This window comes from Salmo trutta, chromosome 15 (assembly GCF_901001165.1).
Source record: "Salmo trutta chromosome 15, fSalTru1.1, whole genome shotgun sequence".
NCBI lineage: Eukaryota > Metazoa > Chordata > Actinopteri > Salmoniformes > Salmonidae > Salmo > Salmo trutta.
The window spans coordinates 5,367,014-5,439,102 of NC_042971.1; the positions used below are offsets into that span (position 1 = coordinate 5,367,014).

Below are 72,089 nucleotides of genomic sequence, written 5' to 3' on the forward strand. Positions count from 1 at the left end.
TATCGATTTGTTTGGGATGTTGGATCCAACGTGTAGCACGGCATAACTGTCTTTACCGGTGTAATGAATGAAGAACTACATTTGACTGGCATGCAGAAAATGATTTCCTGGATCAACTGATGATAGTTGAACATGTGACTGTAACTAAACAGCTACAGTATTAAGTATTATGCGTAATTATTTAAGAACCGCATTAATGACAGTATCCATTTGGGTGTCGTCAATAAAGTTAAGGTGACTCTCGGTTAGAACCATTGGATTTAGTAAACTGAAATGATTTAGGATTTCTGTTCCCATGAAAACTGTTTTCCCAGCGTAACATAAGGAGACAACAAATGTTACGTAGTTAGAGAGCATTTCAGAGATCTGAATACAAAAAAACTGTCCGACAGCAAGATCCGGTATTTAAGTTAAAGTTCATCATATGACAAGCTTAACGTTATGACTATAACTACTGTTCCCTGAAGGAGGGAAACTAGGTACAACATACTATTAAATCCACACGTTATGACTATAACTACTGTTCCCTGAAGGAGGGAAACTAGGTACAACATACTATTAAATCCACACGTGATGACTATAACTACTGTTCCCTGAAGGAGGGAAACTAGGTACAACATACTATTAAATCCACACCTCGCTGGAAGCCCCGCATTCCACAGGTGATGAGCGTGAGACTCGGATATATTCCTTAAATGATTTAATCCTTAAATTTAATACCTCACTTCACCGACCCAGGAAGTGGAGGAGCCAAACAGGTGTTGTAACTCGTTCATAACTGGCACGCAGATCGGTAGAAATGGTAAGATAAATTGGCACTTCAAACGGAAATGGAAAAAGTTTGCCTATTTTACCGGAAACTTCAGGAGCATAACGTCAGAATTAACGAAGGCCAGCAGCAGGTGGGGAATTGGTTATCTTCTTCTGGTTATATTGACCTCTGGCTTCCTCAAGTCATTTGTGTGTATTAATTATTTAAACAAAAACTTGAAGTATCAGTTCAGTTCAAGTTCCGCACATACAGTTGATTTTATTAAACACATGGGGGGGTGTGTCTATATGAACAAATACACATCATAACATTTCAACCAATCAATTGGTAGAAATAAAATACTATTTTTTATTTTTATTTGGGACAGCCCCAGAACATAGTGCATTCAGACCCCTTCCCTTTTTACACATTTTGTTACGTTACAGCCTTATTCTGAAATGGATTACTTTTTTTTTAATGATCAATCTTCAGACAATACCTCATACTGACATCACAATACTCCATAAAAGTGAGAAAAAAGTTTAGAAATGCTTGCATACCAGTGGTTGTAACTCTCTAGGTCATGCCAGTAGGTTACAGTAGGTTGTATCTCTCTAGGTCATGCCAGTAGGCTACAGTAGGTTGTATCTCTCTAGGTCATGCCAGTAGGTTACAGTAGGTTGTATCTCTCTCTGTCATGCCAGTAGGTTTTAACTCTCTAGGTCATGCCAGTAGGTTGTAACTCTCTAGGTCATGCCAGTAGACCACAGTAGGTTGTATCTCTCTAGGTCATGCCAGTAGGTTACAGTAGGTTGTATCTCTCTAGGTCATGCCAGTAGGCTACAGTAGGTTGTACCTCTCTAGGTCATGCCAGTAGGCTACAGTAGGTTGTACCTCTCTAGGTCATGCCAGTAGGTTACAGTAGGTTGTATCTCTCTAGGTCATGCCAGTAGGTTACAGTAGGTTGTATCTCTCTAGGTCATGCCAGTAGGCTACAGTAGGTTGTATCTCTCTAGGTCATGCCAGTAGGTTACAGTAGGTTGTATCTCTCTAGGTCATGCCAGTAGGTTACAGTAGGTTGTAATTCTCTAGGTCATGCCAGTAGACTACAGTAGGTTGTAACTCTCTAGATCATGCCAGTAGGTTACAGTAGGTTGTATCTCTCTAGGTCATGCCAGTAGGTTACAGTAGGTTGTAACTCTCTAGGTCATGCCAGTAGACTACAGTAGGTTGTAACTCTCTAGATCATGCCAGGAGGCTACAGTAGGTTGTAACTCTCTAGGTCATGCCAGTAGGTTACAGTAGGTTGTAACTCTCTCGGTCATGCCAGTAGGTTACAGTAGGTTTTAACTCTCTAGGTCATGCCAGTAGGTTGTAACTCTCTAGGTCATGCCAGTAGACCACAGTAGGTTGTATCTCTCTAGGTCATGCCAGTAGGTTACAGTAGTTTGTATCTCTCTAGGTCATGCCAGTAGGCTACAGTAGGTTGTACCTCTCTAGGTCATGCCAGTAGGCTACAGTAGGTTGTACCTCTCTAGGTCATGCCAGTAGGTTACAGTAGGTTGTAACTCTAGGTCATGCCAGTAGGTTACAGTAGGTTGTAACTCTCTAGGTCATGCCAATAGGTTACAGTAGGTTGTAACTCTCTAGGTCATGCCAGTAGGTTACAGTAGGTTGTAACTCTCTAGGTCATGCCAGTAGGTTACAGTAGGTTGTAACTCTCTAGGTCATGCCAGTAGGCTACAGTAGGTTGTATCACTCTAGGTCATGCCAGTAAACTACAGTAGGTTGTATCTCTCTAGGTCATGTCAGTAGGTTAAAGTAGGTTGTAACTCTAGGTCATGCCAGTAGCCTACAGTAGGTTGTATCCAAGTGGTTTTATCTCTCTTGGTCATGCCAGTAGGTTACAGTAGGTTGTAACTCTCTAGATCATGCCAGTAGACTACAGTAGGTTGCATCTCCCTAGGTCATGCCAGTAGGTTACAGTAGGTTGTAACTCTCTAGGTCATGCCAGTAGGTTACAGTAGGTTGTAACTCTCTAGGTCATGCCAGTAGGTTACAGTAGGTTGTATCTCTCTCTAGGTTATGCCAGTAGGCTACAGTAGGTTGTATCACTCTAGGTCATGCCAGTAAACTACAGTAGGTTGTATCTCTCTAGGTCATGTCAGTAGGTTAAAGTAGGTTGTAACTCTAGGTCATGCCAGTAGCCTACAGTAGGTTGTATCCAAGTGGTTTTATCTCTCTTGGTCATGCCAGTAGGTTACAGTAGGTTGTAACTCTCTAGATCATGCCAGTAGACTACAGTAGGTTGCATCTCCCTAGGTCATGCCAGTAGGTTACAGTAGGTTGTAACTCTCTAGGTCATGCCAGTAGGTTACAGTAGGTTGTAACTCTCTAGGTCATGCCAGTAGGTTACAGTAGGTTGTATCTCTCTCTAGGTTATGCCAGTAGGCTACAGTTGGTTGTATCCAAGTGGAAACAATTATCAACCCAATGTGGAAAGTGTTGAATTTGGTCAACAACAAAATGAATGGCTTATTTGCTACGTGAGGTTTACTTGATCTAACAGAAGTTTCATAATTCTTAAGTTGTTTTGTGGACACTTGACATACTGACAACTTTGATAAAAACACTATAGGATTTGTCTCCAGATCGCTATGCATATTCATGCTAGTAGCTTAGCATCTCTCTCCATTGAATACAGGCGGTTGACGTCAACAACCCTCATAGAATATAAACAATAGATTACAATAATAAGATAAATGCTCTCTTAGGTTTTGAAGATGAAGTTTGCCAAGTTCACCCTCCCAGGGAGTAACCGTGAGAGCCCCGTGTCTGTACGGGCCTTGCAGGAGTCCCATTGCCTGTGGCCTCAGCGGGTGTTGGATTGGCCTGGCCCCCAGGGGGATGGGGACATGCCTGGCTCTACAGTCTGCATGCCCAAACTACGGCCTGCTTTCCCCGACCAGAGTCCCCTTTCAATGAAGTAAGATACCTGTCTGTCTGTTCCGCTGGGATAATTGGACCCGTGTGGCTCAGTTGGTAGAGCATGGTGTTTGCAATGCCAGGGTTGTGGGTTCGATTCCCACGGGGGACCAGTACAAAAAATGAAATGTATGCATTCACTACTGTAAGTCGCTCTGGATAAGAGCGTCTGCTAAATGACTAAAATGTTATGTAAATGTAAGATGTATCCACCAATCCAAAGACAGGATAGGTGGGAGATAGACAACCCACAGTGCAGCTTTGTGGACAACGACTCCCCTTGTTAGGACAGAGAGACATCTTGTCAGTATATCCATAATCTTTGGTGTAGCCAACCCAACTCTCACATGGCTCTATTGGGGGTCACGGTGTGTAGTAAAACATCACTACATTAAAATCACTACATGCCGTGGCCCCCCAGTCTGCGGTCAGCAGATAGACCCTTCTCAAATATATATGTTAAGTCACTTTTTGGAAACGGAACGGAGAAAACAAGGGGTAGCTTGTCTCTACGCCGTCTGATTCTAGACATATCAGTCATCATCCCAGGGCCCTCCGTTGAAGAGGTATTGCCAACTCCGAATATCCAAAGTTAAAAACTAATTGAAGGCGGTACTTACTGGTGTTACTCAGATCTCCTTTCTCCTCCTCTTCATCTTTCAATGTGACAGTAATCTCTCCTTCCTTCTTCACTCCAAACACTACATCCTCCTCTTCTTCCTCTTGTTTAACTGAAACGTCTTTCTCTTCTTCTTTCACTGTAACAGCCTCACTCTCTACTTCTTGTTTTACTGTAACATCCTCCTCTTCTTTTACTGTAACATCCTCCTCCTCTTTCACTCTGAACGCATCTTCCTCTTCTTTCACTGAAACGTCTTTCTCTTCTTCTTTCACTGTAACAGCCTCACCCTCTACTTCTTGTTTTACTGTAACATCCTCCTCTTCCTTCTCCTCTTTCACGACAATGTTCAGCCCCAGAGCTTCTTTCTCTGTCCAGCAGACCTCCTCTTCTTTAACAGGAGGGGAGTAGTTTAGGGAGCTCATGTTCGGGGATGTTAGCTAGCTAGCTATCATTAGCGACTAGGCTAATGCTAACTTAACCAGCCAGCTACTATAGCTGACTAATAAAAAAATAACGTAATATTAAATTAAATAGGTTAACAAGTAGATACGACAGAAGTGTGTCTAAAACACAGTAGCTAATATAGACCGAAAGCGTATAAATAGGTTGAATGTTTCGGCTATGTTGGCTAGCAAGCTACCGAGGTGGTTGACGAGCTGTTTATGAAGAACCGTCCACTAGATTATACATCACGCTGCAGCATCGCCTGAAAGACGCACATCGCCGTCTGCTGACTGGAGGGAAACGCAGTTGAGGATCACATTTTAATTACAGACAAAGATTATTTTACATGGTTTTAATTAAATAATACTATTATATTGAGACATACAAAGACAGGAATGTGGTGATTGATTAGTGCGAATAAAACATGTTTACTACAGCACATTTAAGGTAGTTTCATTAAGTCAAACAACATCTAAATAATTAGCCAGCTACTGTCGGTCTATTATGCTCCTACATGGTGTAACAATACATCATGTAGATGTATATAATGAACAGACTAGGTCTATACTGCTCCTACATGGTGTAACAATACATCATGTAGATGTATATAATGAACAGCCTAGGTCTATACTGCTCCTACATGGTGTAACAATACATCATGTAGATGTATATAATGAACAGACTAGGTCTATACTGCTCCTACAAGGTGTAACAATACATCATATAGAAGTATATAATGAACAGACTAGGTCTATACTGCTCCTACATGGTGTAACAATACATCATGTAGATGTATATAATGAACAGACTAGGTCTATACTGCTCCTACAAGGTGTAACAATACATCATGTAGATGTATATAATGAACAGACTAGGTCTATACTGCTCCTACATGGTGTAACAATCCATTATGTAGATGTATATAATGACCAGACTAGGTCTATACTGCTCCTACATGGTGTAACAATACATCATGTAGATGTATATAATGAACAGACTAGGTCTATACTGCTGCTACATGGTGTAACAATACATCATGTAGATGTATATAATGAACAGACTAGGTCTATACTGCTCCTACATGGTGTAACAATACATCATGTAGATGTATATAATGAACAGACTAGGTCTATACTGCTCCTACATGGTGTAACAATACATCATGTAGATGTATATAATGAACAGACTAGGTCTATACTGCTCCTACATGGTGTAACAATACATCATGTAGATGTATATAATGAACAGACTAGGTCTATACTGCTCCTACATGGTGTAACAATACATCATGTAGAAGTATATAATGAACAGACTAGGTCTATACTGCTCCTACATGGTGTAACAATACATCATGTAGATGTATATAATGAACAGACTAGGTCTATACTGCTCCTACATGGTGTAACAATACATCATGTAGATGTATATAATGAACAGACTAGGTCTATACTGCTCCTACAAGGTGTAACAATACATCATGTAGATGTATATAATGAACAGACTAGGTCTATACTGCTCCTACATGGTGTAACAATACATCATGTAGATGTATATAATGAACAGACTAGGTCTATACTGCTCCTACATGGTGTAACAATACATCATGTAGATGTATATAATGAACAGACTAGGTCTATACTGCTCCTACATGGTGTAACAATACATCATGTAGATGTATATAATGAACAGACTAGGTCTATACTGCTCCTACATGGTGTAACAATACATCATGTAGATGTATATAATGAACAGACTAGGTCTATACTGCTCCTACATGGTGTAACAATACATCATGTAGATGTATATAATGAACAGACTAGGTCTATACTGCTCCTACATGGTGTAACAATACATAATGTGGGGCTTTAAGGCGATGCTGTTGGTGTGACGTATAATGTAGTGGACGGAACGCTTCTTTCAACAGTAGCAACAGTTATTTAGCCACCTCGGTAGCTTGCTAGACAAAATAGCCGAACCAATACAGCTCTTTAGACGCTTTCGTGTATATTAACCTCTGTGTTTAAAACCCACTACTGTTGTCTAGTTAGTTATCAGATTTAATTTCATATTTATGGTGTTGTTGTTATTGGTCAGCTAGCGGGCTGGTTAAGTTAGCATTAGCATAGCTAGCTAACATCCCCGACCATGAGTTCACTAAGCTACTCTCCTCCTGTTAAAGAAGAGGAGGTCTGCTGGACGGAGAAAGAGGGTCTGTGGCTGAACGTTGTCGTAAAACAGGAGGAAGAGGAGGATGTCACAATGCAAAAACAAGTAGAGGGTGAGGCTGTTACAGTGAAAGAAGAAGAGAAAGACGTTACAGTTAAAGAAGAGGAACAGAAAGAGGAGGAGGGTGAGATGACTGTCACATTGGAAGAAGACGAGGATGAAACTGGATTTCTGGGCTCGGTTTCCCAAAGGCATGTTAAGGCATCCAATGGTTCTAACGATGAACGGGCCCTGATTAACACTAGTAAGTACTGTCTTAAAGACAGAAGCACAAACTCTGCAGTTGTTGAACTGATGTTTGGTGTTAAAGGGGAAATATGCAATAGCTACATCCATATTTAGACTTTTAAAATTATTTATTCATAGCCATTGATTCTTGAAGAATATAACACATGCCTCATGAGCTTAGTTCAACTGTTGTTCCCCATCAGAACCACAAATAAGCTTTTTTTACTCCAATGTTTAGAAATGTAAACCAACACTGTATAGCCTCAACATGGTTAAAACTATGTTGATATCATGAATGGTCAGTCCTTGCATCCGTAGGTCTGTCTATGAATTTGAGAGTAGTTACATTTTTCCAACCCCATAATCATCTTATTACCAAAACAGTGGTGGAATGACAGCTTTGTTATTGTATGAACTACAGATTGGTTGATAGATGTGCGGCTATTTTAAAGGGACAACCTAGGATTTAAATAGCAAAAAATTGTCAGCCCTGAGACTTGGTTTGGTAAACAGCTGAGGGATGGGGGCTGGAGAAATGTAACCACTCTCAAATTCATAGAGAAAGCTATTGTATCAACCGTAACCCAACACCTACCAACCTCGTCAAGAAGTTCAGACATCTTGGCGTAACAGTTATAAGGTGTTGGCTTGACAGTCGCTGGACCCAGGATTGAGTTCAGCTCAGGACTACCCCCTGAATGGACTACACTATAAATACAAAGACTGGCTATCCATAAGGTCAAAATTATAGTTTTTAACCAGATTTCAAGGCTATATAGTGCTTGTTTACAAACAGTGGCGTTTTTCAAGCTTATGTTTTGGTTTCTGGTGGGGTAATACAGTTGAAACATTTGAGGCATTTATAAGTTATATTCTTCAAGAATCAATGGTTATATAGTAAATGGGTCTTTCTATAACTGCCAGTGTAGATTTCCCGTGGGCGTCAAATTGTTACAGCTATTGATAAGCCATTGTATAATATTCAGCCAATTTATATATGCAGCCGAAGTCCAACGAGAGCCGATACAAATTCATTGTTTTAACTAATTATGCCAAATGTTAATAAAATGTTGAGCAATGTAATAAAGTTGTGACTTTTCAAATAAGTTACCTTACACGTTATTTTGGCTGACAATTTGCTAGCATGTTATTACAGCAGTATGTACCGCTATGTTATCTAGCTACCTAACGTTAGTTGGCTACTTATACATCAAACTTGCCAGTATATGAACTATATTCTAACTAACTACCCAACGTTTATTGACTTGATTATTCCCGTCATTCTTAGCTTAGCTAAACAGTATAGTCGTAGTGCTTTCTCAATGGACATTCAGTTGCTTTCATAAATTCACTCTGACTATCTACTCTGATTTCAGAGCACTCTCGTCTGAGTACCAGAGAGCAGAATAATGAATTTACTAGCGCTCAACACCCGTTCAATATGTCCAGGTGTCAGTAAACGTAGGCACCAACAAGCGTAATTAAATGTTTTCCAGCAGCACAGTTACAGTCACTCTGGATAACATGAAAACTACCTAACCAGCTCTGCTAGGGCAAGTAAAATGGTCAGAGTCTCATTTGTGTTTGGAAGTAGCTAGCAAGCTAAGGTCAGAACGATCAAATCAACCCAACTCCTCGGCCGGAGCGTCCAGTGGCTCCGAGAGTGAAACGGGCTGAATTTATAAACGGACAATCTGACAACGGTCTGAATTTATGAAGCACTCTGGTATTCAAGTTGAATTTAAAAAACACCCAAAGTCGTAAAATGTCTAAATAGTAATGTGTTATGCTAACTAGCTAGCAAGAGGTTGCATAGCAACAGCATAAACTTCCGGTAGACAGGAGAAGAGCGCTCAACTGAAAGGATACGGTTCGGTTACAGTTAACTACAATTAACTAATAGTATGTAGTATATACTCATTAAGTATGTAGTTACAGTATATTTTTCTAAAAACTCCACTTTGCGTCTTTCGCTCACCTCTTCCTTTTTAAACTACGTTGGAGATGTGGTATCCACTCGGCTCACTGCCTCTCAGATCAAAGGTGGGTCCATTTGCTCCGTTCCCGCAGTGTAGTTTCCCTGAGATCCCAAGTTTGAGGGATCCCTGGTGCACCATTTACCCAGGTCGGCAGGAGCGGTCACCAAGTGAAGATTCACATCCCCGTCGCCAAATGTGGTGGTTAATTTCTTTAATATCAAATGAGACAAACTTATCACACAAGTCAGAGTTATTCTTAAACTAAATCTTTATTCACTTATAAGGGAGCAGGTCAATACAACACACAAATAAAGTCAATCAATTGAGTGCCCTACGATAATGATGGCTGGTCGACGAATCACCCCCAGATGATTCATAGAGAGATGAATCACCCCCAGATGATTCGTTGAGATGAATCACCCCCAGATGATTCATTGAGAGATGAATCACCCCCAGATGATTCATTGAGAGATGAATCACCCCCAGATTCGTTGAGAGCCCCGAGACAAAAGTACAAAGGTCTTTTACAGCCAAGATACACCCCTTTTAACCTACATGACCAACAACAGATGTATAGAACGGGTCACAAGGTTAAGATTTGTATGAAAGACACTTATAATTCTCAGCAGAGTGTATCTGCTGTAAAAACAGTACTCTGTGTAGAGACCAGGGTCAGGCCCTGGGGTCATCTCTCCCTGGTACCATATAGAACAGAAACATTAACTCATGCTCTGGAATGCAGTCTTTTTAGGTTTTATCACCCAAAAGACATTGTAAATCTCCTGTCAGTGTTTTCTCCCAGAGGCCCATCCTCAGTAGAACACACAGACACAATAGTTCTAAGAACCCTCTATTCTGTTGCATAAAACAACCATTTGATGCAATAAAAGTATTATAACATAATCTTGCAGTTTTGCTCTCAGTGTCCACTGAAAGTTGACTAGTAACAACAACTGGGACCTAAAAGACACCCACCATGAGACCCACTAAATCTGCCCAAGAAGAGGCAAACAAAAGAAAAACCCACACCAAACTTAAAGACAGGAAGCAAACCAAAAAGGTGGAGCAACTAAAGGTGTTGACTCTCCACATGTATCAAGACAACTGGAGCACTGGGCCAGACACTCTTAAATAGAACCTGGACCAGCTCAGGTGAAACACCTTCCCACTAAAGAGATGGACAAGCCAGCACAGGTGTAACACATACTGACTAACGAGGTGACACCAATCAGTGCATCCTACGTGCTAACGAGCTAGACGTGCTAACGAGCTAGACGTGCTAACGAGCTAGACGTGCTAACGAGCTAGACGTGCTAACGAGTTAGACTTGCTAAAGTCCAACTTCAAAACATAAAATGGAAAAACCAAAGCCTGTAACACCTTCTTCCCCTTAAAACAACAAATATATGCTATATTTTTTTGGACAAGTTTGCGCACTACCAACAGAAAACAACTTCCATTTCTCATTATAATCAACTACAATGCTTCACCTTCACCAATATAAACATGGTGTCTACTGGCTGTCAACAATTAAAAAACAGGAAAAAACACATATTTCTAAATAATAATATTCAATCGTATTTTTTCTCCTTTTTCCATCTATAGAATCCTAAAACTCACTAGCTTCTAGAACTCTCGTCTTCCTAAAACTCACTAGCTTCTAGAACTCTCGTCTTCCTAAAACTCACTAGCTTCTAGAACTCTCGTCTTCCTAAAACTCAGTAGATTCTAGAAATCTCCTCTTTCTAAATCCCACTAGCTTCTAGAACTCTCGTCCCCTTGGAACGAGCCCAAACAAAACTCATCTCCAATATGGAAAAACGTGCAGTTAAAATCAATTGTGATCCATGGTAACGCACTGGCTAAACGCAAAACAAAAAACTTTTTGACTGCCCACCCTTGAGACAATCAGCCACCAAGTTGTCCTTATCATGGACATGTCTGATTTCAAGAGGAAACTCCTGCAATATCCGTAGTAACTTTCCACCTCACTGCAGAGCTTCTCTCTCTTTTCAGGGTTCACTAGATAGGCATGTTGTTGGATCGGGGCCCAGTCCCCAATGTCATGCTCTAGTACATTTGGGTTGGCACATCTGAGAATGAAACATGATATTCTAAAAGCAGGGCAACAATGTCAATATAATTGTACCCAAAAATTGTCAGTTGGTTGCATAAATAATTATTATTACTAAATGTTACATGAAATGTAAATATAAAATATTTGGTTGCATAGTCCTTTTTTCAAAGTATTTTCAATTACATGTTGCTAGGTCTGATAGCCAAATGTTAAAACAGTTTTAAGGTGTCTAAATCAATAACCAATATGCAGAAACAGTTTGTGAAATATTGAAAACCTAAACATAACATGTGCTATGTACACAAACATCTGCCACAATAATCATACTACTTGTAATCTTTTAAAATGCATAAGCACCAAAAATGCTGTTGTTTTGACAACATTGTGACATTAATTCATTGATATCATGAAACAACTCCTTCATGTATTTTCTGATATTTGATCAGAGATCTTTTATCAGATTGTCTCTGGTCACAGCTATACGGTTTCACTCCCGTGTGTGTTCTCTGGTGCACTGTCAGATGGCCAGATTGACCAAAACTCTTCCCACACTGACCACAGATATACGATTTCTCTCCTGTGTGTGTTCTCTGGTGTCTATTCAGGCTGCTTGACCAAGTAAAACTCTTTCCACATTGATTACAGCTATACGATTTCTCTCCTGTGTGTGTGTTCTCTGGTGCACTGTCAGATGGCCAGATTGACCAAAACTCTTCCCACATTGATCACAGATATAAGGCTTCTCTCCTGTGTGTGTTCTCTGGTGTTTGGTCAGACCCCCAGACTCAGTAATACTCTTCCCACACTGATCACAGCTATAGGGTTTCTCTCCTGTGTGTATTCTCTGGTGTGGTATGAGGCTGGTTGACCGAGTAAAACTCATCCCACATTGAGTACAGCTAAAAGATTTCTCTCCTGTGTGTATTCTCTGATGTTGAGTCAGATGGCAAGATTGACCAAAACTCTTCCCACATTGATCACAACTATAAGATTTCTCTCCTGTGTGTGTTCTCTGATGAATTTTAATGCCTGATGAGGTGAATCTCTTCCCACAGTCAGAGCAGCAGTGAGTTCTCTTCCCTGTGGATCTCTGCTGGTGTTTCTTGAGGTGTTCTGATCTGGAGAGACTCTTCTCTGCCTCGTCAGCATCATGATGTTGTTGAGGCTCCCCAGAGGATCCACGATAGTCACGTCTCTCTCCTGTGTGAACAACAAAGTCAGACAGACAGTTAAAGTCCCACAACAGCAGAAAGCCACTGTTTATTGGAGGTAAAAGGTGATGCCCAGATCAGACCCATGAAGTTGTACAACAATTGACGTCTGTTCAATTATTTGACAATTAAGACAGTCAACTTAGCAACAGTCATATTTTGTCTTGTTTTCACATTAGTAGTAACTAGAAATAAGGTATTAAAGTTGTTGAAACTCTAAGCAGTGTGCCAGATGACTTTTGGTCTCCAATAAAGGCCCCTTTCTGCGTTTTCTAAAATTGCAGCACGAGGGCAATGCACACAATTTGATTGCAGAAACACCTCCCTGCTAATGAAGAAACCACTAGTTATGGATGTAGTATATCTGGTAATGAGGAAACCACTAGTTATGGATGTAGTATATCTGGTAATGAGGAAACCACTAGTTATGGATGTAGTACATCTGGTAATGAGGAAACCGCTAGTTATGGATATAGTATATCTGGTAATGAGGAAACCGCTAGTTATGGATGTAGTATATCTGGTAATGAGGAAACCGCTAGTTATGGATGTAGTATATCTGCTAATGAGGAAACCGCTAGTTATGGATGTAGTATATCTGGTAATGAGGAAACCACTAGTTATGGATGTAGTATATCTGGTAATGAGGAAACCACCAGTTATGGATGTAGTATATCTGGTAATGAGGAAACCACCAGTTATGGATGTAGTATATCTGGTAATGAGGAAACCACTAGTTATGGATGTAGTATATTTGGTAATGAGAAACCCACTAGTTATGGATGTAGTATATCTGGTAATGAGGAACCCACTAGTTATGGATGTAGTATATCTGGTAATGAGGAAACCACTAGTTATGGATGTAGTATATCTGGTAATGAGGAAACCACTAGTTATGGATGTAGTATATCTGCATGGAGCAAAAATGGTGAGCAAAGATTTTAGTTTTTCACAGTGTATTCTGAATATTACAGCGCAAGATCAGGAGTGCTACTCAAGGAAACTCACATTAAGCTCTGTGTCTATTCACTAATTCACCACTGTTTGGGGAAAACTCAGGGGAGTTCTCATAGGCTGACAGCAAATATAGCCTCCATTTCCAGGTTGCTTATAAGTGCATTTCACATTACTTTGGATTATAATTGTAAGGCTCGCTTGAATCACCTGCTTAATATGTTTGTGTTATTGTCGCAAATCAACTGCTTTATACTTAAAAAACACTTCAACCAATAAAATACTCTTTGGCAAGTTTTTCCATCAGCCTGACAATGAGGGTTTGTACACAAAGTGTTTAACCAATTGGCCCATAACTTCACCTAACAACAACACAGTCCTACTGTAGGACCCATAACTTCACCGAACAACAACATAGACCTACTGTAGGACCCATAACTTCCCCTAACAACATAGACTTACTGTAGGACCCATAACTTCACCTAACAACATAGATCTACTGTAGGACCCATAACTTCACCTAACAATAACATAGACCTACTGTAGGACCAACAACTTCACCTAACAACAACACAGACCTACTGTAGGACCCATAACTTCACCTAACAACAACATAGACCTAGGATTATATATTTAATACTTCAGGTGAAACATGGAAACTAAAATGTATTTGTCATGACATTTCATAACCTGATCACCAGATAATTTTGTTAATAATCCCACTAGGCTACTCTGTAATGTGTTGTCATTCTAAATATCCTGAATAAAGGAAAATAGCTCTGTGTGTTGTACATTAGCCTATCCACCAAGGAACAGTTCTCTACACATTATGAGCTAAGTATGTCCGTTTCCAAACGGACTAACGAGACCCTACTGTAAATCAAGCAGACAATAACACACTATAAACATCCATTTGTTAGGGATGTTGGATCCAACGTGGAGCACAGCATAACTGTCTTTACCAGAGTAATGAATGAAGAAGCACTTTGGTTGTTGTTGCATATCGTGATGTTTGTCATTCAGAAAATGATTTCCTGGATCAGCTGATGATAGTTAAACGTGACTGTAACTAAACATCTACAGTATTAAGTATTATGTGTAATTACTGAAGAATCGCGTTAATTACAGTATCCATTTGGGTGTCAATAAAGTTAAAGTGACTCTTGGTTAGAACCACTAGATTTAGCAAACTGAAATGATTTAGGATTTATTTATTTTCCTACAGGGAACAGTAATTATAGTCATAAAGTTACACTCCCTTTCAGTTGGTCAACTTCGGTACAACATACTATGGGGAAATACAATCATTCCCCATGCCAACCCCTACGGATACTAAATGAAACGGCCCCTGACAGACCACCCAGACCTGACCTCTTCAAGACAGTTTTGTAAATTTATTCATTGTCTTTTGTTTGAAACACTCCTGTCAATGTTGAGTAAAGACACACACCTTATTACCCATATAGAAGTAGGACTAGTCTACCTGGTTACACATATAGGAGTAGGACTAGTCTACCTGGTTACACATATAGAAGTAGGACTAGTCTACCTGGTTACACATATAGAAGTAGGACTAGTCTACCTGGCCTGTGTGCAAATGTAGGTCTATAAATGTGCCCATTTGGGGATGTCTGATAGTATTTCTGATTGTCTTAAAGCACCACCACTAATGAGTTGGAGCTTCTCAAAGTAATTTTGTCTTCATTTTCAAACAACACGTAAACTAAGTCCAATCAAAATCATTTGCCGATGACAATAGTTCCTCAAAGTATTTTCGTAAAATATTTCCAGCTCTCGCCCTTTCGACAACCACTCAGCATAAAAAGGGAAACATGTAATTCTCTGATCCTGTGGAAATGTCATAAAATACCTGATTACTTCTTATCCTTTGCACAAATAGCCTACAGCTGTGTCTGTCCAGAACTTACTGGAGCAGGAAACTGAGGGTGTAGAATATTTTATACAATGTTGCAAGCTTGCTATCCGAGTTTCACTGACCCAGTTGATAGTTGATATAATGTTTCAGGTTTGTTGTAGACAGGCCATGTGCAGCCAAAGTGATTTCTAGGATATTTATTTTTATCACAATATTTTCTGCCTGCAGAACGCAGGTCAGGTCATGTTGACGACTGACGACTGGCTCCCTCTAGGTCAGGTCATGTTGACGACTGGCTCCCTCTAGGTCAGGTCATGTTGACGACTGGCTCCCTCTAGGTCAGGTCATGTTGACGACTGGCTCCCTCTAGGTCAGGTCATGTTGACGACTGGCTCCCTCTAGGTCAGGTCATGTTGACGACTGGCTCCCTCTAGGTCAGGTCATGTTGACGACTGGCTCCCTCTAGGTCAGGTCATGTTGACGACTGGCTCCCTCTGGTCAGGTCATGTTGACGACTGGCTCCCTCTAGGTCAGGTCATGTTGACGACTGGCTCCCTCTAGGTCAGGTCATGTTGACGACTGGCTCCCTCTAGGTCAGGTCATGTTGACGACTGGCTCCCTCTAGGTCAGGTCATGTTGACGACTGGCTCCCTCTGGTCAGGTCATGTTGACGACTGGCTCCCTCTAGGTCAGGTCATGTTGACGACTGGCTCCCTCTAGGTCAGGTTACGTTGACGACTGGCTCCCTCCCTCTGGTCAGGTTATAGTGACGACTGGCTCCCTCGTCATTTGTGTGTCTTATTTATTTAATCAAACAGCGTGCTTAAAGCATCAGACAAGTTCAGTACATATAGATGATTTTATTAAAACACATGGGGCGAATGGTAGAAAGAACAGATGACTCTTGGTTGACCAAGATGTATTTTAGTTGGGGACAGCACTAGAACATGATGTTGGGGCTCCCGAGTGGCGCAGCGGTCTGCATCTCAGTGCTTGAGGCGTCACTACAGACACCCTGGTTCAAATTCAGGCTGTATTAAAACCGGCCGTGATTGAGAGTCCCACAGGGCGGCGCACAACTGGCCCAGCGTCGTCCAGGGTAGTCAGTCATTGTAAATAAGAATTTGTTCTTAACTGACTTGCCTAGTTCAATAAAGGTTACGTTTAAATAAATTAAAAAAAATAGTGTTTCATGACAAACCATTTTTTACAAATCCGTCAAGGCACCAACTTTGAGAAGGGTTTAAAACAATGGTTTCAAACCAATTCATGAATGTAATTACATTTATGTCTTGCCTTTAATGTAATGGCATGAAAAAAAATTGGCTGAATATTATACAATGACTTATCAACAGCTCTAACAATTTGCCTCCACAGGAAATCTACACTGGCAGTTATAGAATATACTATATAGCCTAGAAACCTGGTTAAACTATCATTATGACATCATGGATGAATTCTAGAATATACTATATAGCCTAGAAACCTGGTTAAACTATCATTATGACATCATGGATGAATTCTAGAATATACTATATAGCCTAGAAACCTGGTTAAACTATCATTATGACATCATGGATGAATTCTAGAATATACTATATAGCCTAGAAACCTGGTTAAACTATCATTATGACATCATGGATGAATTCTAGAATATACTAGAAACCTGGTTAAACTATCATTATGACATCATGGATGAATTCTAGAATACACTATATAGCCTAGAAACCTGGTTAAACTATCATTATGACATCATGGATGAATTCTAGAATACACTATATAGCCTAGAAACCTGGTTAAACTATCATTATGACATCATGGATGAATTCTAGAATATACTATATAGCCTAGAAACCTGGTTAAACTATCATTATGACATCATGGATGAATTCTAGAATATACTATATATCCTAGAAACCTGGTTAAACTATCATTATGACATCCTGGATGAATTCTAGAATATACTATATATCCTAGAAACCTGGTTAAACTATCATTATGACATCATGGATGAATTCTAGAATATACTATATAGCCTAGAAACCTGGTTAAACTATCATTATGACATCATGGATGGCCAGTCCTTGTATTCATAGTGCAATGAATTCAGGGGGAGGCCCTGAGCTGAACTCAAACCTGGGTCCAGTGACTGTCAAGCCAACACCTTATAACTGTTACACCAAGATGTCTGAACTTCTTGAAGAGGTCGCTAGGTGTTGAGTTACGGTTTCTACAATAGCTTTCTCTATGAATTTCAGAGTGGTTACACTTCTCCTTCCCCCATCCCTCAGCTGTTTACCAAACCAAGCCTTTGGGCAAACATTTTGTTGCTGTTTAAAAAACCCACACAAACCAGCAATCTGCAGTTCAAACAATAACAAATCTGTCATTCCACCACTGTTTTAGTTATAAGATGATTATGGGGTTGGAGAAATGTAACTACAGACAGACCTATGGATGCAAGGACTAACCATCCATGATATCAACATTATAGTTTTAACCATGTTGAGGCTATACAGTGTTGATTTACATGTCTTTACTCTAATGTTTAGAACCAAGCTTATTTGGGGATCTGATGGGGTACAACAGTTGAACTAAGCTCATGAAGCATGTGTTATATTCTTCAAGAATCAATGGCTATAAATAAATAATTTAAAAGTCCAAATATGAATGTAGCAATTGCATATTTCCCCTTTAACACCAAACATCAGTTCAACAACTGCAGAGTTTGTGCCTCTGTATTTAAGACAGTACTTACTAGTGTTAATCAGGGAACGGTTTCTCAAAACCATCTTATTGCTAAGTTCATCGTTAGAACCATTGGACGCCTTAAGATGCGTTAGCGAAACCGGGCCCAGATATCCAGTTTCCTCCTCTTCTTCCACCTCCTTTATCGATGTGACAGTGATCTCCTCCTCCTCTTTCACTCCATAAACTGCATCCTCCTCTTGCTCTTCCGCCTCTCCTTTTACTGTGATATCCTCATCTTCTTTCACTCTGAACGCGTCTTTTTCTTCTTTCACAGTAACGGCCTCACCCTCTCCTTCTTGTTTTACTGTGATGTTCTCTTCTTTAGCAGGAGAGTAGCTCAGTGACCGCATGGTCGGGATGTTAGCTAGCTAGGCTAATGCTAACTTAACCAGCCCGCTCGCTGAATAATAACAACAACACCGTAAATATGAAATTAAATCTGATAACTAACTAGACGACAGAAGTGGGTTTAAAACACAGTGGCTAATATACTGTAATGAAACAGCAAGCAGGGAGCAGGTCTCGAACCCTCGACCTTCAAGCCAGAAGTCCGGCGAGCTATCGACTGTGCCGCAAAAGCATGCTCGCACGGCAGAGTCGATTTCCGCGCTTATAAACCCAGGGTCGTTACACTACTCCCTCCTTTCAAAGAGCGCGTCCTCGCGCTAGCTTGCGACTCAACGTCTTACAGGAACGCGCTCACCGGCCAAGCACACGCACTGTCGTGGATGCAAGGTCCGATCACTTCTGACACCAATGTAATGAAACAGCAAGCAGGGAGCAGGTCTCGAACCCTCGACCTTCAAGCCCGAAGTCCGGCGCGCTATCGACTGTGCCGCAAAAGCATGCTCGCACGGCAGAGTCGATTTCCGCGCTTATAAACCCAGGGTCGTTACAATACACTAACGCGTCTAAAGAGCTTTATTGTTCGGCTATTTTGTCTAGCGAGCTACCGAGGTGGGTGAATAACTGTTGCTGCTGTTGAAAGAAGAGTTCCGTCCACTAGATTATACGTCACACTAACAGCATCGCCTTAAATTCCCACACCGCCATCTGCTGACTGGAGTGGGTAACGCAGTTGAGTAAAATGTTTATTTTATTGTCAGACAACAAGTTAAAGTGTAGGAAGCATGAGTTTTTACTCAGCAGTGTAACAACACAGTGTGGTTAAAGACTTAGTAAGCTAGTTGTAGTCACGATCTGGTTACCGATGAGTACAAACAGTTATGTTTTTGCATTATTACAAATTGATTAACTTATTTCGGGAAATCTTCTAAACTACCCACAATGCACTATTTCCCAACGTCATATGTATTATCAACTCTATGCTACCGAGTTTGTATGCCAGTGTAACGGTGTAATGAAGTTACATTTTAAAAAATGTATTTAACCTTTATTTAAACAGGCAAGCCAGCGAAGGACAAATTCTTATTTACAATGACGGCCAAACCCCTGCCAAACCCTAACCCAGACGATGCTGGGCCACTGTGCGTTGCCCTGTGGGACGCCCAATCCCGGCCTGTTATGATACAGCCTAGTTTTCAACCCGGGTCTGTAGTGACGCCTCTAGCACTGAGATGCAGGACCTTAGATTGCTGCTCGTGTGTTTACATTACAGTCAGTGATAAAGGTATGGGATTCTGGGTGATCCACAGCAGATTTATGGAGAAATTGGAATTTGAGTGGTCCTGGGATAGAAATGTATAAAGTAGACATTACATCATAAAATCCACCTTTTACATCATAAATTAGCAATTTATGTTTTAGTAACTTCTGTTGTTGGTTTGGCCTCTCTTTATATGTTATTTGCCGAATCTCAGTTTTCCATGTGGGTTTTATGCTAAAGTTCCCTCTTTCAAGTTGGTAGCAAACTGGAAAATGCATCTTCTTTAGGAGTGCTATTTATATCCTGATCATTCATCCTCACTGCATCTTCTATAGGAGTGCTATTTATATCCTGATCATTCATCCACACTGCATCTTCTATAGGAGTGCTATTTATATCCTGATCATTCATCCACACTGCATCTTCTATAGGAGTGCTATTTATATCCTGATCATTCATCCACACTGCATCTTCTATAGGAGTGCTATTTATATCCTGATCATTCATCCACACTGCATCTTCTATAGGAGTGCTATTTATATCCTGATCATTCATCCACACTGCATCTTCTATAGGAGTGCTATTTATATCCTGATCATTCATCCTCACTGCATCTTCTATAGGAGTGCTATTTATATCCTGATCATTCATCCACACTGCATCTTCTTTAGGAGTGCTATTTATATCCTGATCATTCATCCACACTGCATCTTCTTTAGGAGTGCTATTTATATCCTGATCATTCATCCACACTGCATCTTCTTTAGGAGTGCTATTTATATCCTGATCATTCATCCACACTGCATCTTCTATAGGAGTGTTATTTATATCCTGATCATTCATCCACACTGCATCTTCTATAGGAGTGCTATTTATATCCTGATCATTCATCCACACTGCATCTTCTTTAGGAGTGCTATTTATATCCTGATCATTCATCCACACTGCATCTTCTTTAGGAGTGCTATTTATATCCTGATCATTCATCCACACTGCATCTTCTATAGGAGTGCTATTTATATCCTGATCATTCATCCACACTGCATCTTCTTTAGGAGTGCTATTTATATCCTGATCATTCATCCACACTGCATCTTCTATAGGAGTGCTATTTATATCCTGATCATTCATCCACACTGCATCTTCTATAGGAGCGCTATTTATATCCTGATCATTCATCCACACTGCATCTTCTTTAGGAGTGCTATTTATATCCTGATCATTCATCCACACTGCATCTTCTATAGGAGTGCTATTTATATCCTGATCATTCATCCTCACTGCATCTTCTATAGGAGTGCTATTTATATCCTGTCACTACTGATCATTCATCCACACTGCATCTTCTATAGGAGTGCTATTTATATCCTGATCATTCATCCACACTGCATCTTCTATAGGAGTGCTATTTATATCCTGTCACTACTGATCATTCATCCACACTGTATCTTCTTTAGGATTGCTATTTATATCCTGATCATTCATCCACACTGTGTGTCTCATCAATGCAGGTAATTTATGACATGTATAAAGTATGTGTTTAATAAACTCATGAACACCAGCCAGTTTATCAGCCCCGTACTGTTAGTTTAGGTGGATTATACTTCTTCACCACCAGAGGGGGACGTTGAGTAATATTCCAGGTTAATTTGATATATTTTGATACTAAAATGGATGACAGTTTATTCTGATGTTGTATTTATTTTATTATAGTACATTAGGAATTAGTAGGAATTGTTAAATCCACCATGCGTTCACAAAAACTTTGATAGACATTTCAACAACAAAAAAGTTAGTATATTATACGGCAGATTTGTGGAGAATTACTATCGGAGTGCTATTTATATCCCGTCACTACTGATCATTCATCCATACTGTGTGTGTCCCATCATTTCAGCTTTGGAAATAAATTAACTATCCATCCATTGCTCCTTCCTGTGTTGACTCACTGACTTGAGGGACGGGAACAGGAAGGTCACACTAGGTCGATATCTAGCTCAAGCTTGCAAACGTTAACCACACCTTTCCGTGTACTGTGTGATTGGGTTATCTAGAGGGAACCCGTTAGCACGGTAGGCTCTGGTGCCTTCTTGCTGTGGGCTCAAATCGACAGACGAAATCAACCTGCTTGCTCCTTTTTGTTTTGACAACTTTTCATTAGGGATGTTATGTTTGATACCGGAGCTACGAGGCCTGCGTCCAAATCGCTAAGCAGTAAACTTCAAAGCAGTGTACTGATGCCTGTATCACTTTATCAGCAGCACGTCATCAATGGCGTCTGAAGCTTCATTTCATCAAACAACCACCTGATTGGTTTGGTATTGGGTTTGTTCGACACTGCAGGCGACTGCCAACTGACTGATCTACAAATCACCTTACATCATAAATAACTGCTCATTATTATTTATAAATTAGTCAACCAGTCACCATTTACCCACAATGCAGCATGGATTTCATGCTCTCGAACACGGTCAGTGGTTTAGTAGATGACATAAAGGCTATGCTGCTACGGTGTGGGATGTCATCTATAATAATGACATAAAGGCTATGCTGCTACGGTGTGGGACGTCATCTATAATAATGACATAAAGGCTATGCTGCTACGGTGTGGGATGTCATCTATAATAATGACATAAAGGCTATGCTGCTCCGGTGTGGGACGTCATCTATAATAATGACATAAAGGCTATGCTGCTACGGTGTGGGACGTCATCTATAATAATGACATAAAGGCTACGCTGCTACGGTGTGGGACGTCATCTATAATAATGACATAAAGGCTATGCTGCTACGGTGTGGGACGTCATCTATAATAATGACATAAAGGCTATGCTGCTACGGTGTGGGGTGTCATCTATAATAATGACATAAAGGCTATGCTGCTACGGTGTGGGATGTCATCTATAATAATGACATAAAGGCTATGCTGCTACAGTGTGGGATGTCATCTATAATAATGACATAAAGGCTATGCTGCTACGGTGTGGGATGTCATCTATAATAATGTGGCTGTTCTAAATTCTGTATTGCTCAAAGCCTTGAGTAATGAACCTATTTTTGAGACAATTGGCTGGAAAGCGTCGATGCTTCAGGAAGCTTTGTTTCCCCATCATGGAATCTATCTATTATTGATGCTGTGATTTTCCCTGACATCATTCTGTATGTCTCTGCTCTTCTGATCTGCAGTCATGTTTTAGTTGGGTTTTGTTAGTTGGGTTCTAACTGGTCTCCATTAGTTGGGTTTTGTTAGTTGGGTTCTAACTGGTCTCCATTAGTTGGGCTCCAGCTCACTGACCATAGTGTCACAAACCGGCTCGAAGACGTAACAAACAGTGAGACAACATGGAGATAAAGAATAACAAAATATATTTATTAACCGAAGGTAAGTAAATACACTGAACAATGGTGTGTGTTTAGTCAGTAGTGTAAGTGAGTGGTCGCGTGTATATATGTGATAATGAGGGGTGTTGAAAGGTGCCAACGCAAACAACCAAAATCTGTCTGCATGGAGAGAGTCTCCTCAATGAATGGGGAAGAGGTGCATTTATCCTGGGACACACCTGAGCCCAGGTGTGTCCCATTTCACTGACGACCCTCCCGGCTCCACCCACCGACATCCTACTAAGGAAAACAAGAGCAAAGAGAAAGAATTGGGCAGACAGAGTGGGAGGGTCACAGCAGTCTGGTGATATACCAGGGACTGGGGATGCAGTTAGGTTTGTACAGTCTGGTGATATACCAGGGACTGGGGATGTAGTTAGGTTTGTACAGTCTGATGATATACCAGGGACTGGTGATGCAGTTAGGTTTGTACAGTCTGGTGATATACCAGGGACTGGGGATGCAGTTAGGTTTGTATGCAGTCTGATGATATACCAGGGACTGGGGATGTAGTTAGGTTTGTATGCAGTCTGGTGATATACCAGGGACTGGGGATGCAGTTAGGTTTGTATGCAGTCTGGTGATATACCAGGGACTGGGGATGCAGTTAGGTTTGTACAGTCTGATGATATACCAGGGACTGGGGATGCAGTTAGGTTTGTACAGTCTGGTGATACACCAGGGACTGGGGATGCAGTTAGGTTTGTACAGTCTGATGATATATCAAGGACTGGGGATGTAGTTAGGTTTGTACAGTCTGATGATATACCAAGGACTGGGGATGCAGTTAGGTTTGTACAGTCTGATGATATACCAAGGACTGGGGATGCAGTTAGGTTTGTACAGTCTGATGATATACCAGGGACTGGGGATGTAGTTAGGTTTGTATGCAGTCTGATGATATACCAGGGACTGGGGATGTAGTTAGGTTTGTATGCAGTCTGATGATATACCAGGGACTGGGGATGTAGTTAGGTTTGTACAGTCTGATGATATACCAGGGACTGGGGATGCAGTTAGGTTTGTTTTCCTCTAGCTATTCTCCAGTTTGCTCCCAGCAGCGTTCATAGAACATAGATCACTGTTAAACTAGGCTGCAGAGTTCCTAGTTTGACAGATAATTCAACCAGTGTGTGACCAGTGGGTTTCTTTAAATGAATGAATATGAAACTGCCTTAAATACAGATGTGAAGGGCAGTATGTTTTAAATTCTCATTCAAAATATGCACTGCTCTATTTGAACGTCTCAATATAAATGTATTATTTAATGAAAGGAATAAAAATACATTTGTGTGCAAAAAATGTCTGGAAAAAAAACGATCATAACTGCGTTTCCCTCCAGTCAGCAGACGGCGATGTGCGTCTTTCAGGCGATGCTGCAGCGTGACGTATAATCTAGTGGACGGAACGGATCAACAACAACGAGTCAGCCACCTTGGTAGCCAACAGCCGAAACATTTAGACTGTTTCTGTGCATATTTGCTTCTGTGTTTTAAATATACTTCTGACGTCTAGTTAATTGCCCCCATTTAAATGTTATAGGTACATTGTTAGTCAACTAGCTGGCTTGATAAATTAGCCTAGCACTAAACTAGTCGCTCATGCTAACTAGCTAGCTAGCTAGCTAACATCCCCGAACATGAGCTCCCTAAACTACTCCCCTCCTGTTAAAGAAGAGGAGGTCTGCTGGACGGAGAAAGAAGCTCTGGGGCTGAACATTGTCGTGAAAGAGGAGGATGTTACAGTAAAACAAGAGGTAGAGGGTGAGGCTGTTACAGTGAAAGAAGAAGAGAAAGACGTTACAGTGAAAGAAGAGGAAGACGCGTTCAGAGTGAAAGAGGAGGAGGATGTTACAGTAAAAGAAGAAGAGAAAGAGGAGGATGCTGTTTTTGGAGTGAAGGAGGAGAAAGAGGGAAAGAGAACCGTCATATTGACAGATGAGTCAGGAGATCTGATTACCATCAGTAAGTACTGTCTTAAAAACGGGCTCTAACTCTCCAAAGATTTTGAACGAATGTGTTGTTTTAAAACCTGTTGAGGCCAGGGGGCAGTATTGAGAATTTTGGAAAAAAATATGTGCGCATTTTTAACTGCCTCCTACACCAACTCAGAAGCTAGAATATGCATATTATTGTTCAGGTTTGGATAGAAAACACTCTGAATTTTCTAAAACAGTTTGAATGGTGTCTGTAAGTATAACAAAACTCATATTGCAGGCAAAAACCTGTGAAAAATAGATTTAAAAAAATGAGAATTTTGTGACTGTACTATTTAGTGTCATTGTTTTATAGATACCACAGTGAGAAAGGATTCAGTTCGCAACTCCTACTGCTTCCACTAGATGTCAACGATCTTTAGAAAGTTGTTGGAAGCATCTGTCATGAATACAGACCGAATTAGAATGCTTACAAGTTGACACGTCATCACTTCATTTTTTGCGCCTGCGCATAAATCTGAGAAGAGTGTCTTTGTCATAATCGTTTATTCTAGACACTTGATAGGTTGTGTGAAAATATTACTGATGTTTACTGATGTTTCACGTTAAAAATGGACCAAAAGATTAATGCTAAACAACGTTTGACATGTTTGAACAAACATAAATAGATTATTTACTAGGTTTTTTTTAGCTTTTCGGCATGACTTTACACTGCCCACCTCATTTTGTGGGAGCCTACTGAACGCTAACTATTTGGACATAAATTATGAACTTTGTCAAAAGAAACCACATTTGTTCTGAATCCTTCTGATGGAGATAATCAAAGGTAAGGGGATATTTAGAATGTTATTATCGATATTAGATGATGCTAATGCTAACGGTATAGCTTAGCTTAGCTTAGCTTATAGCTTAGCTTATGTTGTTATGTTAGCAATGTGATTATGTTAGCAATGTGATTTCCCAGTAAAGTTATTTTGAGATCTGGCCATTCGGTAGCAATTACGAGATGATAATATATTATTCTTTGAATGACAATATTATAATTTACCAATGTTTTCGAATAGTAATTCCGTGATTTGTAATGCTGGATTCACTGGGAGCATTCGAGCCGAAAAAAATTCTGAATTTCACCGCGACTGTAAATGCTGTTTTTGGATATAAATATGAACTTGATGGAACTAAAAATGCATGTATTGTCTAACATAATGTCCTATGAGTGTCATCTGATGCAGATTGTCAAAGGTAAGTGCATAATTCTAGCTAGTTTTCTGTCTGTTGATGCCCTTCTTTGAATTGGCTAAACATTACACGCAGCTATTGTCAATGTACTCTCCTCACATAACCTAACTTTATGCATTCTCCGTAAAGCCTCTGAAAATCGGACAGCGTGGTTAGATTTAGGAGATATATCTTTCAAATGGAGGAAAATAGTTGATTATTTGATTATTTGAAATGATTACTCTTGCAGTTTTGAATTCCCCGACATGGTCACATAACAATGAATCCCATTACCGGGATAAGATCCTGCCCCCTGGCCTCAACAGCAGCATGCTACTGAAATTCTATACTTGAAAATGTTGTTCTGTACTATAGGAATTCATGTTATAATATAATGTTAAAGCTACATTTTAAAATGGGTGGTTAAAGCCCTGAATGTTGATTGGCTGACAGCCGTGGTATATCAGGCCGTATACCATGGGTATGACAACATGTATTTTTACTGTTCTAATTAAGTCGGTAACCAGGTTATAATAGCGATAAGACACCTCAGTGATAGATGGCCAATATACCACGGCTAAGTTCTGTGTCCAGGTACTCTGTGTTGTGTTGTGCATAAGGACAGTCTTTAACCGTGCTATATTGGCCATATACCACACTTCCTCTGGTCTTATTGCTGAACTGTAACATGTGTATACCATCAGAGTCCCTCCCACCACAAAATCACAACTTAATTGTCTCACAGAATGGCAAACAAGTTATAAATTAAACTTTTGACGTGTGTCTATTGTAGGCCTTGTGTAGAGTGTGTATACCAGCAAAACGCTGATTTCTAAATAATGTTGGAGAAATACATAAAATAAGAAGCATTATTGACATGAAAAGGACATGTGTTATGGGGAGACTGAACATATTAGCAAACGGACAAGCGTTTTGGGGAGACTGAACATATTAGCAAAAGGACAAGCGTTTTGGGAAGACTGAACATATTAGCAAAAGGACACGCGTTTTGGGGAGACTGAACATATTAGCAAAAGGACAAGCGTTTTGGGGAGACTGAACATATTAGCAAACGTTTGTAAGTCTACAAAAAAACTAAGAATTATCATTTAGAAAAGATAGTAATTATTACTTTAGAGATGAAGTGGGACACCAACAAAACGTTATTGACATTGGATCAAATGCAGCCTATAACATTGACTGAAATAGTAATATCTATTATTATAGAGCTCTGCTCAGCCTATAAACATGACATTGTCTATTATTATAGAGCTCTGCTCAGCCTATAAACATGACATTGTCTATTATTATAGAGCTCTGCTCAGCCTATAAACATGTTATCTATTATTATAGAGCTCTGCTCAGCCTAAAACATGACATTATCTATTATTATAGAGCTCTGTTCAGCCTATAAACATGACATTATCTATTATTATGGAGCTCTGCTCAGCCTAAAACATGACCTTATCTATTATTATAGAGCTCTGCTCAGCCAATAAACATGACATTATCTATTATTATAGAGCTCTGCTCAGCCTGAAACATGACATTATCTATTATTATAGAGCTCTGCTCAGCCTATAAACATGACATTATCTATTATTATAGAGCTCTGCTCAGCCTATAAACATGACATTATCTATCATTATGACATCACGACATTCCCTGAGAGATTAGATTTGGAGCTCTACATCATTTGTTTTTAAATCTCACCGTCACCAAGTTTATTTTTAATGATGTAATGTTGTGAAAACTGACCTCAGGGTATTGAGGGATCTAGTCTAGATTAAACCTCATAGGAAAACAATTTTATTGAATGGAGGTTTAATTCAGGACTCTCTGTTTAACTAAATAATCTGTTTGTCTTTTGCAGGAGAGAGACCAGACTCTGACAGCGGGAAGAGTTCCTCAGAGGAAACAGACCCAGCGACGCCTAACCAACACCACTGCTCCCACTGTGGAAAGAGTTTTAGGTGGTTTGGAGCCTGAAAATGCACGAGAGAACACATACAGGAGAAAAGCCCTACCACTGTTCCCACTGTGGGAAGAACTTTACTCAGTTAGGAGCCCTGGTTGGGCATGAGAGAACACACACGGGAGAGAAGCCTTATCACTGTTCCCACTGTGGAAAGAGTTTTAGGTGGTTATGGGTCCTGAAAAAGCATGAGAGAATACATACTGGAGAGAAGCCTTATCACTGTTCTCACTGTGGAAAGAGTTTTAGGTGGTTAGTGAGCCTGAAAACGCATGAGAGAATACACACAGGAGAAAAGCCTTTCCAATGTTCCCAGTGTGAAAAGAGTTTTAGGTGGTCAGGGAGTCTGCAAAAGCATGAGAGAAAACACACAGGAGAAAAGCCTTTCCAACATACTAATACACAGGAGGAGAAGACATACCACTGTTCTCATTGTGAAAAGACATTTTCCCAGTCAGAGGACCTGAAATCACACGAGAGAATAGAGAGGCTGTGTTCTGACTTGTGTGTCTGACTGAGAATTTGTCCACGGACAGGATTCATAGGGCCAGGGTGTCCGCTATGGACGCCTGGAAAAAATCAGCAGTTGACATTTCTGAACGTTTATCCAACAGACCTGTACATCCATGAATGGATCTCTATAATGTGTAACTATTTCTGATGTATGTGTTGTGATGTATTGTTTAATAGATGTACTATGTTAGGTATATTTATCTGTGGTTTAATTTCAACAGATTTTACTGATGCTATTAGATTGCTGTGTGGGGGGAGTTTTATATATACAGTGCCTTCAGAAAGTATTCACACCCCTTGACTTGTCCCACATTTCGTTGTGTTACAGCCTAAATGTAAACATTATTTTTATTTATTTGTATTTCACCTTTATTTAACCAGGTAGGCTAGTTGATAACAAGTTCTCATTTGCAACTGCGACCTGGCCAAGATAAAGCAAAGCAGTTCGACACATACAACAACACAGAGTTACACATGGAATAAACAAACATACAATCAATTATAGAGTAGAAAAATCTATATACAGCATGTGTAAATGAGGTAGGATAAGAGAGGTTAGGCAATAAATAGGCCATGGTGGCGAAGTAATTACAATATAGTAATTAAACATTGTAATGGTAGGATGTGCAGAAGATAAATGTGCAAGTAGAGATACTGGGGTTAAATGGATTCAATACCCCATAATGTCAAAGTGGAATTATGTTTTTGGAAATGTTTACACATTTAATTAAAAGCCTAAATAAGTGCAGGAGTAAAGATTTTGCTTAACAAGTCACATAAGTTGCATGGACTCACTGTGTGCAATAATAGTGTTTAACATGATTTTTGAATGAATACCTCATCTCTGTACCCCACACATACAATTATCTGTAATATCTCTCAGTTGAGCAGTGCATTTCAAACACAGATTCAACCACAAAGACCAGGGAGGTTTTCCAACGCCTCGCAAAGAAGGGCATGTATTGGTGGATGGGTAAAAAAAGCAGACATTGAATATCCCTTTGAGCATTGTGAAGTTATTAATTACACTTTAGATGGTGTATCAATATACCCAGTCTCTAACTCAGTTGCTGGAGAGGAAGGAAACCTCTCAGGGATTTCACCATGAGGCTAATGGTGACTTTAAAATAGTTACAGTGTTTAATGGTTGTGATATGAGAAAACTGCGGATGGATCAACAACATTGTAGGTACTCCACAATACTAACCTAAATGACAGAGTGAAAAGAAGGAACCATTCCCAGTCAGAGGACCTGAAATCACATGAGAGAATAGAGAGGCTGTTGGCACTAAAGTAATACTACAAAAGAATGTGGCAAAGAAATGAACTTTATATCCTGAATACAAAGCATTATGTTTGGGGCAAATCCAACACATCACTGAGTACCACTTCATATTTTGAAGCATGGTGGTGGCTGCATCATGTTATGGGTATGCTTGTCATTGACGTCACTAGAGGCGCCACTACAGTCCCTGGTTCTAATCCAGGCTGTATCACAAACGGCTGTGATCGGAAGTCCCATAGGGCGGCGCACAATTGGCCCAGCGTCGTCCAAGTTAGGGGAGGGTTTGGCCGGCCGGGACGTCCTTGTCCCATCGCGCTCTAGCGACTCCTTGTGGCGGTCAGCATGCACGCTGACTTCCAGCTGGACGGTGTTTCCTCCGACACATTGGTGTGGTTGGCTTCCGGGTTAAACGAGCAGTGTGTCAAGATGTGCAGTGCGGCTTGGCAGGGTCGTGTTTCAGAGGACGCATGGCTCTCGACCTTCGCCTCTCCCCCGAGTCCGTAGGGGAGTTGCAATTGGATATCATGAAATTGGTGAGAAAAAAAAATATATATATTTATATATACACGTACTGAAATTGGATTTTTTTGATGACCTGGCAGATGTGAAAATCATGTAAACACCTGCAAGACTTCGGTTGGAAGTGAATCACCTGCTTGGACATCCTAAGAACCACACAGAGACCTGCATTTTGAAGTGGGTTGAATAATACTTGTGAAAACTGACTTCAGGTGATTGAGGGATCTAATCGAGATTAAACATCATAGGAAGTTTTATCATGTGTAGGTTTCATTCAGGTATCTGTTTAATTAATTAAATAATCTGTTTGTCTTTGACAGGAGAGAGACCAGACTCTCCTTCTGACAGCAGGAAGAGTCCTTCAGAGGAACCAGACCCTGAGTCGTCCAAACCAGCAGGACGACATCACTGCTCCCAGTGTGGAAAGAGTTTTACTCAGTTAGGGAGCCTGAGAACACATAAGAAAATACACACAGAAGAGAAGCCTTACCACTGCTCCTTGTGCGGAAAGAGTTTTAGGTGGTTAGGGAGCGTGGAAAGGCGTGAGAGGACACACACAGGAGAAACCCCTTTACAATGTTCTCATTGTGGAAAGAGTTGTATGCAGTTAGGGAGCCTGAAGGAGCATGAGAGAATACACACAGGAGAAAAGCCTTACCAATGTTCCCATTGTGGAAAGCATTTTGCCCAGTTAGGAAACCTGAACCAGCATGAGAGGACACACACAGGAAAAAAGACGCACCACTGCTCCCACTGTGGAAAGAGATTTATCCGGTTAAGGTACCTGAAAGAGCATGAAAGAATACATACAAATACACAAGAGGAGAAGACATACCACTGCTCTCATTGTGGAAAGACATTTTCCCAGTCAGAGGACCTGAAATCACATGAGAGAATAGAGAGGCTGTGTTCTGACTTGTGTTTTTGACTGAGAATTTGTGATTTTGTTTGGACTGTCAGACTTGAGTTCACTTTGTGTAATGTTAGTGCACTATTTTTTTATTGCGATTAATCCATTGTCTGGAAGGGTTAAAAATACACTGAAAACATCCAAAATACATCCTGTATACTGTTAAAATCTACAATGCCATGTAAAAACAAGATGACATTGAGGTTAAATAAAGTGTGCTTTACCAATGTAACATATTTTGACACGTCCACTGTGGGGCTCTGCAGAGTCATAATATCCATAACAAAACAGGTCAAACAGGGAAATGGTTCACATCGTTTTTCCACCATTCATTCTTCCCATAGAGCTGTGTTTTGTTTAGGCTCACCATGGTGTGATGTTTTGATAACCATGTAAATCTCTCTAGGTCAAGGTGACTGAGGACACACAGTGTGTTGTGAATTTATTGTAATGTTTTTAAAATGGTATAACTGCTTTTATTTTAGCTGGACCCCAGGAAGAGTAGCTGCTGCCTTTGCAGGAACTAATGGGTATCCATAATAAACCCCAGGAAGAGTAGCTGCTACCTTGGCAGGAACTAATGGGGATCAATAATAAACCCCAGGAAGAGTAGCTGCTGCCTTGGCAGGAAATAATGGGGATCCATAATAAACCCCAGGAAGAGTAGCTGCTGCCTATATTTGTCTCTCTTTACTCTCGGATTCTAAAATGCTAATTAGCGCCAAAGTAGACGACATGCAAGACTACAAATCCCTGCAAGCTCCTGCATGTCATCTCTAGCCAACACCTTTCACAGAACAGTTCACTGAATTGTCCATTGAAATAAATGTTGACAATTTAATCATTGCTATATTAAGGCCTGATTGGTGGAGTGCTGCAGACATGGTTGTCCTTCTAGAAGGTTCTCCCATCTCCACAGAGGAACTCTGGAGCTCTGTCAGAGTGAACATCGGGTTCTTGTTCACCTCCCTGACCAAGGCCCTTCTCCCCCGATTTCTCAGTTTGGCCAGGTGGCCAGCTCTAGGAAGAGTCTTGGTGGTTCCAAACTTCTTCCATTTAAGAATGATGGAGGCCTCTTTGTTCTTGGGGACCTTCAATGCTGCAGACATTTTTTGGAACCCTTCCCCAGATCTGTGCCTCGACACAATCCTGTCTCAGAGCTCTATGGACAATTCCTTTGGACCTCATGGCTTGGTTTTTGCTCTGACATGCACTGTCAACTGTGGGACCTTACATATACAGATGTCTGCCTTTCAAATCATGTCCAATCAATTGCATTTACCACAAGTGGACTCCAATCAAGTTGTAGAAACATCTCAAGGATAATCAATGGAATCAGGATGCATCTGAGCTCAATTTCGAGTCTCATAGCAAAAGGTCTGAATACCTAAGTAAATACATTTGCAAAAATCTCTAAAAACCTGTTTTCACTTTGTCATTATGGGGTATTGTGATGTCATTATGGGGCATTGTGATGTCATTATGGGGCATTGTGATGTCATTATGGGGTATTGTGATGTCATTATGTGGTATTGTGTGTAGATTGATGAGGGGGGGGGGAAAGTACATTTTAGAATAAGGCTGTAATGTAACAAAATGTGGAAAATGTGAAGGGGTCTGAATACTTTACTTTTCTACTGCAGTTTTGTACATGATCAAATCAAAGTTTATACACTGTCATGTGATACGTGATATAGAAAAGTCCAATCTTAGGAGAGTACATGGGAGGCACTATACTGTGTGTCTGCAGGTGTCTATCTGGTCAAAACCACTGATACAGGTGCCCCTCCACCCTCTGGTGGGATGGATCATGTCTACAGAGAAACCTAGATTCAAATACTTAGATTTGTGTGTATTGGGTATATGTTGTGAAATTGTTCGATTTTACTTGTTAGATATTACTGCACTGTCGGAGCTAGAAACACAAGCATTTCGCTACACCGGCAATAATATCTGCTAAACATGTGTATGATAAAATGTGATTCGATTTTTATTTGAAATAAACGTCCTATTTATCAAAGGTGCTTTTGGCTGGGGTCAAAATGACTCCAAAGGATTTGAATTTCTTAAAAGTCCATATTGATACAGAAACACTAAACCATGATTTAGATTTATTAAGAACAAGTTGATTGACAAAGTCATGAAAAATTTAATAGAATTGAATAAACCACATTTTGGCTATGATAAAAGATATGCCTCTGGGGTCAAAATGAACCATGTCAGAAGTATGGTTCAATAAAATTATGTAGTGGGTGTAACGTTTGTTTAAATTCTCACTCATTAAACACGAATCAATCAACACATGCTTCTCTTTGAACGACTTAAGCTGTGCTAACTGTGCTAACTGCGTTAGCTGCGTTAGCTGTGCTAGCTGTGTTAGCTGTGTTAGCTGTGCTAACTGTATTAGCGGTGTTAGCTGTGCTAACTGTGTTAGCTGTGTTAGCTGTGCTAGCTGTGTTAGCTGTGTTAGCTGTGCTAACTGTGTTAGCTGTGTTAGCTGTGTTAGCTCTAGGCTGTTTTTAACCCCTTCCGGTTGTCACAGGAAGTTCTTACTCAACACACGTTGTCTTTGGGGTAGACATAAACAGAATCCTGAATAAGAAGTCTCTACCTTAAGAATTGACTGAATGACACATGGTTGAGTTGAGTGATTTTCACTATCTGCAGGTGGCCATATGGCAATAGCTCTTGGGTGTTTTTAACAACTTCCGGTTGTCACAGGAAGTTCTTACTCAACACACGTTGTCTTTGGGGTAGACATAAACAGAATCCTGAATAAGAAGTCTCTACCTTAATAATTGACTGAATGACACATGGTTGAGTTGCGTGATTTTCACTATGTGCTGGTTAAATGACAATAGCTCTTGGCTGTTTTTAACCACTTCCGGTTGTCACAGGAAGCTCTTGCTCCAAACACGTTGTCTTTGGGGTAGACATAAACAGAATCCTGAATATGAAGTCTCTACCTTAATAATTGACTGAATGACACATGGTTGAGTTGCGTAATTTTCACTATCTGCAGGTGGCCATATGACAATAGCTCTAGGCTGTTTTTAACAACTTCCGGTTGTCACAGGAAGCTCTTGCTTCACACACGTTGTCTTTGGGGTAGTCTCAGTCCTGTCTGATGCTGTCTGGTCAGTGAAACAGTCTGTCTCAGTCCTGTCTGATAAGTGAAACAGTTTGTCTCAGTCCTGTCTGGTCAGTGAAACAGTCTGTCTCAGTCCTGTCTGATGCTGTCCAGTCAGTGAAACAGTCTGTCTCAGTCCTGTCTGATGCTGTCCGGTCAGTGAAACAGTCTGTCTCAGTCCTGTCTGATGCTGTCTGGACAGTGAAACAGTCTGTCTCAGTCCTGTCTGATGCTGTCTGGTCAAAAAGAGTATAACAATGTTGCTGCCCGTAGCGTTGAAGGCAAGGGAAGCCAGTGAGCATTCGGCTTCCTTTGATTGTGTTGGCTGTGCTAGCTGTGCTAGCTGTGCTAGCTGTGTTAGCTGTGCTAGCTGTGCTAGCTGTGCTAGCTGTGGTAGCTGTGTTAGCTGTGCTAGCTGTTTTAGCTGTGCTAACTGTGCTAACTGTGTTAGCTGTGTTAGCTGTGTTAACTGTGCTAACTGTGCTAGCTGTGCTAGCTGTGTTAGCTGTGCTAACTGTGCTAACTGTGTTAGCTGTGTTAGCTGTGCTAGCTGCGCTAACTGCATTAGCTGTGCTAGCTGTGCTAGCTGTGTTAGCTGTGTTAGCTGTGCTAACTGTGTTAGCGGTGTTAGCTGTGCTAGCTGTGCTAACTGTGTTAGCGGTGTTAGCTGTGTTAGCTGTTTTAGCTGTGCTAACTGTGTTAGCTATGTTAGCCGTGCTAGCTGTGCTAGCTGTGTTAGCTCTGCTAATCCAAGTTTATGGTTTTAAAAAAGGGCAAAATTAAAGACAGATCGTAACTGTAGGTGCTGAACTCTCTGTGTCGTTTTAAAGCAATAGTCGTTTTGTCGTCCCTAAAACGTCTGAAACATATATTTTGCTTTGACCGTGCTGCAGGTCACCTAACTGTTTGGTTACATGCAATACGCTTTGTGTGGACTTCACCGGACATCGGTTGCTCTCTGGTTTTGAGATGAAAACAAATGTCTAGTTTAATTTATTCTGCCGCTGTGTCTAGTAGTAGTACCATCAACAGACAGCAGGGGGCAGTAGAACCTGTCTTCACAGTGGAAAGGCAGACACAGTGGATTCATTTGTCTTTAATAAGATCAAACTGAACTAACTGCTATCTTGAAATGTTGAAAAAGTGTTTTATAATAGACATTCTATCATTTGAAAATTAGTTGAAAGGCTAAGTGATTCTCCTCCTGACAAGAACTTGACAGCCTTCAAACATAGTGCAACAAAAGTGGGCGTGAACATAGAATATTTTAGGGTCAAAAAAAAGAATATTCAGCTGTCTTTAATAAGATCAAACTGAACTAACTGCTATCTTGAAATGTTGAAAAAGTGTTTTTAAATAGCTCAGTCTTATCACTCAATATGAGTCAAAATCTGTCACTTCCAGGAGTGCTCATTTTGTCAAAAATGAAAAAATGAAAAATTAACAACTCACAGCTGTGTTAATAGACCCAACTCAAACATCTGCTATCTTGAAATGTCCAAAAAAGGTATTTAAATGGGCCTACCAGACAACTTCTTGAGAGAAGATAAGGTCAGGGACTCCTGACTGACTCTCTGTCATGTTGAAATAGGTTCTCCTGTCTTACTTTCTGTCATGTTGAGATTGGTTTCCCTATCTTACTTTCTGTCATGTTGAGATTGGTTAGTTCTTTTTGAGAGAACTAACCCAAAATTAGTCCAACTAACCCAAAATTAGTCGAAAGGCTAAGGGATTTTCTAAATAGCTCAGTCTTATCACTCAATATGAGTCAAAATCTGTCACTTCCAGGACTGCTCATTTTGTCAAAAATGAAAAAATGAAAAAAATAACAACTCACAGCTGTGTTAATAGACCCAACTCAAACATCTGCTATCTTGAAATGTCCAAAAAAGGTATTTAAATGGGCCTACCAGACATCTTCTTGAGAGAAGATAAGGTCAGGGACTCCTGACTGACTTTACTCTCCGTCATGTTGAAATATGACAAAATCTCTAGGCTGTTTTTAACCCCTTCCGGTTGTCACAGGAAGTTCTTGCTTCACACACGTTGTCTTTGGGGTAGTCTCAGTTCTGTCTGATGCTGTCTGGTCAGTGAAACAGTCTGTCTCAGTCCTGTCTGATAAGTGAAACAGTTTGTCTCAGTCCTGTCTGGTCAGTGAAACAGTCTGTCTCAGTCCTGTCTGATGCTGTCTGGTCATAAAGAGTATAACATTGTTGCTGCCCGTAGCGTTGAAGGCAAGGGAAGCCAGTGAGCATTTGGCTTCCTTTGATTGTGTTGGCTGTGCTAGCTGTGCTAGCTGTGTAGCTGTGCTAGCTGTGCTAGCTGTGTTAGCTGTGCTAGCTGTGCTAGCTGTGTTAGCTGTGCTAGCTGTGCTATTTGTGTTAGCTGTGTTAGCTGTGTTAGCTGTGCTAGCTGTGTTAGCTGTGCTAGCTGTGTTAGCTGTGTTAGCTGTGCTAGCTGTGCTAACTGTGTTAGCGGTGTTAGCTGTGTTAGCTGTGTAAGCCGTTTTAGCTGTGCTAACTGTGTTAGCTGTGTTAGCTGTGCTAGCTGTGCTAACTGTGTTAGCTGTGCTAGCTGTCTTAGCTGTGCTAATCCAAGTTTATGGTTTTAAAAAAGGCAAAATTAAAGACATATCGTAACTGTAGGTGCTGAACTCTCTGTGTCGTTTTAAAGCAATAGTCGTTTTGTCGTCCCTAAAACGTCTGAAACATATATTTTGCTCTGACCGTGCTGCAGGTCACCTAACTGTTTGGTTACATGCAATACGCTTTGTGTGGACTTCACCGGACAGTGGTTGCTCTCTGGTTTTGAGATGAAAACAAATGTCTAGTTTAATATATTCTGCTGCTGTGTCTAGTAGTAGTACCATCAACAGACAGCAGGGGGCAGTAGAACCTGTCTTCACAGTGGAAAGGCAGACACAGTGGATTCGTTTGTCTTTAATAAGATCAAACTGAACTACTGCTATCTTGAAATGTTGAAAAAGTGTTTTTAAATAGGCATCCTATCATTTGAAAATTAGTTGAAAGGCTAAGTGATTCTCCTCCTGAGAAGAAGCTGACAGCCTTCAAACAGAGCAAAAAAAATGGTCCCAAACAATATGTCAAAATGAATAAAAAAATGATACAGCTGTCTTTAATAAGATCAAACTGAACTAACTGCTATCTTGAAATGTTGAAAAAGTGTTTTTAAATAGGCATCCTATCATTTGAAAATTAGTTGAAAGGCTAAGTGATTCTCCTCCTGACAAGAAGTTGACAGCCTTCAAACATAGTGCAACAAAAGTGGGCGTGAACATAGAATATTTTTGGGTCAAAAAAAAGAATATACAGCTGTCTTTAATAAGATCAAACTGAACTAACTGCTATCTTGAAATGTTGAAAAAGTGTTTTTAAATAGCTCAGTCTTATCACTCAATATGAGTCAAAATCTGTCACTTCCAGGACTGCTCATTTTGTCAAAAATGAAAAAATGAAAAAATTAACAACTCACAGCTGTGTTAATAGACCCAACTCAAACATCTGCTATCTTGAAATGTCCAAAAAAGGTATTTAAATGGGCCTACCAGACATCTTCTTGAGAGAAGATAAGGTCAGGGACTCCTGACTGACTCTCTGTCATGTTGAAATAGGTTCTCCTGTCTTACTTTCTGTCATGTTGAGATTGGTTTCCCTGTCTTACTTTCTGTCATGTTGAGATGGGTTAGTTCTTGGGTTACAACACTCTGTTGCTATAGTAACCCTGCATCACAACACTCTGTTGCTATAGAGACCCTGCATCACAACACTCTGTTGCTATAGAGACCCTGCATCACAACACTCTGTTGCTATAGTGACCCTGCATCACAACACTCTGTTGCTATAGTGACTCTGCATCACACCACTCTGTTGCTATAGTGACCCTGCATCACAACACTCTGTTGCTATAGTCACCCTGCATCACAACACTCTGTTGCTATAGTGACCCTGCATTACAACACTCTGTTGCTATAGTGACCGTACATCACAACACTCTGTTGCTATAGTGACCCTGCATCACAACACTCTTGTTGTACATATTTAATTGTTTTGTATTTCATTTCATATTTGTTTCATGTAACCAGTCGCAGGTTAACGTCAACCTGACAGAGACAATGTAAAATCAATAACGAAACTGTTTTCACAATTAACACGCCTTTTCTTGTTTCAAGTATGTTTTATTATGAAAAGTACAATATATCCTTGTATACTTGTACAACTATGGAGCGTATGTCCATATATAATTATACAATTTGTTATTCAACATAAAAGACATAGAACAAATGATCACATTGGTATTTTAACGGTGTTACTGTAAGAGGTCCTGGGTCAAGGTCCTCACAATTATAGGAAGACGCGCTCGTGTGTGTGTGTTTGTGTGTGAGAGTGTGCCCAGTGTGTGTGTGTCCTGTGTGTGCGTGTGTGTGTGTGTCCAGTGTGTGTGTGTGTCCAGTGTGTTTGTTTGTCCAGTGTGTGTGTGTGTGTGTGTGTTTGTTTGTCCAATGTGTGTGTGTTTGTCTGGTGTGTGTGTGTGTGTCCAGTGTGTGTGTGTGTGTGTGTTTGTCCAGTGTGTGTGTGTGTGTTTGTCCAGTGTGTGTGTGTGTGTTTGTCCAGTGTGTGTATGTGTATCCAGTATGTGTGTGTCCAGCATGTGTGTCCAGTGTGTGTGTGTGTGTGTGTGTGTGTGTGTGTGTGTGTATCCAGTGTGTGAGTCCAGTGTGTGTGTATGACTTGTGTGTGTGTCCAGTGTGTGTATCCAGTGTGTCTGTGTCCAGTGTGTGTGTGTGTCCAGTCTGTGTGTGTGTCCAGTGTGTGTCCAGTGTGTGTGTGTATTTGTCCAGTGTGTGTGTATGTGAGAGTCCAGTGTGTGTGTGTGAGAGTGCAGCGTGTGTGTGTGTGTGAGTCCAGTTGTTTGTGTCCAGTGTATATGTGTGTGTGTGTGTGTTTGTGTGTGTGTGAGTCCAGTGTGTGTGTGTGTCCAGTTTTTATTTCAGGGACACTGAGTCACCATTATTCCAAACCCCAAACCCTGGATAGAGGGGCTCAGTGAATGTGGAGGTGAATGTGATCAGGTGGGTCAGTGTGTCAGAGGAGGTTCTATAGAAGGACAGAGTGCCGGATGGCCAGTCCAGATACACTCCTACTCTGTGGGGGCTGGAGGAGGGGACGTCTATGATAGTGAGATTATTATTGTGCCTGGCAGTGTAACAGTCGTCATCGCAGGACAGCCTCCAGGACTTGTCATTGTATCCAATACCACAGTCACTACCCTCTCCTGTCCTGCTGATTCCTTTATATGTCATTCCTATAGCAGCCTCTCTCCCACTCCTCTCCGCCTCCCAGTAACAGCGCCCAGTCAGACCCTCTCTACACAGCACCTGTCTCCAGCCCATAAACCTCTCTGGGTGATCAGGATACGGCTGCTCCTCTCTCGTACGTGTCACCTTTCTGTTCTCCTCAGACAGAGAGAGGAGATTGTTTACTGTGCTTAGGTCCAGTGTGAGATCACAGACATCTGATGGATGAAACCAGACACAATATTAGAAATCATCATCATTCACATTAGAATGTTAATAACTCACTTTTCACTAATTCATTTAATGTAGATGTTTCTAGGTATCAAAAGGAGAAGTTAAGGTGACTTGAGACTTGTTGAATGATCATATATTATACTGTATGGTAATACAAAACACACTTCTACACAATAATTACACACACACACACACACACACACACAGACGTTGTCAAAGTAACTCTTTGTAAACTTTGGTGTCCCTGATTTCTGCTTCTGTAGAACTACAGATGATATTTAATATGACCAAGTCAGTAATGATGGTGGTCTTTGACTTAACTTGAATTAAGACTTATTCTTAGTCATATTCTTCACAGCAGTCAACACTCACATTTTCTAAGTCCAGGTTTCATTCTGTTCTCTCCACCATGTTCCACACTGTAGTGATAAGCAGAAAAACAGACAGTCATTGAGGGATACACCTGAACACACACACACACACACACACACACACACACACACACACACACACACACACACACACACACACACACACACACACACACACACCTTTGTCCAAGTGGTGGTCAGAATGTTTGTCTTAACTAGCCTGAAGAGTCAAACATGTCTGATATGAACATTGACATAAACCCTCTACATACTTGAGTTTCTCCAGTCTGCAGTGTGGATCCTCCAGTCCAGCAGAGAGCAGTCTGACTCCTGAGTCTCCTGGGTGATTGTAGCTCAGGTCCAGCTCTCTCAGGTGTGAGGGGTTTGACCTCAGAGCTGAGACCAGAGAAGCACAGCCTTCCTCTGTGACTAGACAGCCTGACAGCCTGCAAAGAGTCAAATCATATTAAAACCACACTGCTATTCTTTGGTGGTGAAAATAGTGGCAGTATATTTTTTCAACATATTCAGATATATCAGCGTCCTGAAACCTTCCATATCTATTCATAAATTAATGTATCATATTATAAATGACAAATTATCAAAGTTTTGCCTGCAGATAGAAACATGTATAATACAAATATTTGAGTAGACTGACCAGACCAGTTTAAAAGCAGTATCAGTCAAAAGACAGACAGTGAGGTATCAGATTTAGATTGTATTGAGTATACAGTCCACACCATATCTATTTTGACAGTGAAGATAATATTTTAAATGTGGCTCTAAACTCCAACATTTTGGATTTCAGATCAAATGTTTCATATGAGGTGACAGTATATAATGTCACCTTTTATTTGAGGATATTTTCATACATATCTGTTTCACCATTTAGAAAAATGAAAGCAGTTTATGTATCTAGTCCCCCTATTTAAAGAAGTCATATGTTTTCTGACCAATTCACTCATAGTGTATTAAAGTACTCAAAAGTTTAGTGTCTGGTCGTAAACATGTTGGTTGCATTTGCAGTTTGTTTTGGTTGTGTTTTTCCCAATAATAAAATGGTGGATGATGACTGGATTAATATTCTGTCTAAGTGAGTAGATAACATGTTTCTAAACACTACTAAATTAACCCTGATGATAACATGATTAATACAAATCATGAATGAATCATGAATAATAATGAGTGAGAAAGTTAGAGGCTACAACAAAACATGCTAACCTCACCATTACCAATAACAGAGGCTACAACAAAACATGCTAACCTCTCACCATTACCAATAACAGAGGCTACAACAAAACATGCTAACCTCTCACCATTACCAATAACAGAGACTACAACAAAACATGCTAACCTCTCACCATTACCAATAACAGAGGCTACAACAAAACATGCTAACCTCTCACCATTACCAATAACAGAGGATACAACAAAACATGCTAACCTCTCACCATTACCAATAACAGAGGATACAACAAAACATGCTAACCTCTCACCATTACCAATAACAGAGACTACAACAAAACATGCTAACCTCTCACCATTACCAATAACAGAGGCTACAACAAAACATACTAACCTTTCACCATGACCAATAACAGAGGATACAGCAAAACATGCTAACCTCTCACCATTACCAATAACAGAGGCTACAACAACTTGTTGCACCTTGGTCCTCCACACACGACGAACGTTACAAAGCCTGTGACTGCCATGATTAAGAAAGGTCATGAATGAATCATGAATAATAATGAGTGAGAGAGTTAGAGGTTACAACAAAACATACTAACCTCTCACCATTAACCTCAAATATAAGGTGACATTCTGTACTGTCACCTAATATGAAACATTCTATGTCAAATCCAAAATGCTGGAGTATAGCACCATATTTAAAACTGTAAGCTTCACTGTCCAAACACATATGGTGTGGATTATGTGTGCCTGGTAAACACATGTGGATCTGGTGAACAGTTATCACTTGTTGACCAACTACAGGAATACTGACCTCAGAGTCTCCAGTTTACAGTGGGGATCCTCCAGTCCAGCAGAGAGCAGCTTCACTCCTGAATCCTTCAGGTCATTGTTACTCAGATCCAACTCTCTCAGGTGTGAGGGGTTTGACCTCAGAGCTGAGACCAGAGAAGCACAGCCTTCCTCTGTGACTAGACAGACTGACAGCCTGCAAAGAGTCAAATCATATTAAAACCACACTGATATTCTTTGGTGGTGAAAATAGTGGCAGTATATTTTTTTCTACAATTTCAGATACATCAGTGTCCTGAAACCTGCCATATCTGTTCGTAAATGAATGTATCATTATTATAAATGATCGTAATACTACTTTTAGATAGAGACATGTATAGTACAAATAGTTGAGTAGACTGACCAGACCAGTTTAAAAGCAGTATCAGTCAAAAGACAGACAGTGAGGTATCAGATTTAGATTGTATTGAGTATACAGTCCACACCATATCTATTTTGACGATGAAGCAAACATTTAAATGTGTCTATGTACTCCAGCATTTTGGATTTCAGATCAAATGTTTCATATGAGGTGACAGTATATAATGTCACCTTTTATTTGAGGGTATTTTCATACATATCTGTTTCACGTTTTGAAATTAAAGCACTTCATGTATCTAGTCCCCCATTTGAAGAAGTCATAAGTATTCTGACCAATTAATTTATAGTTTATTAAAGTAGTCAAAAGTTTATTATTTGGTCTCATATTCTTTGAACGCAATGACTACATCAAGCCTGTGACTGCCATGATTAAGAAAGATCATTAATGAATCATGAATAATAATGAGTGAGAGAGTTACAGAGGCTACAACAAAACATACTAAACTCTCACCATTAACCTCAAATAAAGGTGACATTCTGTACTGTCACCTAATATGAAACATTTGGTCTCAAATTCAAAATGGTGGAGCATAGCAACAAATTTAAAACTGTAAGTTTCACTGTCCAAACACATATGGTGTGGACTATGTGTGTCTGGTAAACACATGTGGATCTGGTGAACAGTTATCACTTGTTGACCAACTACAGGAATACTGACCTCAGAGTCTCCAGTTTACAGTGGGGATTCCCCAGTACAGCAGAGAGCAGCTTCACTCCTGAATGGTTCAGGTCATTGTTACTCAGATCCAGCTCTCTCAGGTGTGAGGGGTTTGACTCCAGAGCTGAGACAAGAGAAGCACAGCCTTACTCTGTGACTCCACAGCCTGACAGCCTGACAAAGAGATCATCATGACTTCACAAACACACTGTTAAAACCTGTTAGGGCTAGGGGGCAGTATTTACATGGCCGGATAAAAAACGTACCCGATTTAATCTGGTTAATACTACTGCCCAGAAACTAGAATATGCATATAATTATTGGCTTTGGATAGAAAACACCCTAAAGTTTCTAAAACTGTTTGAATGGTGTCTGTGAGTATAACAGAACTCATATGGCAGGCAAAAACCTGAGAAGATTCTGTTCAGGAAGTGCCCTCTCTGACCATTCCTTGAGCTTCTTGGCTCTGTTTATTGAAAACTGAGGATCTTTGCTGTAACGGAAAAAGCTGAATGATGTAATTCCAGCCACTGGCTGAAAAACATTAGCGCCTTTGGTAAGTGGTCGATCAGAGGACCTTTAAGCTAAAACTCAGATTCCCATTTACATTTACGTCATTTAGCAGACGCTCTTATCCAGAGCGACTTACAAATTGTTGCATTCAACCTTAAGATATCCAGTGGAACAACCACTTTACAATAGTGCATCTAAATCTTTCGGGGGGGGGGGGGGGTAGAAGGATTACTTTATCCTATCCCAGGTATTCCTTAAAGAGGTGGGGTTTCAGGTGTCTCCGGAAGGTGGTGATTGACTCCGCTGTCCTGGCGTCGTGAGGGAGCTTGTTCCACCATTGGGGTGCCAGAGCAGCGAACAGTTTTGACTGGGCTGAGCGGGAGCTGTGCTTCCTCAGAGGTAGGGAGGCGAGCAGGCCAGAGGTGGATGAACGCAGTGCCCTTGTTTGGGTGTAGGGCCTGATCAGAGCCTGAAGGTACGGAGGTGCCGTTCCCCTCACAGCTCCGTAGGCAAGCAGCATGGACTTGTAGCGGATGCGAGCTTCAACTGGAAGCCAGTGGAGAGAGCGGAGGAGCGGGGTAACGTGAGAGAACTTGGGAAGGTTGAACACCAGACGGGCTGCGGCGTTCTGGATGAGTTGTAGGGGTTTAATGGCACAGGCAGGGAGCCCAGCCAACAGCGAGTTGCAGTAATCCAGACGGGAGATGACAAGTGCCTGGACTAGGACCTGCGCCGCTTCCTGTGTGAGGCAGGGTCGTACTCTGCGAATGTTGTAGAGCATGAACCTACAGGATCGGGTCACCGCCTTGATGTTAGTGGAGAACGACAGGGTGTTGTCCAGGGTCACGCCAAGGTTCTTAGCACTCTGGGAGGAGGACACAAGGGAGTTGTCAACCGTGATGGCGAGATCATGGAACGGGCAGTCCTTCCCTGGGAGGAGGAGCAGCTCCGTCTTGCCGAGGTTCAGCTTGAGGTGGTGAGCCGTCATCCACACTGATATGTCTGCCAGACATGCAGAGATGCGATTCGCCACCTGGTTATCAGAAGGGGGAAAGGAGAAGATTAATTGTGTGTCGTCTGCGTAGCAATGATAGGAGAGACCATGTGAGGATATGACCGAGCCAAGTGACTTGGTGTATAGTGAGAATAGGAGAGGGCCTAGAACAGAGCCCTGGGGGACACCAGTGGTGAGAGCACGTGGTGCGGAGACAGATTCTCGCCACGCCACCTGGTAGGAGCGACCTGTCAGGTAGGACGCAATCCAAGCGTGGGCCGCGCCGGAGATGCCCAGCTCGGAGAGGGTGGAGAGGAGGATCTGATGGTTCACGGTATCAAAGGCAGCAGATAGGTCTAGAAGGATGAGAGCAGAGGAGAGAGAGTTAGCTTTAGCAGTGCGGAGAGCCTCCGTGACACAGAGAAGAGCAGTCTCAGTTGAATGCCCAGTTTTGAAACCTGACTGATTAGGATCAAGAAGGTCATTCTGAGAGAGATAGCAGGAGAGCTGGCCAAGGACGGCACGTTCAAGAGTTTTGGAGAGAAAAGAAAGAAGGGATACTGGTCTGTAGTTGTTGATATCGGAGGGATCGAGTGTAGGTTTTTTCAGAAGGGGTGCAACTCTCGCTCTCTTGAAGACGGAAGGGACGTAGCCAGCGGCAAGGATGAGTTGATGAGCGAGGTGAGGTAGGGGAGAAGGTCTCCGGAAATGGTCTGGAGAAGAGAGGAGGGGATAGGGTCAAGTGGGCAGGTTGTTGGGCGGCCGGCCGTCACGAGACGCGAGATTTCATCTGGAGAGAGAGGGGAGAAAGAGGTCAAAGCACAGGGTAGGGCAGTGTGATCAGGACCAGCGGTGTCGTTTGGCTTAGCAAACGAGGATCGGATGTCATCAGCCTTCTTTTCAAAATGGTTGACGAAGTCATCCGCAGAGAGAGAGGAGGGGGGGAGGGGGAGGAGGATTCAGGAGGGAGGAGAAGGTAGCAAAGAGCTTCCTAGGGTTAGAGGCAGATGCTTGGAATTTAGAGTGGTAGAAAGTGGCTTTAGCAGCAGAGACAGAAGAGGAAAATGTAGAGAGGAGGGCGTGAAAGGATGCCAGGTCCGCAGGGAGGCGAGTTTTCCTCCATTTCCGCTCGGCTGCCCGGAGCCCTGTTCTGTGAGCTCGCAGTGAGTCGTCGAGCCACGGCGCAGGAGTGGAGGACCGAGCCGGCCTGGAGGATAGGGGACAGAGAAAATCGAAGGATGCAGAAAGGGAGGAGAGGAGGGTTGAGGAGGCAGAATCAGGAGATAGGTTGGAGAAGGTTTGAGCAGAGGGAAGAGATGATAGGATGGAAGAGGAGAGAGTAGCGGGAGAGAGAGAGCGAAGGTTGGGACGGCGCAGTACCATCCGAGTAGGGGCAGAGTGAGAAGTGTTGGATGAGAGCGGAATATTATCGCTTTTTTACGAAAAAAATGGCATAAAAATTGATTTTAAACAGCGGTTGACATGCTTCGAAGTACGGTAATGGAATATTTCGAAATTCTTTGTCACGAAACGCATCGGGCGCGTCACCCTTCTTTACCCTTTCGAATAGTGTCTTGAACGCACTAACAAAACGCCGCTCTTTGGATATAACTATGGATTATTTTGAACCAAACCAACATTTGTTATTGAAGTAGAAGTCCTGGGAGTGCATTCTGACGAAGAACAGCAAAGGTAATAACATTTTTCTTATAGTAAATCTGACTTTGGTGAGTGCTAAACTTGGTGGGTGTGTAAATAGCTAGCCCTGTGATGCCGGGCTATCTACTTAGAATATTGCAAAATGTGCTTTCACCGAAAAGCTATTTTAAAATCGAACATAGCGAATGCATAGAGGAGTTCTGTATCTATAATTCTTAAAATAATTGTTATGTTTTTTGTGAACGTTTATCGTGAGTAATTTAGTAAATTCACCGGAAGTTTGCGGGGGGTATGCTAGTTCTGAACGTCACATGCTAATGTAAAAAGCTGTTTTTTGATATAAATATGAACTTGATTGAACAAAACATGCATGTATTGTATAACATAATGTCCTAGGGTTGTCATCTGATGAAGATCATCAAAGGTTAGTGCTGCATTTAGCTGTGGTTTGGGTTTATGTGACATTATATGCTAGCTTGAAAAATGGGTGTCTGATTATTTCTTGCTGGGTACTCTGCTGACATAATCTAATTTTTTGCTTTCGTTGTAAAGCCTTTTGGAAATTGGACAGTGTGGTTAGATTAACGAGAGTCTTTTCTTTAAAATGCTGTAAAATAGTCATATGTTTGAGAAATTGAAGTAATAGCATTTCTAAGGTATTTGAATAACGCGCCATAGGATTCCACTGGCTGTTACGTAGGTGGGACGATTTCGTCCCGCCGACCCTAGAGAGGTTAACTAGTGATTATGATTGATTGTTTATTTATAAGATAAGTTTAATGCCATCTAGCAACTTACCTTGGCTTCTTACTGCATTCGCACAACAGGCAGGCTCCTCGTGCAATGCAACGTAAAGCAAGTGGTTAAAGCGTTGGACTAGTTAACCGTAAGGTTGCAAGATTGAATCCCTGAGCTAACAAGGTAAAAATCTGTCGTTCTGCCCCTGAACAAGGCAGTTAACCCACTGTTCCTAGGCCATCATTGAAAATAAGAATGTGTTCTTAACTGGCTTGCCTGACTTTTTTTTAAAATCGGCAAATCGGTGGCCAAAAATACCGATTTCCAATTGTTATGAAAACTTGAAATCGGCCCTAATTAATCGGCCATTCCGATTAATCGGTCGACCTCTACCCAAAATCATGTTCTAGTGCTGTCCCCAACTAAAATACATCTTTGTCAACCAAGAGTCATCTGTTCTTTCTATCAATCACCCCATGTGTTTTTATAAAATCTATGTGTACTGAACTTGTCTGATGCTTTAAGCACGCTGTTTGATTAAATAAATAAGACACATAAATGACGAGGAAGCCAGTCGTCAACATAACCTGACCTAGAGGGAGCCAGTCGTCAACATGACCTGACCTAGAGGGAGCCAGTCGTCAAAGTAACCTGACTAGAGGGAGCCAGTCGTCACCGTAACCTGACTAGAGGGAGCCAGTCGTCACCGTAACCTGACTAGAGTGAGCCAGTCGTCAACGTAACCTGACTAGAGGGAGCCAGTCGTCAACGTAACCTGACTAGAGGGAGCCAGTCGTCCCTATAAACTGACTGGAGGGAGCAAGTCATCAATATAACCTGACTAGAGGGAGCCAGTCGTCAACATAACCTGACTAGAGGGAGCCAGTCATCACTATAACCTGACTAGAGGGAGCCAGTCATCACTATAACCTGACTAGAGGGAGCCAGTCATCACTATAACCTGACTAGAGGGAGCCAGTCGTCAACGTAACCTGACTAGAGGGAGCCAGTCGTCAACGTAACCTGACTAGAGGGAGCCAGTCATCACTATAACCTGACTAGAGGGAGCCAGTCATCACTCCAACCTGACTGGAATGAGCCAGTCATCACTATAACCTGACTGGAGGGAGCCAGTCATCACTATAACCTGACTAGAGTGAGCCAGTCGTCACTATAACCTGACTAGAGGGAGCCAGTCATCACTATAACCTGACTAGAGGGAGCCAGTCGTCACTATAACCTGACTAGAGGGAGCCAGTTGTCACTATAACCTGACTAGAGGGAGCCAGTCGTCAACGTAACCTGACTAGAGGGAGCCAGTCGTCACCGTAACCTGACTAGAGGGAGCCAGTCGTCACCGTAACCTGACTAGAGGGAGCCAGTCGTCACCGTAACCTGACTAGAGGGAGCTAGTCGTCACCGTAACCTGACTAGAGGGAGCCAGTCGTCACCGTAACCTGACTAGAGGGAGCCAGTCGTCACCGTAACCTGACTAGAGGGAGCCAGTCGTCACCGTAACCTGACTAGAGGGAGCCAGTCGTCACCGAAACCTGACTAGAGGGAGCAAGTCGTCACCGTAACCTGACTAGAGGGAGCCAGTCGTCACCGTAACCTGACTAGAGGGAGCCAGTCGTCACCGTAACCTGACTAGAGGGAGCCAGTCGTCACCGTAACCTGACTAGAGGGAGCCAGTCGTCACCGTAACCTGACTAGAGGGAGCCAGTCGTCACCGTAACCTGACTAGAGGGAGCCAGTCGTCACCTTAACCTGACTAGAGGGAGCCAGTCGTCACCGTAACCTGACTAGAGGGAGCCAGTCGTCAACGTAACCTGACTAGAGGGAGCCAGTCATCACTATAACCTGACTAGAGGGAGCCAGTCATCACTACAACCTGACTGGATTGAGCCAGTCATCACTATAACCTGACTGGAGGGAGCCAGTCATCACTATAACCTGACTAGAGGGAGCCAGTCATCACTATAACCTGACTAGAGGGAGCCAGTCATCACTATAACCTGACTAGAGGGAGCCAGTCGTCAACGTAACCTGACTAGAGGGAGCCAGTCGTCAACGTAACCTGACTAGAGGGAGCCAGTCATCACTATAACCTGACTGGATTGAGCCAGTCATCACTATAACCTGACTGGAGGGAGCCAGTCATCACTATAACCTGACTAGAGGGAGCCAGTCATCACTATAACCTGACTAGATGGAGCCAGTCATCACTATAACCTGACTAGAGGGAGCCAGTCGTCAACGTAACCTGACTAGAGGGAGCCAGTCGTCACCGTAACCTGACTAGAGGGAGCCAGTCGTCAACGTAACCTGACTAGAGGGAGCCAGTCATCACTATAACCTGACTAGAGGGAGCCAGTCATCACTACAACCTGACTGGATTGAGCCAGTCATCACTATAACCTGACTGGAGGGAGCCAGTCATCACTATAACCTGACTAGAGGGAGCCAGTCGTCACTATAACCTGACTAGAGGGAGCCAGTCATCACTATAACCTGACTAGAGGGAGCCAGTCATCACTATAACCTGACTAGAGGGAGCCAGTCGTCAACGTAACCTGACTAGAGGGAGCCAGTCGTCAACGTTACCTGACTAGAGGGAGCCAGTCATCACTATAACCTGACTAGAGGGAGCCAGTCATCACTACAACCTGACTGGATTGAGCCAGTCATCACTATAACCTGACTGGAGGGAGCCAGTCATCACTATAACCTGACTAGAGGGAGCCAGTCGTCACTATAACCTGACTAGAGGGAGCCAGTCATCACTATAACCTGACTAGAGGGAGCCAGTCATCACTATAACCTGACTAGAGGGAGCCAGTCGTCAACGTAACCTGACTAGAGGGAGCCAGTCGTCACTATAACCTGACTAGAGGGAGCCAGTCGTCACCGTAACCTGACTAGAGGGAGCCAGTCGTCAACGTAACCTGACTAGAGGGAGCCAGTCATCACTATAACCTGACTAGAGGGAGCCAGTCATCACTACAACCTGACTGGATTGAGCCAGTCATCACTATAACCTGACTGGAGGGAGCCAGTCATCACTATAACCTGACTAGAGGGAGCCAGTCATCACTATAACCTGACTAGAGGGAGCCAGTCATCACTATAACCTGACTAGAGGGAGCCAGTCGTCAACGTAACCTGACTAGAGGGAGCCAGTCGTCAACGTAACCTGACTAGAGGGAGCCAGTCATCACTATAACCTGACTAGAGGGAGCCAGTCATCACTACAACCTGACTGGATTGAGCCAGTCATCACTATAACCTGACTGGAGGGAGCCAGTCATCACTATAACCTGACTAGAGGGAGCCAGTCATCACTATAACCTGACTAGAGGGAGCCAGTCATCACTATAACCTGACTAGAGGGAGCCAGTCATCACTATAACCTGACTAGAGGGAGCCAGTCATCACTACAACCTGACTGGATTGAGCCAGTCATCACTATAACCTGACTGGATTGAGCCAGTCATCAGTATAACCTGACTGGAGGGAGCCAGTCATCACTATAACCTGACTAGAGGGAGCCAGTCGTCACTATAACCTGACTAGAGGGAGCCAGTCATCACTATAACCTGACTAGAGGGAGCCAGTCATCACTATAACCTGACTAGAGGGAGCCAGTCGTCAACGTAACCTGACTAGAGGGAGTCAGTCGTCACTATAACCTGACTAGAGGGAGCCAGTCGTCAACGTAACCTGACTAGAGGGAGCCAGTCGTCAACGTAACCTGACTAGAGGGAGCCAGTCGTCAACGTAACCTGACTAGAGGGAGCCAGTCGTCAACGTAACCTGACTAGAGGGAGCCAGTCGTCAACGTAACCTGACTAGAGGGAGCCAGTCGTCAACGTAACCTGACTAGAGGGAGCCAGTCGTCAACGTAACCTGACCAGAGGGAGCCAGTCGTCAACGTAACCTTTTTTTTTTTACCTTTATTTAACTAGACAGGTCAGTTAAGAGCAAATTCTTATTTTTAATGATGGCCTAGGAACAGTGGATTAACTGCCTTGTTCAGGGGCAGAATGACAGATTTGTACCTTGTCAGCTCGGGGATTCGATCTTGCAACCTTTCAGTTACTAGTCCAACGCTCAACCTAACCCCCCCCCCACACACACTGCTGGACTTCGTAAATTCTGCCGTTCTGCTCCTGAAGTTTTCAGTAATAGACTAATAGACTATAGATAGATAGACTAGTATCTAATAGTATCTCAAAATTGTCTGTGATTAATCTACATTCTATCTAAATCTAAATGAAAATTATACAAATCTAAAAGTAACTTTTATTGCCATTGCCAACTATGTAAAAAATAGCCTACATAAAACAAACAAATAAAAACATTGCATTCTGCAGGTAGAAAATATCCTGATAAAAAATAAATATCCTAGAAATCGCTTTTGCTGCACATGGCCTGTCTACAACAAACTTGAAACATTGTATCAACTATCAACTGGATCCTCTGAAACTTGTGATAGCAGCTGGCAACATTGAATAAAATATTCTGGGCCCTCGGTTTCCCGCGCCAGTGAGTTCTGGACAGACACAGCTGTAGGATATTTGTGCAAAGAATAGGAAGTAATCAGTTATTTTATGACATTTCCACTGGATCAGAGCATTACATTTTTCCTCTTTCATGCTGAGTGGTTATCGAAAGGCTGAGAGCTGGAAATATTTAACGAAAATACTTTGAGGAACTATTGTCATTCGCAGTTGATTTTGATTAGACTTTGTTTATTTGCTGTTTGAGGTGAAGAAAAATTACTTTGCGAAGCTCCACAACTCATTAGTGGTGGTGCGTTAAGACAATCAGAAATACTATCAGACATCCCCAAATGGGCACATTTATAGGCCTACATTTGTGCGCAGGCCAGGTAGACTAGTCCTACTTCTATGTGTAATTAGGTGTGCGTCCTTACTGAACATTGACAGGAGTGTTTCAAACAAAAGACAATTAACAAATTGACAACTAACGCATCTTGCTGGGTCAGGTCTGGGTGGTCTGCCATGGGCCGTTTCATTTGGTATCCGTTTGGGTCGGCATGGGGAATGATTGTATTTTCCCATAGTATGTTGTACCGAAGTTGACCAACTGAAAGGGAGTGTAACTTTATGACTATTGTTGGATTCGGGCTAAACTTTGAACATTGAGATATTAAAGACATGGTAGATCAGACGCAGAGTATGTAAAGGAGTGAGATCTGTAGAAAGACAGTGGCTGTGGAATGTGCTAGGTGGACGGGAGGAGATCACAGGATTGCTTTAGGGGAAGCGGATGGACATCTGTGGATTAGGCGAAGGAGGGGTTGAGGTCAGGAGGTCAGGTCAGATCCCCTGAAGGGAGTAATAAGGGTTTAGTATCCTGTTACCCTCTTCTTGTCGAACCAGAAGATGTAAGGATTGGAGAGAAGGAGGAGTGTCCAAAGTGGGGTATATATACTTGTGATGGTGAGAACATGTTTTTGTCTGAATTACAGCTGTAACCACCCTTTAGGAAGAATTAAACTTGGTTAAGCTTCTCTAGTGTCCGTGAGTTATTTACTCTGAAAGATTAGAACCTAACACTATAATTACTGTTCCCTGAAGGAGGGAAACGAGGTACAACACCTGTTTGGCCCCACCCCTTCCTGGGTCGGTGAAGAGTGGTATTAAATTTAAGGAATAAATCCGAGCCTCACGCTCATCACCTGTGGAAGGCGGTGCTTCCAGCGAGGGCTGAATGAAAATGCACTCGACCTACGTATCATTTAGTGGCTTCTTATGTTACGCTGGGAAAACAGTTTGTGGGCACAGAAATACTAAATCATTTCAGAGTTTGCTATATCCAATGTTTTTTAACTGAGTCATCTTCTAATCCAAGATGGCGTAGCAGTATGACGTGTTTGTTGTTGTAAATGTTTTTTTTTTTTCATTTTTATTTGTATATATTGCAAAATATTTCAATCTCTTTTTCCATGTTTAAATTAAATATACCTTCCAGCAATCCGCCTCACCTAATGTGATACGGATCTGCTATTTTTTAGACCTTATAGCTAGAACCTCCATCAGAACCTAGCCATCAGGAGCTAACCAGCTAATTAGCTACTAGCTATTTAGTCATTGTTAGCCACTGTTAGCGGCCTTTACCTTTTTAGTTCAGACACCAGCCGCTTTTAGCCTGGATAATACCTGCCAGTCTGCACAGCGCGATATCAACCCTGAGCATGTCGGACTGTTTTTCTCCACTACATCACCGTATTCCTGCCGTAAGCTCTGGACCATTACACCGGATAATCACAGCTAGCTAGCTGCTACCGAGTGGCCCAGCCTCGAAGCTAGCCTTGAGCCAGGCCCATTTCCCGGCCTGCTCAGTGGACCCTATGATCACTCGGCTACACAGCTGATGCCTCCCAGACTCTTCACTAACACGACTAGAAGCCACTACATCACTGGATTCCTGCCGTAAGCTCTGGACCTTTGCACCGGAGTGGCTATAGTGGCTAACACCCTTGTCCTGAAGCTAGCACCAGTTAGCCTCGAGCCAGGTGCATCTCCCGGCTAGCAAATAAAATTACTCCAGCTACAATATCTCTTTTGCCAATTGGCCTGAACCCTTTGTCGACATGGAGCCCCGCCGATCCATCACGACTGGTCTGCCGACGCAATTCCATCAGATGTGCCCTCAACCGGCCTTTGCCAGACGTCGGTGACGCCGTTGTCCCGAAGCTAGCACCAGTTAGCCTCAAGCCAGGCGCGTCTCTCGGCTAGCATAGGAACGACTACCTAACGGCTTCCCTGGTTCATATATTGCTGTTCACTGGACCCTATGATCACTTGGCTACATAGCTGATGCCTGCTGGACTGTTCATTAATCACGGTACTCTGTTTTGTTTATCTGTTGGCGCCAGCCTCGAACTCAGGCCCTGTGTGTAGCTAACTGACCCTCTCTGCCATTCATCGCCATTTTACCCGTTGTTGTCTTAGCTAGCTCTCCCAATCAACACCTGTGATTGCTTTATGCCTCACTTTATGTCTCTCTAATGTCAATATGCCCTATATACTGTTGTTTAGGGTAGTTATCATTGTTTTATTTTACTGCGGAGCCCCTAGTCCCACTCAACATGCCTCAGAGAGCTCTCTTGTCCCACCTCCCACACATGCGGTGACCTCACCTAGCATAACTGGTTCATCCAGAGATGCAACCTCTTATCGTCACTCAATGCCTATGTTTACCTCCACTGTACCCGCACCCTACCATACCCCTGTCTGGACCTCATGCCTTGAATCTATCCTACCACGCCCAGAATTCTGCTCCTTTTATTCTCTGTTCACAACGCACTAGACGACCAGTTCAGATAGCCTTTAGCCGTACCCTCATCCTACTCCTCTGTTCCTCGGGTGATGTAGAGGTTAATCCAGGCCCTGTGTGTCCCCAGGCGCTCTCATTTGTTGACTTCTGTAACCGTAGAAGCCTTGGTTTCATGCATGTTAACATCAGAAGCCTCCTCCCTAAGTTTGTTTTACTCACTGCTTTAGCACACTCCACCAATCTTGATGTCTTTGCCGTGTCTGAATCCTGGCTTTGGAAGGCCACCAAAAATTCTGAAATTTCCATCCCCAGCTACAACATTTTCCGTCAAGATAGAAATGCCAAAGGGGGAGGAGTTGCAATCTACTGCAGAGATGGCCTGCAGAGTTCTATCATACTTTCCAGGTCTATGTCCAAACAGTTCGAGCTTCCAATTTAAAAAATGTATCTCTCCAGAAATAAGTCTCACTGTTGCCGCCTGTTACAGACCTCCCCTCAGTTCCCAGCTGTACCCTGGACACCATATGTGAATTGATTGCCCCCCATCTATCTTCAGAGTTTGTTCTGTTAGGTGACCTAAACTGGGATATCCTTCACCCTCCGGCCATCCTACAATTCAAGCTAGATGCCCTCAATCTCACACAAATTATCAAGGAACATACCAGGTACAACCCTAAATCCGTAAACATGGGCACCCTCATAGATATTATCCAGACCAACTTGCCCTCCAAATACACCTCTGCTGATTTCAGTCAGGCTCTCAGTGATCACTGCCTCATTGCCTGCATCCGTTATGGGTTCACGGTCAAACGACCACCCCTCATCACTGTCAAACGCTCCCTAAAACACTTCTGCAAGCAGGCCTTTCTAATCGACCTGGCCCTGGTCTCCTGGAAGGATATTGACCTCATCCTGTCAGTAGAGGATGCCTGCTTGATCTTTAATTATAATTTCCTCACCACCTGAAATAAACATGCCCCTTTCAAAAAATGTAGAACTAAGAACAGATATAGCCCTTGGTTCACTCCAGACCTGACTGCCCTCGATCAGCACAAAAACATCCTGTGGCGTACTGCACTAACAGCTCCCCACCCCCCGCAGCTACTTCCCCAAGCCTCCCCAGCTTCTCCTTCACCCAAATCAAGATAGCTGATTGTGGCAACCCCTATTACTAGTCTGTTTAACCTCTCTTTCGTATCGTCCGAGATTCCTAAAGATTGGAATGCTTCCGTGGTCATCCCCCTCTTCAAAGGGGTTGACACTCTAGACCCAAACTGTTACAGACCTATATCCATCCTGCCCTGCCTTTCTAAAGTCTTCGAAAGTCAAGTTATCAAACAGATCACTGACCATTTTGAATCCCACCGTTCCTTCTCCGCTGTGCAATCCAGTTTCCGAGCTGGTCACGGGTGCACCTCAGCCACGCTCAAGGTACTAAACGATATCATAACCGCCATCGATAAAAGACAGTACTGTGCAGCCGTCTTCATCAACCTGGCCAAGGCTTTCGACTCTGTCATTCACTGTATTCTTATCGGCAGACTCAATAGCCTTGGTTTCTCAAATGACTGACTCGCCTGGTTCACCAACTACTTCTCAGAGTTCAGTGTGTCAAATCGGAGGGCCTGTTGTCCGGACCGCTGTCAGTCTCTATGGGGGTACCACAGGGTTCAATTCTCGGACTGACTCTTTTCTCTGTATATACCAACGATGTTGCTCTTGCTGCGGGTGATTCCTTGATCCACCTCTACGCAGATGACACCATTCTGTATACATCTGGCCCTTCTTTGAACACTGTGTAAACAAACCTCCAAACGAGCTTCAATGCCATACAACACTCCATCCGTGGCCTCCAACTGCTCTTAAACGCTAGTAAAACTAAATGTATGCTTTTCAACCGATCGCTGCCCGCACCCGCCTGTCCAGCATCACTACTCTGGACAGTTCTGACTTAGAATATGTGGACAACTATAAATACCTAGTTGTCTGACTGGACTGTAAACTCTCCTTCCAGACTAATATTAAGCATTTCCAATCCAAAATTAATCTAGAATCGGCTTCCTATTTCGCAACAAAGCCTCCTTCACTCACTCTGCCAAACATACCCTCGTAAAACTGACTATCCTACCGATCCTTGACTTCGGCGATGTCATTTTCAAAATAGCATCCAACACTCTACTCAGCAAACTGGATGCAGTCTATCACAGTGCCATCCGTTTTGTCACCAAAGCCCCATGTACCACCCACCACTAGGACCTGTATGCTCTCGTCGGCTGGCCCTCGCTACATATTCGTTGCCAATCCCACTGGCTCCAGGTCATCTATAAGTCTTTGCTAGGCCGCCTTCACTCAGCTCACTGGTCACCATAGCAACACCCACCCATAGCACGCGCTCCAGGAGGTATATCTCACTGGTCATCCCCAAAGCCAACACCTACTTTGGCCGCCTTTCCTTCCAGTTCTCTGCTGCCAGTGACTGGAACGAATTGCAAAAATCGCTGAAGTTGGAGACATATCTCCCTCACTAACTTTAAGAATCAGCTATCTGAGCAGCTTACCGATCGCTGCAGCTGTACACAGCCCATCTGTAAATAGCCCATCCAACTACCTACCTCATCCCCATGTTTTTATTTACCTTTTCTGTCTGCTCTTTTGCACACCAGTATTTCTACTTGCACATCATCATCTGCACATCTATCACTCCAGTGTTAATTTGTTAAATTGTAATTACTCTGCTACCATGGTCTATTTATTGCCTTGCCTCCGTACTCCATTTGCACACACTGTATATAGATTTTCTATTGTGTTATTGGCTGTACGTTTGTTTATCCCACGTGCAACTCTGTTGTTTTTGTCACACTGCTTTGCTTTATCTTGGCCAGGTCACAGTTCTTAATGAGAACTTGTTCTCAACTGGCCTACCTGGTTAAATAAAAGTGAAATAAAAAAAATGAAATAAAAAAATGTTAACTTTATTGACACCCAAATGTGGTTCTTCAATAATTACACATAATTCTTAATACTGTAGCAAACATTATATTAAGCAGGACATTCAAACGAGCCTTACAATTATAATCCAAAGTAGTGTGAAATGCACTCATAAGCTTCCTGGAAATGGAGGTTACTCCCCTGAGTTTCCCCCATTCACATTCAGAATACATTGTGAAAAACTAAAATCTTTGCTCATCATTTTTGCTCCAGGCAGATATACTACATCCCTAACTAGTGGTTTCCTCATTACCAGATATACTACATCCATAACTAGCGGTTTCCTCATTAGCAGGGAGGAGTTTCTGCAACCAAATTGTGTGTGCTTTGCCCTCATGCTGCAATTTTAGCAAACACAGAAAGGGGCCTATATTGGAGACCAAAAGTCGACTGGCACACTGTTTAGAGTTTCAGCAACATGAATATCTTATTTCTAGCCTACAATCATCGATGTTACTACTAATGTGAAAAGAAGACAAAATATGACACTTCTTGCTCATTTTAAGACAATTGTCAAATAATTTTAACATTCATTACAGACGTCAATTGTTGTACAACATCATGGCTACGCTGATGGTATCACCTTTTACAGTGGATTTCCACTGTTTTGGGCCTTCAATCATCTGTCTGACTTTGTTGTTCACACAGGAGAGATACTTTACTATTGTGGATCCTCTGGGGAGCCTCAACAACCTTGTGATGCTGAAGAGGCAGAGAAGAGTCTCTCCAGATCAGAATACCTCAATAAACACCTGTAGAGATCCACAGTGAAGAGAACTCACTGCTGCTCTGACTGTGGGAAGAGATTCACCTCCCCAGCAGGCATTAAAATTCATCAGAGAATCCACACAGGAGAGAAACGTTATAGCTGTGATCAATGTGGGAAGAGTTTTACAACATCTGGCCATCTGACTCTACACCAGAGAATACACACAGGAGAGAAACCTTATAGCTGTGATCAATGTGGAAAGAGTTTTACAACATCATTGGAGATGAGTTTCATTTGGGCTCGTTCCAAGGGGACGAGAGTTCTAGAAGCTAGTGAGTTTTAGGAAGACGAGAGTTCTAGAAGCTAGTGAGTTTTAGGAAGACGGGAGTTCTAGAACATAGTGAGTTTTAGGATTCTATAGAAAGAAAAAGGAGAAAAAAATAATACTATTGTATATTATTATTTAGAAATACGGGTTTTTTCTTATTTTTAGTTGTTGACAGCCAGTAGACCCCATGTTTATATTGGTGAAGGTGAATCATTCTAGTTGATTATAATGTGAAATGGAAGTTGTTTTCTGTTGGAGGTGAGCAAACTTGTCCAACAAAAATATAGGATATATTTGTTGTCTTAAGGGGGAAGGTGTTACAGGCTTTGGTTTTTCCATTTCTGTTTTGAGGTTGGACTTTAGCACGTATAGCCCGTTAGCACGTATAGCCCGTTAGCACGTATAGCTCGTTAGCACGTATAGCTCGCTAGCTCGTTAGCACGTACAGCTCGTTTGCATGTATAGCTCGTTAGCACGTCTAGCTCGTTAGCACGTAGGACGCACTGATTGGTGTCACCTCGTTAGTCAGTATGTGTTACACCTGTGCTGGCTTGTCCATCTCATTAGTGGGAAGGTGTTTCACCTGAGCTGGTCCAGGTTCGATTTAAGAGTGTCTGGCCCAGTGTTCCAGTTGTCTTGATAGATGTGGAGACTGGAATCAACACCTTTAGATGCTCCACCTTTTTGTTTTACTTCCTGTCTTTAAATTTGTTGTGGGTTTTTCTTTTGTTTGTCTCTTCTTGGGCAGATTTAGTGGGTCTCATGGTGGGTGTCTTTTTGGTCCCAGTTGTTGTTACTAGTCAACTTTCAGTGGACACCCCCATAGTGTCATTGTAGTTAATTAGGACACGGTTGATTGGCTATCAGACAAGGTTCATTGCACTGCTAGCTGGTAGGACTGCTTTTCTGGATTATACTACAGCTGAGATCCCAATACCCATGTAAACATAGCTTACTGACAGATCAATGAGGTTAGATCCCAATACCCATGTAGACATAGCTTACTGGCAGATCAATGAGGTTAGATCCCTATACCCATGTAGACATAGCTTACTGGCAGATCAATGAGGTCAGATCCCAATACCCATGTAAACATAGCTTACTGACAGATCAATGAGGTCAGATCCCAATACCCATGTAGACATAGCTTACTGACAGATCAATGAGGTCAGATCCCAATACCCATGTAAACATAGCTTATTGACAGATCAATGAGGTCAGATCCCAATACCCATGTAAACATAGCTTACTGACAGATCAATGAGGTCAGATCCCAAACCCATGTAAACATAGCTTACTGACAGATCAATGAGGTTAGATCCCAATACCCATGTAGACATAGCTTACTGACAGATCAATGAGGTCAGATCCCAATACCCATGTAAACATAGCTTACTGACAGATCAATGAGGTCAGATCCCAATACCCATGTAAACATAGCTTACTGACAGATCAATGAGGTCAGATCCCATGTAGACATAGCTTACTGACAGATCAATGAGGTCAGATCCCAATACCCATGTATTGCGAACAGGTTGATTATAGCGGTAGTTGTTTCGATAGCGAAGTACTTTACAGTTATTTCGAACGCGGTGGTTATTGGAGTCGTGGTTTCCTGGAAGAAACCGTTGTTGTGCATCATCTTTCAACGCTCCAATACCTGATAATGACCAAACCTGTAGAGGCTATTTGGGAATTAAACTTGCTTCATAGTAGAAACATCTGTTGTGTTGGTAGAATGTGGAAAGACCCACCTCATTGGTTAATATTCACTGTAGTAGAAACATCTGTTGGGTTGGTCGAATGTGGAAGTAGGTTATTATTACTTATTACAAATCTGCAGTTGTCTGACTATTATATTATTATTTAATGAAATACATGTAAAAATTCACTTTTTGTCTGGAAATAAAATAAACATTTATCTGCGTTTCCCTCCAGTCAACAGACGGAGATGTGCGTCTTTCAGGCGTTGCTTTCAGCGTGATGTATAATGTAGTGGATGGAACACTTCTTCAACAACATCTAGTCAGCCACTTCGTTAGCTTCCTAGCCGAATCATGCAAGCTGTTCAGACTGCTTCGGTGTATATTTGTCACTGTATTTTAAACATAATTCTGTCTTATAACTATTTTCTCCATTTAATGTCATATTTCCGTTTAGTCAGGTAACGGTAGCTGGCTTGATAAATTAGCCCATCACTAGGCTAGTCGCTAACTAGCTAGGTTAGCTGGCTAACAGTCCCGACCATGAGTTCACTAAGCTACTCTCCTGTTAAAGAAGAGGAGGTCTGCTGGACGGAGAAAGAGGCTCTAGTGAAACAGGAGGAGGAAGAGGGTCTGTGTCTGAACGTGGTCGTGAAAGAGGAAGAGGAGGATGTCACAGTTCAAAAAGAAGTTGAGGCTGAGGCTGTTACATTGAAAGAAGAAAAGAAAGATTATGCTTTTTTTGGAGTGAAGGAGAGATAACTGTCATATTGAAGGAGGAAGAGGAGGAGGAGACAGAAGATCTGAACACCAGTAAGTGCTGTCTTGAAAATAGTTGTTGAACTGATGCGTGGTTTTAAAACGGCATTCTACTGAAGTTCTGAGCTTCAATGCTGTTTTTTAATGTAGGAATTGATAAAGCTACACTGTAAGATGTGAATACCATCAACAAGCTTTAACAATGGATTTGCAGCAAAATCACAACTTAGATGTCTCACAGAATGGACTAGCCCTCAATCAATACTGCAATTCCATTGTATTAAACTGGAGGACAATTCCTAGGCCAATATTAACTGCGGTCAAGTGAGCAGACAGTCACAAAACGCGGTCAGTCCATTTGCTCTTCAGTTTCTTCCTGAAATCGCGTGCGCAAATTGACTTTACGGAATCACGTATTTTTTCTGGTAGGGAAACTGAGTTGGATGGACTCTCATGCACAGATAGTCGAGACATGGCTACAAATCATTCCAAGAAAACCGTTCGACGCACACTTTTAATTTTCGCGTTCTCAAAAAGGACTTTGATATCGTTGCTAGAGTGAGGCTGCAGTAGTCTAACATGGTGCTGTTTAGCAAATGTTGAATTGTTAAAGCAAGTTGTTTACAGTCATGACATACACTATCTATACAAAAGTATGTGGACACCCCTTCAAATTAGTGGATTCGGCTATTTCAGACACACCTGTTGCCGACCGGTGTATAAAATCGAGCACACAGCCATGTAATCTCCATAGACAAACATTGGCAGTAGAATAGCCTTACTGAAGCGCTCAGTGACTTTCAACGTGGCACCGTCATAGGATGCCATCATTCCAATAAGTCAGTTTGTCGAATTTTTGCCTTGCTAGAGCTTCCCCAATCAACTGTAAGTGCTGTTATTGTGAAGTGGTAACATCTAGGAGCAACAACCGCTCAGTGGTGGGCCACACAAGCTCATAGAACGGGACAGCCATGTGCTGAAGCGCGTAACGAGTACAAATCGTCTGTCCTCGGTTTCAACACTCACTACCGAGTTCCAAACTGCCTCTGGAAGCAACGTCATCACAATAACTTTTTGTCAGGATCTAAATGAAATGGGTTACCATAGCAGCCACATACAAGCCTAAGATCGCCATGCGCAATGCCAAGCGTCGGCTGGAGTGGTGTAAACGCTACAGCATACAATGACATTCTAGACGATTCTGTGCTTCCAACTTTGTGGCAACAATTTGGGGAAGACCCTTTCCTGTTTCAGCATGACAATGCCCCTGTGCACAAAGCGAGGTCCATAAAGAAATGGTTTGTCGAGATCGGTGTAGAAGAACTTGACTGGCCTGCACAGAGCACCGACCTCAACCCCATCGAACACCTTTGGGATGGATTGGTACGCCAACTGCGAGCCAGGCCTAATCGCCCAACATCAGTGCCCGTCCACATTAATGCTCTTGTGGCTGAATGGAAGCACAGCAATGTTCCAACATTTAGTGGAAAGCCTTCCCAGAAGAGTGGAGGCTGTTATACCAGCAAAGGGGGGACCAACTCCATTTTAATGACCGTGATTTTGGAATAAGTTGTTCGACAAGCAGGTGTCCACATATTTTTGGTCATGTAGTGTATCTACTGTAGTCCAAAGTTGCTCTATAGCTCTGTCACCGAAATAAATGTATTTCCTGTTGCCAAGTAATTTCCGGTTTCTATGCCTTTAGTTTTCCTTGTGGACCAATTTATGGGTGAACCCTGAAAGCTATAGATGGATTGTTCCAGAAGGTTGTGTTTTTAGGAATTCATATTGATTCTTGTAGAAACGTTCAATTTTCTTCCACATTGTTCTAGTGTTCTTAAGTATGAAGCTGTTAATGTTCTATATTTTATCCTTTGAAAATAGATACGTACAATTATTCTGTGGATGAGCGAGTGCATCTTCAATCTGTACCCATTTAGTGCATTTAACTATACAGTACCAGTCAAAAGTTTGGACACAACTACTCATTCAAGGGTTTTTCTTTATTTTTACTATTTTCTAAAGTGTAGAATAATAGTGAAGACATCAAAACTATGAAATAACACATATGGAATCATGTAGTAACCAAAAAAGTGTTAACTTGTTAGGGATAGAGGGCAGTATTTTCACGGCCGGATAAAAAACGTACCCGAATTAATCTGGTTATTACTCCTGCCCAGAAACTAGAATATGCATATAATTAGTAGCTTTGGATAGAAAACACTCCAAAGTTTCTAAAACTGTTTGAATGGTGTCTGTGAGTATAACAGAACTCAAATGGCAGGCCAAAACCTGACAAGATTCTGTACAGGAAGTACCCTGTCTGACCATTTCTTGGCCTTCTTTGTCATCTCTATCCAAAACAAAGGATCTCTGCTGTAACGTGACACTTTCTACGGCTCTCAGAAGGCGCCAGAACGTTGAATGATGACTCTGCTGTCCATGGCTGAAAAACAGTAGCGCATTTGGTAAGTGGTCGATCTGAGAACAATGAGACTGGTGCGCGCATGCACATGAAGAGTCCATTTTAGATTTTGAGTCTTTGAACGGAAAGGACGTCTCCCGGTCGGAATATTATCGCTTTTTTACGAGAAAAATTGCATAAAAATAGATTTTAAACATTGATTTTAAACAGCGTTTGACATGCTTCAAAGTACGGTAATGGAATATTTTGAATTTTTTTGTCACGATACGCGTCCGCGCGTCACCCTTTGTCACCCTTCGGATAGTGTCTTGAACGCACAAACAAAATGCCGCTATTTGGATATAACTATGGATTATTTGGAACCAAACCAACATTTGTTGTTGAAGTAGAAGTCCTGGGAGTGCATTCTGATGAAGAACAGCAAAGGTAATCCAATTTTTCTTATAGTAAATCTGAGTTTGGTGAGGGCCAAACTTGGAGGGTGTCAAATTAGCTAGCCCGTGATGGCGAGCTATCTACTCAGAATATTGCAAAATGTGCTTTCACCGAAAAGCTATTTTAAAATCGGACACCGCGATTGCATAAAGGAGTTCTGTATCTATAATTCTTAAAATAATTTATGTTTTTTGTGAATGTTTATCGTGAGTAATTTAGTAAATTCACCGGAAGTGTTCGGTGGGAATGCTAGTTCTGAACGTCACATGCTAATGTAAAAAGCAGTTTTTTTATATAAATATGTACTTGATTGAACAAAACATGCATGTATTGTATAACATAATGTCCTAGGAGTGTCATCTGATGAAGATCATCAAAGGTTAGTGCTGCATTTAGCTGTGGTTTTGGTTTTTGTGACATTATATGCTAGCTTGAAAAATGGGTGTCTGATTATTTAATCTGATTATTACTCCTGCCCAGAAACTAGAATATGCATATAATTATTAACTTTGGATAGAAAACACTCCAAAGTTTCTAAAACTGTTTGAATGGTGTCTGTGAGTATAACAGAACTCATTTGGCAGGCCAAAACCTGAGAAGATTCCAAACAGGAAGCGCTCTCTCTGACCATTTCATGGCCTTCTTGATCATCTCTAACCAAAACAGGGGATCTCTGGCATGACGTGACATTTTCTAACACTCCCATAGACTCTCAGAAGGCGCCAGAAATTTGAATGGTTGCTTTGGAGCCCCAGGCTGAAACACATTAGCGCCTTTTGCAAGTGGTCTATCAGAGGACAATGAGAATGGCGTGCGCGTGCACGAGACGACTCCATGTTTACTTTCTCTCTCTTTGAACGTATACAGGGTTTCCCGGTCGGAATATTATCGCTTTTTTTACGAGAAAAATAGCATAAAAATTGATTTTAAACAGCGGTTGACATGCGTCGAAGTACGGTAATGGAATATTTAGAAATGTTTTGTCACGAAATGCGCCGTGCGCGTGACCCTTATTTACCTTTCGGATAGTGTCTTGAACGCACGAACAAAACGCCGCTATTTGGATATAACTATGGATTATTTTGAACCAAACCAACATTTGTTATTGAAGTAGAAGTCCTGGGAGTGCATTCTGACGAAGACAGCAAAGGTAATCAAACTTTTCTAATAGTAAATCGGAGTTTGGTGAGTACCACACTTGGTGGGTGTCAAAATAGCTAGCATGTGATGGCCGGGCTATGTACTCAGAATATTGCAAAATGTGCTTTCACCGAAAAGCTATTTTAAAATCGGACATAGCGAGTGCATAAAGGAGTTCTGTATCTATAATTCTTAAAATAATTGTTATGTTTTTTGTGAATGTTTATCGTGAGTAATTTAGTAAATTCACCGGAAGTTTGCGGGGGGTATGCTAGTTCTGAACGTCACATGCTAATGTAAAAAGCTGTTTTTTGATATAAATATGAACTTGATTGAACAAAACATGCATGTATTGTATAACATAATGTCCTAGGATTGTCATCTGATGAAGATCATCAAAGGTTAGTGCTGCATTTAGCTGTGGTTTTGGTTTTTGTGACATTATATGCTAGCTTGAAAAATGGGTGTCTGATTATTTCTGGCTGGGTACTCTGCTGACATAATCTAATGTTTTGCTTTCGTTGTAAAGCCTTTTTGAAATCCGACAGTGTGGTTAGATAAAGGAGAGTCTTGTCTTTAAAATGGTGTAAAATAGTCATATGTTTGAGAAATTGAAGTAAAAGCATTTCTAAGGTATTTGAATATCGCGCCACGGGATTCAACTGGCTGAGCGTCCCACCTAGCCCATAGAGGTTAAACAGGACATTCAAACGAGCCTTACAATTATAATCCAAAGTAGTGTGAAATGCACTCATTACCAACCTGGAAATGGAGGTTACTCCCCTGAGTTTTCCCCCATTCACATTCAGAATACATTGTGAGAAATTAAAATCTTTGCTCACCATTTTTGCTCCAGGCAGATATACTACATCCATAACTATCGGTTTCCTCATTAGCAGGGAGGAGTTTCTGCAATCAAATTGCCCTCGTGCCACAATTTTAGCAAACACAGAAAGGGGCCTATATTGGAGACCAAAAGTCGTCTGGCACACTGCTTAGAGTTTCAACAACATGAATAACTTATTTCTAGCCTACAATCATCTATGTCACTACTAATGTGAAAACAAGACAAAATATGACTATTCTTGCTCATTTTAAGGCAAATGTCAAATAATTTTAACATTCATTACAGACGTCAATTGTTGTCCAACATCATGGCGCCACTGTTGGCATCACCTTTTACAGTGGATTTCTGCTGTTGTGGGCCTTTAATCATCTGTCTGACTTTGTTGTTCACACAGGAGAGAAACTTTACTATTGTGGATCCTCTGGGGAGCCTCAACAACATCATGATGCTGAAGAGGCAGAGAAGAGTCTCTCCACATCAGAACACCTCAAGAAACACCTGCAGAGATCCACAGGGAAGAGAACTCACTGCTGCTCTGACTGTGGGAAGAGATTTACTTCCTCATCAGGCATTAAAATTCATCAGAGAACACACACAGGAGAGAAATCTTAAAGCTGTGGTCAATGTGGGAAGAGTTTTGGTCAATCTTGCCATCTGACTCAACACAAGAGAATACACACAGGAGAGAAACCTTATAGCTGTGGTCAATGTGGGAAGAGTTTTGGTCAATCTGGCCATCTGGTATCACACCAGAGAACACACACAGGAGAGAAATTGTATAGCTGTGATCAATGTGGGAAGAGTTTTGGTCGATCTGGAGAGCTGACAGTGCACCAGAGAATACACACAGGAGATAAACCTTATAGCTGTGGTCAATGTGGGAAGAATTTTGCTGCATCTAGAACTCTGACACTACACCAGAGAAGACACACAGGAGAGAAATCTTATAGCTGTGATCAATGTGGGAAGAGTTTTAATACATCTTGCTATCTGACTATACACCAGAGAATACACACAGGAGAGAAACCTTATATCTGTAATCAATGTGGGAAGAGTTTTAGTCAATCTAGCTATCTGACAATGCACCAGAGAACGCACAAAGGAGAGAAACCTTATATCTGTGGTCAATGTGGGAAGAGTTTTAGTCAATCTAGCTATCTGACAATGCACCAGAGAACGCACACAGGAGAGAAACCTTATAGCTGTGATCAATGTGGGAAGAGTTTTAGTCAATCTAGCTATCTGACTATACACCGACGAACACCCACAGGAGAGAAACCTTATAGCTGTAATCAATGTGGGAAGAGTTTTGTTTCATCTAGCGGTCTGACAGTACACAAGAGAACACACACAGGAGAGAAATCTTAAAGCTGTTACCAGAGATAATCTGATAAAAGACTTCTGATCAAATATCAGAAAATACATACATGAAGGAGTTGTTTCATGATATCAATGAAATAATTTCACACAGTAGAATGTTTAAACATTGTAGTAGGAGTATTTTAATGATGTCACAATGTAGAACCCTAAACGTTTGTTCCCTGTTCTATTGATTTCAGCATGATATGGATATTAGCCTCAGGGGGAAAATCCAGGCTCTGAAATGGAAGAGTACTATATATGAGATTTAACAAAAAGTGACTAACAAAAAAAGAGTTACACTTACCATGTTGGTGACCCACTGGAATCAAAATGCAACACTTCAAAATGTATCTGGCTGTTTTCTACATGTTGTCCACTAACAAGTGATGTACACATTATTCCCAGATTCCGTGTGGTTTTTGAGCTGTTAGTTTTAACAGGACTTGCAACCTCATCTCCCTCCTCTCGGCACAATTGATTTCAACATGATATCGATGAGTTATGACAAATAAGTGTTGCGTTCCTTTGTTTAGTGACCCCTACATTTAAATGCATCACTCCAAAATGTAGCTGACTGTCTTCTGCATGTTGTCCTCTAACCAGTGAGGTAAAATATATCTCCCATTTCCATGTGTTTGTTTAGTTGTTAGTTTCAACAGCATGAACAACCTGATTTCCCCCCTAATGGATATCAGTGATTTATTGCTGCTTGTGCAGTTTTATAAGGTGCTTGTTTAAAAAAAAAAATCCAAGTAATATGATTATTGTGTCAGATGTTTGGGTATATAGCACATTTTATGTTTACGTTTTCAATAAATCACAAACAGTTTTTGCATATTGGTTATTGATTTGGACAAGTTAAAACTGTGTTTTGACATTGGGGATATCCCACCCAGCAAAATGTAATTGAAAAGACTTTGAAAATAAGACTATCCAACCAAATATTTCATATTTACATTTCATGTGACATTTAGTAATCATAATTATTTATGTAACCAACTGACAATTTTTGGTACAATTATATTGACATTGTTGCCCTGCTTTTAGAATATCAGGGTTCATTCTCACACATGCCAACCCAAATGTACTAGAGCATGACATTGGGGACTGGGCCCCGATCCAACAACATGCCTATCTAGTGAACCCTGAAAAGAGAGAGAAGCTCCGCAGTGAGGTGGAAAGTTACTACGGATATTGCAGGAGTTTCCTCTTGAAATCAGACATGTCCGTGGTAAGGACAACTTGGTTGCTGATTGTCTCAAAAAGATTTGTGTTTTGCGTTTAGCCAGTGCGTTGCCATGGATCACAATTTATTTTGACTGCACGTTTTTCTGTATTGGTGATGAGTTTAGTTTGGGCTCGTTCCAAGGGGATGAGAGTTCTAGAAGCTAGTGAGTTTTAGGAAGACGAGAGTTCTAGAAGCTAGTGAGTTTTAGGATTCTATAGTAAGTGAACCAAGGTGGGGGATTCTATAGAAAGAAAAAGGTGAAAAATTATTATTGTATATTATTATTATTTAAAAGTACGTGTTTTTAATTGTTGACAGCCAGTAGACATTATGTTTATATTGGTGAAGGTGAAGCATTGTAGTTGATTATAATGTGAAATGGAAGTTGTTTTCTGTTGGTGGTGAGCAAACTTGTCCAATAGGATATATTTGTTGTCTTAAAGGGGAAGGTGTTACAGGCTTTGGTTTTTCCATTTATGTTTTGAGGTTGGACTTTAGCACGTCTAGCTCGTTAGCACTGATTGGTGTCACCTCGTTAGTCAGTATTAGAGTAGAGTTAGAGTAGAGTTCCTTCCTCTTGCAGGAACTGCTGACACACTCCAGCCACATGAGGTCTAGCATTGTCTTGCATTAGGAGGAACCCAGGGCCAACCGCACCAGCATATGGTGTCACAAGGGGTCTGAGGATCTCATCTCGGTACCTAATGGCAGTCAGGCTACCTCTGGCGAACACATGGAGTGCTGTGCGGCCCCCCAAAGAAATGCCACCCCACACCATGACTGACCCAACGCCAAACCGGTCATGCTGGAGGATGTTGCAGGCAGCAGAACGTTCTCCACGGCGTCTCCAGACTCTGTCACGTCTGTCACGTGCTCAGTGTGAACCTGCTTTCATCTGTGAAGAGCACAGGGCGCCAGTGGCGAATTTGCCAATCTTGGTGTTCTCTGGCAAATGCCAAACGTCCTGCACGGTGTTGGGCTGTAAGCACAACCCCCACCTGTGGACGTCGGGCCCTCATACCACCCTCATGGAGTCTGTTTCTGACCGTTTGAGCAGACACATGCACATGTGGCCTGCTGGAGGTCATTTTGCAGGGCTCTGGCAGTGCTCCTCCTGCTTCTCCTTGCACAAAGGCGGAGGTAGTGGTCCTGCTGCTGGGTTGTTGCCCTCCTACGGCCTCCTCCACGTCTCCTGATGTACTGGCCTGTCTCCTGGTAGCACCTCCATGCTCTGGACACTACGCTGACAGACACAGCAAACCTTCTTGCCACAGCTCGCATTGATGTGCCATCCTGGATGAGCTGCACTACCTGAGCCACTTGTGTGGGTTGTAGACTCATGCTACCACTAGAGTGAAAGCACCGCCAGCATTCAAAAGTGACCAAAACATCAGCCAGGAAGCATAGGAACTGAGAAGTGGTCTGTGGTCCCCACCTGCAGAACCACTCCTTTATTGGGGGTGTCTTGCTAATTGCCTATAATTTCCACCTATTGTCTATTCCATTTGCACAACAGCATGTGAAATGTATTGTCAATCAGTGTTGCTTCCTAAGTGGACAGTTTGATTTCACAGAAGTGTGATTGACTTGGAGTTACATTGTGTTGTTTAAGTGTTCCCTTTATTTATTTTGAGCAGTGTATTTTTACCTTGTCAGCTCTAACCACTAGGCTACCTGCCGCCCTCTTGCATAACCAATGAGCCCATATCTTAGTATGAAAAACAGTATCAATTCAGTATATCTTCCACTATGTCAAAACAGTATCACTTTTCAACCAACCCAGTGCATTTGTTGAAACTGAAAAGTTTTGAAGTCAACAATACGTCAAGGATTCAACAACTGAAAACTGAAACAAACAATTGGATCAAACAGATCAATCCCACTGGACATTAGGTTTCATTCAGACCCTGCAGGGTTTAGATTAAGCCAGAACTAGTTAAACTAGGATATTTAAGTAGCTTTCGTGATCGTGTCTTAAATTTGGCTTAGTTAATCGGAGACTGGAGTCAGGTAAGTAAGCCTGAATGAGAACAGCTGGGTTAAGCCTGATTAGGTTCAGTATGAACACCTGGGTTAAGCCTGATTAGGTTCAGTATGAACACCTGGGTTAATCCTGATTAGGTTCAGTATGAACACCTGGGTTAATCCTGATTAGGTCCAGTATGAACACCTGGGTTAATCCTGATTAGGTTCAGTATGAACACCTGGGTTAATCCTGATTAGGTTCAGCATGAACACCTGGGTTAAGCCTGATTAGGTGCAGTATGAACACCTGGATTAATCCTGATTAGGTTCAGTATGAACACCTGGGTTAATCCTGATTAGGTTCAGTATGAACACCTGGGTTAAGCCTGATTAGGTTCAGTATGAACACCTGGGTTAATCCTGATTAGGTTCAGTATGAACACCTGGGTTAAGCCTGATTAGGTTCAGTATGAACACCTGGCTTAATCCTGATTAGGTTCAGTATGAACACCTGGGTTAATCCTGATTAGGTTCAGTATGAACACATGCTGTTGGTCTAGTGGTGCTCATTAAAACCCGGAATAGAAAACACCAATACTGGTGTGAATCTGGAGACGAAACAATGGCAGAGGCAAAAATAATTTGTTCAAAAAAACTTTAGTGTGTATGAAAAAATGCTCCAAAACAAACGTTGTCAAACCATCCAGTTATTGAAGGTAAAAACCACACTGCTGCTACTGAGCAGTATAACAAGAGGGTTGGGCTGCAATTTGCTGTGAATTCAATGGAAATGTAACCACAAGAAGAGTACAACAACTAGAGGTGAGATATCTGCATTATTATCAGGATTACAAGAAGAAACAACAACTAGAGGTGAGATATCTGCATTATTATCAGGATTACAGGAAGAAACAACAACTAGAGGTGAGATATCTGCATTATTATCAGGATTACAAGAAGAAACAACAACTTCAGGTGAGATATCTGCATTATTATCAGGATTACAAGAAGAAACAACAACTAGAGGTGAGATATCTGCATTATTATCAGGATTACAAGAAGAAACAACAACTAGAGGTGAGATATCTGCATTATTATCAGGATTACAAGAAGAAACAACAACTTCAGGTGAGATATCTGCATTATTATCAGGATTACAAGAAGAAACAAGAACTAGAGGTGAAATATCTGCATTATTATCAGGATTACAAGAAGAAACAACAACTACAGGTGAGATTTCTGCATTATCAGGATTACAAGAAGAAACAACAACTAGAGGTGAGATATCTACATTATTATCAGGATTACAAGCAGAAACAACAACTTCAGGTGAGATATCTGCATTATTATCAGGATTACAAGAAGAAACAACATCTAGAGGTGAGATATCTGCATTATTATCAGGATTACAGGAAGAAACAACAACTAGAGGTG

At 41.8% G+C, this 72,089-nt stretch overlaps 2 protein-coding genes and 1 pseudogene across 2 annotated transcripts in view; 2 read left to right on the forward strand and 1 right to left on the reverse strand.

Moving 5' to 3' along the window:
• Positions 1–7,144: 7,144 nt before the first annotated feature.
• On the forward strand, positions 7,145–31,676 carry LOC115148377 (zinc finger protein 239-like). The gene is made up of 5 exons (XM_029690277.1): positions 7,145–7,272; positions 24,434–24,772; positions 24,827–24,973; positions 27,239–27,251; positions 30,858–31,676. Exons 2-5 carry the CDS (start codon positions 24,731–24,733, stop codon positions 31,463–31,465), a joined length of 810 nt encoding a protein of 269 aa, XP_029546137.1. The 5' UTR covers positions 7,145–7,272; positions 24,434–24,730; the 3' UTR covers positions 31,466–31,676.
• A 9,118-nt stretch (positions 31,677–40,794) lies between these two features.
• The window catches only part of LOC115149597 (NACHT, LRR and PYD domains-containing protein 12-like), a gene marked incomplete at both ends in the record, with an annotated part of 397,095 nt that continues 365,800 nt past the window's right edge, over positions 40,795–72,089 (reverse strand). The window contains 3 exons of the mRNA XM_029692550.1: positions 40,795–40,942; positions 42,502–42,675; positions 43,558–43,702. Of these exons, the coding sequence (XP_029548410.1) occupies positions 40,795–40,942; positions 42,502–42,675; positions 43,558–43,702 (467 nt within the window). The remainder of the gene's footprint in view (positions 40,943–42,501; positions 42,676–43,557; positions 43,703–72,089) is intronic.
• LOC115148365 (zinc finger protein 180-like) lies at positions 66,683–67,468 on the forward strand (annotated as a pseudogene).

Coding starts and splice junctions, on each gene's coding strand:
- LOC115148377 (XM_029690277.1), top strand. CDS start 24,731: ATGAGCTCCCTAAACTACTCCCCTCCTGTTAAAGAAGAGGAG. Junction 24,773..24,826: donor CTCCTGTTAAAGAAGAGGAG/GTCTGCTGGACG, acceptor GTGAAAGAGGAG/GATGTTACAGTAAAACAAGA.